Source organism: Bombyx mandarina, chromosome 26, assembly GCF_030267445.1.
Source record: "Bombyx mandarina strain Sakado chromosome 26, ASM3026744v2".
Classification (NCBI taxonomy): domain Eukaryota; kingdom Metazoa; phylum Arthropoda; class Insecta; order Lepidoptera; family Bombycidae; genus Bombyx; species Bombyx mandarina.
The window spans coordinates 379,214-451,302 of record NC_143232.1 but is presented as its reverse complement, the minus strand read 5'-3'; the positions used below and the strand labels follow the sequence as shown (position 1 = coordinate 451,302).

General features: G+C 38.2%; 2 protein-coding genes across 2 annotated transcripts; one reads left to right on the top strand and one right to left on the bottom strand.

Moving 5' to 3' along the window:
• Positions 1 to 25,022: 25,022 nt before the first annotated feature.
• On the bottom strand, positions 25,023 to 27,778 carry EMC6 (ER membrane protein complex subunit 6). Its single transcript, XM_028187883.2, has 2 exons — positions 27,516 to 27,778; positions 25,023 to 27,004 (listed from the first exon to the last, which is right to left on the bottom strand). The coding sequence occupies exons 1-2, from the start codon at positions 27,646 to 27,648 to the stop codon at positions 26,796 to 26,798; spliced, it is 342 nt and encodes a 113-aa protein (XP_028043684.1). The 5' UTR covers positions 27,649 to 27,778; the 3' UTR covers positions 25,023 to 26,795.
• A 4,156-nt stretch (positions 27,779 to 31,934) lies between these two features.
• On the top strand, positions 31,935 to 49,276 carry LOC114252962 (uncharacterized). Its single transcript, XM_028187663.2, has 14 exons — positions 31,935 to 32,450; positions 32,583 to 33,626; positions 33,994 to 34,136; positions 34,277 to 38,637; positions 39,278 to 39,408; positions 39,805 to 39,886; positions 41,261 to 41,409; positions 41,958 to 42,053; positions 42,596 to 42,794; positions 43,479 to 43,627; positions 44,750 to 44,906; positions 45,040 to 45,139; positions 46,047 to 46,157; positions 47,169 to 49,276. Exons 2-14 carry the CDS (start codon positions 32,768 to 32,770, stop codon positions 47,475 to 47,477), a joined length of 6,846 nt encoding a protein of 2,281 aa, XP_028043464.2. The 5' UTR covers positions 31,935 to 32,450; positions 32,583 to 32,767; the 3' UTR covers positions 47,478 to 49,276.
• The last annotated feature ends 22,813 nt before the right edge of the window (positions 49,277 to 72,089 follow it).

Genomic DNA, 72,089 nt, shown 5'->3' with positions numbered 1-72,089 from the left:
AACGAATATCAAAAGAACTAGTAAAGACGAGAACGTTCGAGAAGTACAACGCCATCTATTTGTCAAATGGCGGAAACGCATATCGAAAATACTCGACTTGTGAGAAATGTTCTCAATAATTCTAGGGATGTCGTATCGACTATAAAAGCGTGGCAGGGATGTCACGAGTCAGTTAGTAATCGGAACTACTCGAAGCGAAACAGCGAATGGATCACCTGAAGCGAAGAAGAAGAAGTGACAAAAGAACTAGTAAAGACGAGAACGTTCGAGAAGTACAACGCCATCTATTGTCAAATGGCGGAAACGCATATCGAAAATACTCGACTTGTGAGAAATTTTCTCGATAATTCTAGGGATGTCGTATCGACTATAAAAGCGTGGCAGGAATGTCACGAGTCAGTAAGTAATCGCAACTATACGAAGCGAAACAGCGAACGGACCACCTGAAGCGAAGCGGAAGAAACGAATTGAGAATTTCAAAGAGTTCGTTAAGTGTTTTGGGTATTTTAAGTGTTAATACAGTTTTGATTTGTACTTTGGTGGAACATTTTATTTATCTAGAACCCCAGCGCGTTACAATACTAACGATAAACACCTTAATACTATATTAATTTTATTTTTTGTCAACATTCACCGGACGTGTGGTAAAAAAATAAACAAAAGTAATTTAACATTCTTATCTCCGAGATATTCCTCAGAGTTGTACATAAGTTTTCATTCACAACGTCACATAACATAATGAAATACACAAATAAGGCAGTCGGCACCCTCGCGGGATAGCTATACTATAATATTCGTAACAAAACAACAACAATACAATTAAACATAGATTTGTCTTCGTCTATCTCATACAATCGTCAACAGATGTTGGTGTTTATATTGGAATAACTTCGAAGCAACTGCCATAATATCGATAACTGTTTGGACTTGGTTATACGGTCAAAAGTTGGCTTCCTGGACGATTTTGGTCAAACGAGTTCGGATATATCATATTATGGTCTTAACTTTAGAATTGAATAAAATATGTTGTTTTTTTAATTTTACACTCTTAATCAGAGCTACCTTTTCTTATTTTAAATACGGAATATTATCTATTATGACAATGAAACATGACGATTTTTATTATAATATGCAGTGGGATCGAGATTGCCGTAGTCAAAGAAATGCTACGACCAATTATGAGACATGAAGTCTTAAAAATGAAGTCTCGAAAATATTATTTATCAGCTTACCCACAGGACAGTTCAAACAGAAACGCATGATAGCTTCGCGGCAAAAATAGAGAAATGGTGGAACCTCCCAGGCGGGCTTAAAATCGGCCATGCCACTAGTAAATGTCAGTTGACGATAGTAGTTCTCTGATATATTAGTGACAGAATAGAATACTGCAGGCCATTCTGCGGCGAATCTTTAATCATCTAATACGATACCCACAGACAGAGATGGGTACTATTCTAGACCTAAATTTATAACCATATTCTTAACTACATTCCTTATTTAGTTTACCCTGTAACCTGAGCTATCTCATTAACAAATACGTTGTGACTGAATCCCAACTGTGTTTCATGTCTATTAATCGTCTTCGAAACTGATTATCAATACAAAATACAATCATTCTCCTGCTCTTCTCCCACTCACCTGGTGTCAGCTCAACAAGTTTTCTCCTTCCATACTCCGCTATCATATACCATTTCTTCACTCACTCCCCTCTTACACATATCGTCTTTCACGCAATCCATCCATTTATTCTTAGGTCTACCTCTTCCTCTTTAGCCTTCCGCATTCATAGCTAACACTCTCTTACCAACCTCATTTTCATTTCGTCTCATCACATGTCCATACCTACCCAACCGTGTACTTCTCAACTTCTCAATACAAAATACAATAAAAGGTTTTATTATTATGAACGAAATAAAGTTTATTACTAAATAAATAAAAATACTTTGTCCACGTCCCTAAAATAAACCAAACATACCCGAACAACAAAACAAAAAAACGAACAGACACTAAAAGTTAAAACGAATACCGCCCAACAAAGCATAAGTACCGTATCGTAAGAACTCAAAAAAAAAAAAAACGACCCACCCTCCAAATCTTAATAAATTCCCAGAAACCTCATATAATAAAAAGAAACTCATCTGCGATGATTTCGTCCAACGGAATAGTGTAATAAACCGCCCTTTCTCGTTTCCAGTACATTTCCCGAACAGTTAAGGGCTGAAATAATAAAGGCGTCGGTCTGATGACCATCTCGTTTCCACGTTGCGCGAAACCAAGGTCAAGTTCGGTCGGACCTTAATACTGTCGTCATATTAATCCGGGCCCCGTTTGCATTAAGGACGTCAGAAGACTTCTGATTAATACTATGTATTACTTTTGGCTCTGGAAGATGCCTTCACGCCCTCACATAAGAGGGGTACTTGCATGCCTGATATAAATTGCTGCGATAAAATAATGGAACCTTTTTAAATCTTATATTATGTAGGTATTTAATTTATGAATTCAAGCATCTGAGTAATATTAGGGGTTAAAGTATGAAATTGCCGATTTATGAATTTAGAATTTTGAAGAAGATTAGGTACGAAAGCATTTAAACCAAAATCGCACGGTGCGTTCATTAGCAGTCCCCTCTCCAAACGCAGCATTGACACCCGTATCTTTAGTCGTTTACACGAGCTTAACTCGACTCGACTCAACCTCCAACGCGCGTTTTGGTATGATTAGTCGTAAAAATAAACTCCACTCAAACGTCCTTGGAAAATTTTCCTAACCGGAGTGAAGTAAGCGAACTGTCAAGTCAAGGTACGTCGCGACGTACCTTGAACGTTCCTCAAGGCTGGTTTTCTATCAATATCCAAATAGTATGTGGACCGCAAATGGAAATATATGATATGGTTGTGCAATGGCCTGGATCTGTGCATGATTCCCGCATACTTTGATAATTTAAGTTAGATAATATTTATTAATAAAGTAAATAGTTCGAGGGTAGACATTTGAAACTCTTTATTTTATTTACCTACATAAGAGACATATTTTACTTACTACCTGATAAATAAAGTCAATGCGATTATAAGTTTTATTTATATAATAATAAACTGGTGGCTGTGGAAAAGCACTTCAACAACACGATGCAACCAAAATCACACAAAAGCGGCGAATAAAAATACAAAGCCGGATCCGAAATCTAAAATAATAATAGGTTAGAAAATAAATAATACACTTTCAGATTTACCGCACACACATATTTACGAATAACTCAGCAACCAAAATATCAAACAAGTTCATCTAGTGTCAAATAGACAGCGGCAGCTTGACTTTGACATTAAACAATGACCATAGACTACAGAACTCTATGGGTTTGATGCTAGCTTGATCAAATTTTCATCATTATTACCTCACTCGAGGACAGTTGAGGAATATTGTAATGGTCGACTAACAATACCAAACTCGAGTAAGTTTGGAGGGAATTCTCGAGCATCATCGGATGACTTAAGAGCGGAGGACTATTTTACGAAACGTCTAAAGATACGGGCATGAGATTGCGAGCTGTTACTACAGCGTTAGTTCGCGTCGGAACTCGTATTCAAAAATCACTCGAATTTTCAAAGTATCCATCTTTTTTGTCTGAGCTGAATAAAAAAAACAACTGAAAGTCGATAATTGAATAAAAATTACAAAAACTTTATAGTTTGGTCAGAAAAATGTGTTTTGTGGTTTTTTGTATGGAGCGGGTCACATTAAATTAAATTCCTGCTAAGTACCGTGAGGTCCCGCTTTGAAACTTTATTTTTCTTACACCTTGTCCAGTCTACTATCATTTGATGCTATGAGCATGTGCATAAAGTTGCAACTCTGCCAAATAAATGGGTCGAAAGAAATGAATCGACCAAAAACATAAATTACCCTAAGGGACTCTCAATTGGACACGGCAGAGCATACGCTCGTCGCCTGCCCCGCATGGGAGGGGTGGCGCCGTGTCCTCGTCGCAAAAGTAGGAAACGACTTGTCGTTGCCGAGTGTTGTGGCATCGATGCTCGGCGACGACGAGTCGTGGAAGGCGATGCTCGACTTCTGCGAGTGCACCATCTCGCAGAAGGAGGCGGCGGGGCGCGTGAGAGACGCACAATCCCGCCGCCGTCGAGCGGGGGCCAGGGAGGCGGATCTCGCCCAAGCCCTGGCCCTCTAAGTGTTTCGGGTCCCCCCTCATATGTCGTTCTGGGGACCGACGAGGGGGGCCTAAGAAGACGACGTGCAAGCTGCTCTGCACGCGTTTTACGCAAGAGCATCCGGGTGATGGAAGGCCGGCTATCCTCGACCCACGCTGGTTCTGGTCCAGCGGGGTATTCCGTAGGATAGCTCACTCTAACCGGCGCCATCTAGGCGGGCTTCGGATAGCCTGCCGACCGAGAGGGCTGGTGGTCGTGGCGCCGACGACCGCCGGTCCGGCGTCCCGAGGGGGAGGGTGATGGGAGAGATGTGCTCCGCACTAAACGCTTCACTTTCCCCCCTTTGCCTCTTCATGAGTTCTGTCTCATGCGAGGTTTGGACGTTGGTTGTTGTTGAGCGACAGGAGGTTTTAGTCAGTTCGACTCTGACATGCCCCGCTCTCTATCCCCAGTGGAGGGCGGAAGTCCGGCGATTTCCTCCTGAGCCAAAAAAAAAAAAAAAAAAAAAGCGATTTTCACATTAACTTTTGGGTAGTTTCATTTAATTTAATTATCGCGTCTCTACTGACAGCAGAAATTGTTGTAAAAGGACATAATGAATCTGGAAAAAAGTACTATTGCCGAGGCATATTAAATAGACTTTTGAAAAAATCATCTAGTGAAGTCGCCTTTGAATGTTTGAGTATCTATAAATAAATTTTACCCAAAAGTATAAGGCGATCACTAGATACGATTTGTAGCGTGCAGCACTCGGTCGCACTCGGGCGTCATCGGATGCTATCGGAGTTCCCGAACGCGCAGGTGTCCCGTGACGTCATATTGCGTGAATCGCGTGCGCCGATTTAAGTTGATTGTAAAACGTATTTTAATTATAATTTTAGTTTTAATTGGTGTCTTGTAGTGCCTAGCGACTTGTTTACTCTTTTTACTTTATAATAGAACATTGTACACATATTATATTATTATATTGTTGAATTGGTGTGTGTTGACTTTTATGTGTTCGGAGCATAATATCCCGAGAATACAAATAACAAACCACAGATTAAACTGGGCGTATCACACTATAGAATACGGACACTACGTCCAAATTACATAAATGAAAATAACCTAGAAAAATATAAACACACATTTTTAGCAAAAACAACTAGAATAATCTAGATTAGACGCGAGAATCAAGGCTGAAACAATATATTATATCTCTTGTTGACGTGTTCAGTTCATGGTTTGACGTTTAATTATCTAGACGACAACACACTTTCCACGCACCATAAAAGTGTTTAGTTTCATGACGTTTATGATTACCGATTTTCCGGTGAAGGAAATTTAATAGAAATCTTTAACAAGCGCTTGAAATAAAACAATATCCTAGTATGAGAGATAAATAATGCTTTATTTTCGTAGCTCTAATGTCGTGTGTGTTTATGTTTTTCGTTCTATTTCAAGCGCTCTCGATAGTTAATTAATAAATTATAAGTCTGGATAAGAAATAATAGAAAGAGCAATCAGAATTTTTCTAATGAAATACGTACTCAACAAATTTTCACGATTGATTTCCACGGTGAAGGAATAACATCGTGTAATAAAAATCAAACTCGCAAAATTATAATTTGCGTAATTACTGGTGGTAGGACCACTTGTGAGTCCGCGCGGGTGGGTACCACCACCCTGCCTATTTCTGCCGTGAAGCAGTAATGCGTTTCGGTTTGAAGGGTGGGGCAGCCGTTGTAACTATACTTGAGACCTTAGAACTTATATCTCAAGTTGGGTGGCGCATTTACGTTGTGGATGTCTATGGGCTCCAGTAACCACTTGACACCAGGTGGGCTGTGAGCTCGTCCACCCATCTAAGCAATAAAAAAAAATGTCGTGTGTGTTGATGTTTTTCGTTCTATTTCACACCGTCTCGCTAGGTAATTTATAAATTTACTAGCGACCCGCCCTCGCTTCGCTTCGGAAACTGTAATTTATTGTTGATTTCTCCACTATTTAATGGATGCTATTATACATATAAACCTTCCTCTTCAATTACTCTGTCTATTAAAAAAAAACCGCATCAAAATCCGTTACGTAGTTTTAAAGATTTAAGCATACATAAGGATATAGGGACAGAGAAAGCGACTTGGTTTTATACTATGTATGATACTCTGGATAAGAAGTAATAGAAAAAGAGCAATCAGAATTCCGATTATGATTTCAGGAAATAAATAATACGCAAATTAAGAGAGCATGTCCGCAAAACTCTCTAATATAATTCGACGGGCGATACGCTATTTCGTTTAGGCGACCTCTTTGCAACTTTACAGAAGAGCCATTTAAAGTTTCAAAATTTAGAAAAAAACTATCATAACAAAAAAAACCTTCTTCAGCTTCACTACATAGTATAAAACAAAGTCGCTTTCTCTGTCCCTATATCTGTCTGTCGCTATGTATGCTTAAATCTTTAAAACTACGCAACGGATTTTGATGCGGTTTTTTTTAATAGATAGATTGATTAAAGAGGAAGGTTTATATGTATAATAACATCCATTAAATAGTGGAGAAATCAATAATAAATTACAGTTTCCGAAGCGAAGCGAGGGCGGGTCGCTAGCTTTCAATAAAGTAAACTTAATTGAAGTTCAATTAAAAACATCGAAGTGTTGATGCTAGTTCCAAATAAAACGTATCTTTAATTACTTTCTTTTTTTTTGCTTAGGTGGGTGGATGAGCTCACAGCCCACCTGGTTGTTAAGTGGTTACTGGAGCCCATAGACATCTACAATGTAAATGCGCCACCCACCTTGAGATATAAGTTCTAAGATCTCAGTATAGTTACAACGGCTGCCTCACCCTTCGAACCGAAACGAATTACTGCTTCACGGCAGAAATAGGCAGGGTGGTGGTACCTACCCGTGCGGACTCACAAGAAGTCCTACCACCACTGCTAAAGGACTTATATAAATGTCGAGTATTAAGCGAAATGACGCTTAAACCGAATTAGCCTTTCCCCCTCGAATTAACAGTACCGGTGGTAGGAATAGTAGTGATAAATAAACTGTCGTATCTGAATTCGCGATATTGTATTGTAAAACATATGAGTAATGAATAAATGAAAATGTTCAGAAAGATTTTTTTTATTTTCGTATATTTTATGGCCTGGTAACGAGACCTTTGAGACAAGTCGTATATTTTCTTTTTAAATTCTCTTATAATATGAACCGAAATCAGATAAAGTTGATTAATTTGAAACTTTAAGCAATTGGGTTGAAATTATGTGAATCGAGATGAAATATGATGAAATAAAGTCTCAGTAAAATGGTGGGTATTTACTGAGCTTGTTTCATTCGACTTTTTTGAAGAACTGGTGTAGCTACTTCTAGCGTCGTTGTTTAACTGTCCCACATTTGTGCACTTTCACAGATGCTACACGAGTAATAAACCACCGTTATAACAAATTTAAAACATAAGAAACCTTTAATTAAGAAAATAAACAGTTCACACAACTTCGCTCTTCGCGTTCCCGCCAAATGTCCCAGAAAGGTCTATTTTGAAGGTTTTTTTAATAAAGATTAAAATCTAAGCTGATAGTACAGTTTATGTCCGCAAACTAAAATTAAAAAAATGCGTGGTTTTAATCTCCTTCCAAAGTAGAGGAGCGTATAGTCCAACTAGTGGTAGACAGGCGCCTTCTCTCGTCAGCAATATCAGAGATCAACAGTATCAGCAAAATGTTAAGTTGAGAGCTCTTTTCAAAGATTTTTTTAAGAAAGACCTTTTCTGTCACGTACCATTGGGCTTTGGAATGAGCTCTTCTTCCTTCACGGTAGGCAGCGGCTTGGCTCTGCACCTGGCATTGCTGAAGTCCATGGGCGACGGTAACCACTCACCATCAGGTGGGGCGTGTGATCGTTTGCCTACAAAGGAAAAAAAAAACACAATCATCACCCAGCATCCTCTAGTAAGCGCCTGGTCAAAATGCTAGAAGCCAGCGCCCTCTGACAAACCCGTACCCTGCACTGTAGATAAAGTCCCCTCTACGTATCAAGATGGCGGGAGCATTTATCTAGAAAGATCTATGAGCTCCAGGAACTTGGGCTAGTAAAAATGCACATTAAAGACAAGTCGTTCAATAAAAATAGAACCATTCGCAAGAGCGCCAGACAAACAACCACCCATCTCTATTAGCCATTACAACTTTTTTATTTATCGTGTATTTGTATGTTAATTTTATTGTTGTAATTAAGTGTTGATTGTGATTCAGATTCAACTGTCAAGTTAACGGCCAGATTTATTATTGAGCAGGGATTTTAGTCTGCAGTTCGTACAGTAATACTTGATTCGCCGCATCATATCATGTTTTGTCTGTGACCAATTAAAGTGTTTTTTTATTAAGGGATTTTATGACCTGGTAACCAAGACTTTTAAGTCATGTCTTATTTTAATTTATATTCTTAATTTTATGGAAAATGATAAAATGGAGTGAAATGAAATGAAATGAAGATGATTAATTTGAGACATTAATCAACTGGGATGAAATATAATCTCAGTAAAATGGTGGACATTTACTGAGATTTTTTCAGTTATCTTTTTGAAGGATTCCGAGAAGCTACATCCAGCGGTTTTACAGATATTAAACAGTTAATAAACCACCGTTATTACACGTTTTAACCTGAAGAAACACTAATAGACAAAATAAAACAAATCACACAACTTCACTCCTCGCGTTCCCGCCAGAAAGTCATTAAAGTGATTTAGAACTGTAATATGGAGAGAGTAATCTGTGCGTTTTACTCACGCGATAGATGTATCGCACTTCTAATGCACACAAATGACATTAAGATAAAAGCTTGAATTTCTTGAAGCATCTAGACAGCCGGAAACGAAGTAAAAAGGCCCGCGGTGTCCGGCGCCAACTTCCAGACGGGGTCTATATATTAATGCACTGTCTTAAGGAAACCTTGATAGTTTCTTCATTAGAATTAATCTTATAAAACTAAAACATTTAAATAAACACGCTTTTACATTCTAACTGGACTAAATTGAAATTGTTTTAACTTCAAAAAAAAAGCAACATGGAAAATTTGTTTGTTGAACGTTCAATCAAAATGAAACGGCTGTTTTCGTGTAATTAATTTCAGGAGAAACTAGTCATACGTAAAGTCACACAGAACTATCAGGCATGGTCGTTTCTGTGATCAGGATTTTCATCTTCACGACGAGAAAATTCCAGATTAAACGACCTCTAAACATCTATACTTACTAATATTATAAGCTGAAGAGTTTGTTTGTTTGAACGCGCTAATCTCAGGAACTACTGGTCCGATTTGGCTAATTTTGGTCTTGAATTATTCGTGGAAGTCCAGAGAAAGGTGGAAAAATATGAAAATACTTGGAATTATATAAAAACAAACAATTTTGTTTTTCCTTAGATGTGTCCCCTTGATGTGTCTTTTATTTATCGCTTGAGGCACTACTAAGTCTGCCGGGTCAGCTAGTACTGAAATAATTTCAGTCAAATCAAGTCAATGGGCTATCTATAGCCCATTTATTGAGGAAGGCTATAGGCTATATAACATTACGCTAAGACCAATAAATAATGTTTCAAAATCGGGTTTTTTCGGCGCCACTTAGGGTGACCTAAATAGCAGTCAACCTGTTAAATCCGTTTGCATCTGTCCAGAAGAGAAAATCAAGAAAAACTAATGAAAAACGCGGCAACTTTGTTTAACGTCTCGTAAGCTCATTAAATCCTTCCAATAGCCCACTGAACCGTAACCAGAACTATACATTAAGTTTAGTACTTGCGTTGAGTACGTTAAAAGTACTGATGCTCGCCGACCCGTATTGGATGGCGTGTGGTCGCCCTAAGCAAGCATTTCCTGATATCAACCGGAAAAAATAACGATTCGACTTAAAGCTGTACATAGACTATGCGACTATTGTGTTGCGCGGTTTTACTAAAAAAAAAAATATTGCCCATGTAGGCAAATGAGCATACGGCCCACCTGATGGTGAGTGGTTACCGTAGCCCATGGACTTCAGCAATGCCAGGGGCAGAGACAAGCCGCCAAGCCGCTGCGTACCGTCAAGTACTACTCTCCACAAGCCTCGTTTGAAGAAGGATATGTCATAGCGCTTGGGAAACACCATGGAGGGGAGCTAAATCGGAAATCTGCGATCTTTCTGTTTGAAATATTTATTTTTTTACCCTTGTAGGCAGACGAGCAAACAGCCCTCCTGATGGTGTATGGTTACTGTCACTCATCGACGTCAGCAATGCCATGAGCATAGCCAAGCCGCTCTCTACCATAACGAGCATGCTTCTAATTCGTCATAGAATATGTTCTAGAGATATTACTGGTGGCAAATACTTACTCGAGTAGGCATTTCCTTGCTGCCATTTCTACCGCTAAACAGTGATTCTTCTTTCCTGTTTGAAAGGTGGTCAATGTACAGTAAAATTGGACTCTAGTACTACTTAACGCATAACTACTTCGCGGCAGAAATAGGCAGGATAGTTGTAACGATCCGTGTGGACTTTCAATGTATGGCATATTGACTCAACAGCTGACCAGGAAAATTCTTACTCAATTTCCAAGGTCGTATATTTTTTTTAAATTATTTTTTATCTATACGGTTTATGTACGGACATTAATTTATCACGAGAAACCATTTTTGTTTCTCGCATCCAACTGAAAAGCTTTAGAAGGGAATCTATTTGAATACGGAGCCCCGGTCGGATTTAAAAACAAAACTGACTTCGGACAAAATTCCAATTACGTTGTTAGATAGAAAGAGTTCAGGCTTCTAAATCTGCTAGTTAATGGATTGAGATAAAACTCAGACTGATATATTTACGAGCTGAATAATTTACAACATACGCTTCAGTCGTCTTCATCAAGATCGGAGACGAACTAAAGCTGAATGTTACTATGAAACTTAATGTTATAATGATAATAATAATAAATGGGAACAAATCACGGACGATCATCCGATCCCAATTTAGGATTGAACGGGTTATGGGTACCAGAGACTGATAAACATGCTTAAATATGTTTAAAAATATAGATGTATTAGCGATCCGCCCTTTCATTTTAATATTAATAGCTGAGCCCCGCGATGTTGCCCGCGGTTATTGTCGTAACGCTGGTGAGGCCGCGGGGCGAAGCTAGTCTAAAAAAAGTAGTCTAAATTACTTCATATATCATCAGCTACCTATCAGTGAAAGTTTCGCCAAAATCGGTCTAGCCGTGCCAAAGATTCGCCGGAACAATAAGGCAGACAGACAATAATTGTAAAAAATGTTATTTTAGTGTATGTACCGTATAGGATTGTTGCTAACACTGTCCCTAGCAAGAGCAGTGATTCGCAGAATCTACCACGGGATCGGAAATGCGACCCACTGATAAGATCTGGCGAGAAAATCCGTGGGCTGTGTCTATGGATTAATTTACTCGTCGAACCGTTCGTTGTAAGCGACGGGTTCGACGAGGACGGTGACCGGAACTTTTCTAGAAGTGCAGCACGCATAGCACGGAGCAGACAAAAGTACAACCTAAAACTGTATTTATCACTCAGAACACCTACATAACACTTTAAAATTCTCAATTCGCTTCTTCCGCTTCGCTTCAGGTGATCCGTTCGCTGTTTCGCTTCGAGTAGTTAAGATCACTAACTTTCTATGTGCCATCTCTGCTACGCCTTTATAGTCGAGACGAAATCCCTAGGATCGTCGAGAATATTCCTCACAAGTCGAGTATTGTTTTTCCGCTATCTGACAATAGATGGCGTTGTGCTCCTCCAGCTTTCTAGATGTTACTAGATCCTTCGATATTCGTTCGGCTATTCAGCGATTGATGATGTTACTCTTATCGGCGTAACAATATTAACGAGACATGACCTTCACGTCGGCAGCAACATGGTTGTGCTCCTGGAATTTCTGTTGTCTACAGGCGACAGAAATCACTCACCGGGTGGGCTGTATGTTCGTTTGCTTATAAAGGCAATAAAAACAAAAACCAAAATCTTACAATTGCGGTATTACCGTCTCTAGAAACCAGTAAATTGGGTACATAGTGGTAAATCGTGCATCAGTGATCCCGAATTTCCTGGTCGCCCAAATTTGGAATAGCCCCATAGGCCACCGGCGAATAGGCAGAAAAAAAAACAAATTGAATTCACACTGTGTGATATCGAAATAGTTACAGCATCAAATAAAAGCATTTCAGCGATAAATATCGGTAGCTACATAGAGAGAGAGATAGGGAGAGAGAGACAAAGAAAGAGAGAGTATTCTTTATTGTACCACCAAAAAAAAAAAACAATGCGATACATTAAATACAAAAAAGTACAATTGGCGATCTCATCGCTAAGAGCGATCTCTTTCAGACAACCATCAGGCGGACAAGTATAATTTGGAAACGAATTACGCGCGGTGTACCAATCCAGTGAAATATATATACATATATACATACACAAACACACATACATATATTTATAAATATACATACAAATACACAATTTAATTTAATGATAATTATTAAAAAACTTGCTTCTTTACACATAAGATAAATAATATATATTATTATAGTCACATCTCCGAGTGTACAGGCGACCTAAGAACATTAAACAGAGGTTTCAGTACATTTGTCAACGAGAGCTTTCTAACATTACTGGGACGCATTAAGGACAATACGGCTAGCTTAGGCCGTAAACATTACAACGGTCGTGAGCGACTTACAAAAACAAACGTATTTTGAACTCATTACGTTTTATTCATATGTGCTCGGAGTACTATATGTTATGAATCTCTCACAATAGTTCTTAATAAGGGATGTGCTCACGAAGTCATCGTGGCCTAAAGGATAAGTCGTCCGATGCATTCGTGTTAAGCGATGCATCGGTGTTCAAATCCCAGGCGGGTACCAAATTTTGTAATTAAATACGTACTCAACAAATGTTCACAATTGACTTCCACGGTGAAGGAAATAACATCGTGTAACAAAATCGAACCCGCAAAATTAAAATTTGCGTAATTACTGGTGGTAGGACTTCTTGTGAGTCCGCGCGGGTAGGTACCACCACCCTGCCTGTTTCTATTTTAAAAATAGAATAACGTCAATATAAGAACTACTGGAACAACTACTAGGTACGATCTTGATAAAATTCAACGGCCTTCAAACTTAAAAAAATTAAAAAGAATCATCAAAATCGCCTTACCTAGAATAAAGTTCAATACGAGATAAAAAAATATAATTGAGAACGTCCCTCGTTTCTGAGATCGGCTAACAAACGTGAAAAAGCTTAAATTTCATTCTGAAATACTCTCTCGAAATTTCAAGTCCTTAGCTCATCAGAAGTAGTTCTATGAAGAAGCCAGTTCTAAGTCCATTACAAAATCTCACTTAAACAAATCTAAAAAGTGCGCAATTTTTAATTCGTGGAGGCATAACGGGCGCGAATAAACGCCAATCCTTCTCCCTTCACTCAGAGCACGATTCGTAGCTTAATTACACCCGTATTTGAATCTAATCTTAACTTTAAAGCCAGATTTTCGCGGAGGGGTCCAGGCTTTTGTGAATAGAACATTGAAACGGGTCGGACCTCTGTGCTTAGGTGGTTAGGGTAATTTACTTATTTTTGACAAATAAATCGGTTACAGGGAGTCTATGTATACATACATACATTTACTGGTTGTAGGTTGTACACTTACTGGTGGTAAGACCTCTTGTGAGTCCGCGCGGGTAGGTACCACCGCCCTGCCTATTTCTGCCGTGAAGCAGTAAAGCGTTTCGGTTTGAAGGGTGGGGCAGCCGTTGTAACTATACTGAGACCTTAGAACTTATATCTCAATGTGGGTGGCGCATTTACGTTGTAGATGTCTATGGGCTCCAGTAACCACTTAACACCAGTTGGGCTGTGAGCTCGTCCACCCATCTAAGCAATAATAATACATATATTTCTGTTACAAACCAATTGTGCGTTCCGTGTTCTTAGATAGGGTAACCATTTTATAATCTAGAAATGATCGATGTGCTTATTAAATAATAATAATAATAATACTGTGCGTATTGTGAGGAGGTTTCTCACTCTGGAGTCCTAACCACTGGTGGCTTGTGTCGTAGACACCGCTATCAGCAGCAATCTATGTTTAAAAAGTTTTTATTATTATTTTGTATTATATTTTTAATATCTTTTAAAAAAAAATGTGTATAATTATTAAGATTTTAATTAAATAAAGCTGATGATAATAATTATAAACGGGAGAAATATATATAAATTTCCCTGTACCATGGGAACCAGAAACTAATAAGCATTGTACACGATTAAATATTATATGCTTATACTAATATTATGAAGCTAAAGAGTTTGTTTGTTTAAACGCGCTAATCTCAGGAACTATTGGTCCGATTTGAAAAATTCTTTCAATGTTAGATAGCCCATTTATTGAGGAAGGCTATATAACAATATGGTAAGACCAATACAAGCGGAGCACCAATAAAGAATGTTTCAAAATAGAGGGTTTAAATAGCTCCTTAACATTCTATCATTCAAATGTATTTTCACTTTCTACGTAAATGAAGTGGGGTAAAATTTTGCGTTAAGCCAAAGTAACTATTCCACGCGGACGGAGTCGCGGGCATAAGTAGGTATATGCATTTGCAGATATTAAACGCCCAGACAAAGAGCAAACAAAACTGTTTATCACACAAATGTTTGCCCGATGTAGGAAATGAACCTTCGGTCGTGCAGTCTGGGTCTTTAACCACAACGTCAGCGAATCAATCTATTGCCAACAAGTATATAACCATTAAAACTGTATCTCTTTTGTTCTAGAATCGTAAATGAGTTCGTAGCCTACCTGATTTAGAATGATTACGTAAATATTAGATAGTTACTAAGTATGAATATACCTAATAGGTATGTAGGTTTTTTTTATTGCTTAATAACTGACCCGGCAGACTTCGTAGTGCACACAATCGATAAATAAAAATAAACTTAAAACAAACAAAATGAATCCGTCCGACGGGGGACACATCAACGGAAAAACAAAATTGTTATTTTCATTTAATTCTGAGCATTTTCATATTTATCTATCTTTTAAACCTTTTCTGGACTTCCACAAATAATTCAAGATCAAAATTAGCCAAATCGGTCCAGGTGTTCTCGAGTACTAGCGAGACTAACGAACAGCAATTCATTTTTATATATATAGATAGATAGATTTGGGTGGACTCACAGCTCACGGCTCAGGTCCCACCTGGTGTTAAGTGGTTACCGGAGCCCATAGACGTCTACAACGTAAATGCCGCCGCCTTGAGATATGAGCTCTTAGGTCTCAGTTTTATCTGAACAATGGCCGCCCCGCCCTTCAAACCGAAACGCATTACTGCTTCCTGATAGAAACAGGCAGGGTGCTTGTACCTACCCGTGCGAACTGACAAGACGTCCTAGCACCAGCAAAATGTATGTATGCAAATACCACCACCAATCTTCAGTCACGTGATACTGACAAATACATATTAATTCCAAACATAAGGTGGGGAGGTAGCTTAGAACCAGGAGAAGGACATAAGAACTTTTTATCACGTTCCCGTGGGACGTGACATAAAACGTGGTATAACTAAACGCAACTGACAGCTAAATGTAGTCTGGTTAAATAGAACAGACAAGGCAGTATGGGCTTAGATCCCCTTGCCTTTCCCAATAAGGAAAAATTGTACCAAAAAAAAAAGTCTATGGTTAATTACAGTAGAATTTTGAAGTTGACCGGTTGATGTGTTTGTTTCGAATTTCTCTGAGCTTATTGTGCCGAGATAGGTAATCATTAAGAAAGCCATGGCGCGACCAACACGATGAAATCTTTCCCGACGAAGCCGTAATGCAACTAGGATTCGAAACATTGCGAGTGAAAGGACTGAAGAAGAACAAGAAAATACAATAATAATAATAACAGCTAAAATACATGGCCAATAAAGATTCATTAAAATAGTTGCTATTTTAATTTACATTAATTATCCATAAAAAAAATTGACCTTGATGAAATCAAAAGTCTGCTCATTTATTGCCTCTAAGGCGGAACAAAGTTCGCCGGGTCACCTAATATTTAGGTAATATAACAATCTAGATTGCAATTCAAACAGGTGCATACAAAAAAAATATAACAACAGAACAGAAGCCTAAATACCTTGTGTGTATATAATAATATACATATATATATACATAAACAAATACGTTCATACACACAAAACCGCGCGCACACACACTCACACAAATATTATGTAAGTTACTATTTAATTAAATTAAATCTAATATATAATTAACTGGATAATTTACCTTCGTTCGATCGCAGCCACAAAGTCTGTACAGAAACGCCAAGTAGCAGTATTAGAAAATTCACCATAGGATAACGAACAAGATAGATTAAGTAGTACTGGTAATAACGTCGCATGCAATAGACTTTTTCGCATAAAAAGTCAATTTTGGCGAAAATAAAAGTAATATTGGATAGAGCCTTCTGTCACATTATACAAGGAGAATACAAAATGAAAAAGTCGCGTTGAACTAAAATGTCGCGTAGGTTTGATTAAGCAAACGTTTTGCGGTTTATTTTTTTCATTTTAGATGTTTGAGATAGAGACGTTTAAAGAAAAGGAATTTAGCGCTAGGCGTTCATTTAGATTTTTTTTTATTGCTTAGATGGGTAGGCGAGCTCACAGCCCACCTGGTGTTAAGTGGTTACTGGAGCCCGTAGACATCTACAACGTAAATGCGCCACCCACCTTGAGATATAAGTTCTAAGGTCTCAAGTACAGTTACAACGGCCGCGCCACCCTTCAAACCGAAACGCATTACTGCTTCACGGCAGAAATAGGCGGGGTGGTGGTACCAACCCGCGCGGACTCATAAGAGGTCCTGCCACCAGAAAAAATACGTACGATACGTCACTCGTGCCCTAAAAGACGTATATATTTGACTAAACATAATATGTAGTTGTCTGAGATGATACTTATATCAAATTGATTATGTATAATTTCTTTTTTTGATACATATCACCTGTTTAATATTCATCTTCTATTCCTTATCTCTCTTTAGTGGGCTCGGCTCTCCTAATTCGTCTGCACTAGGAATTTTTACCCTGAGTTGTCGCACTGTCAAGTTGGGCCTTTTCGGGTCATATTTGTACATAGATTATTCTCTTCCACTCCTTTTTTCAGGTAGGCCCACTGCCCAGTGAACGGCGTAGATATTATACCTCTGAATCAAGTATCCGTACCATCTAAACGACTCTGTGAGTTTTTCAGCAATTGGAACAACTTTAAAACTTCCACGTACATATTATTATAAGCTCATTTTGCACTTTGTCCAGTCCATTGTCTCCTCTTGACCATCGTAACAATTTCATCTCGTTTGCATTTAGTTTTTGCTCGTGGCTTCATTTCGTAGTACCTACAATACTTGCCGCCATATATCGCAAGTCTAATGGCCGTCTTGGACATTTTGCTTTTTGTTTTGACCGGTATACGAGGATCGCAGAGAGCTCCTGTCAGGCTTCTCCATTTTTGCCAAACTGCGCAGTATCTATGACAACTGCCTAATTAAATTTCGAAAGTTTAATATGGCAACGAATCGTTAGGGCCGAGCGCGAAACTCGATCGCGCAGAGTCACTAATTAAATGCCAACAATGAAACAACAAAAAAAAAACAAAGGACAAACATGAATTTCAGATTACAATGTCTGGATCTTTTCTTGATACCGCTATATAAAAAAGAACCTTTTCAAATTGGACTCCAATTTGGGGACTGCCGAAAATTATTTATTCAACTATCTACAAATCGTAACTGAAGCCATCCCACGTCATACACTATACCCGGATCAATCACAAAAGATGAAAACCGGCCGGCCGGCTTTATTGACGTGGGCAGAATGTTGAACCCAGAAAACTTCAAGATACCCATTGTGAAGTGGAAACGAAAGTAAACCGGATAATTCCGGATTCACAGACAGGGCTGTACGGTTTCAAATTAATTTTGCCGATTTTTTTTTTACATTACCAACTACTATCAGTGATTAACAAAATGCGGATCCCGTACCTAAGGTTATTCACAAAGCAGAAAGGAGGAAAACGTATTAACTACTCACTTACCTTTGCACGATGCCATTGAATGTTTTATAGAGCATAAAACCGTATTCCGCAGCATTACCTTTTTAAAATAATCTATTAATGAAATTAAACATAAAGAGCGGACGTTAAATTAATTTATGATAATAATAATAACACTTTTAATTGTTGTATTTCGGTCTAGAATAACATCACCACACCCATGGTGGTCAAAAAGACGTCTCTAAAATATACCAGAGGACAGCTACTGATACATCGTCCGGCATTTACTGATGGTGGGATCCATTGTAAGGCCAAACGGGTGGTTACCACTATCTAGTCTGTTTGTGCCGTGCCGTGAAGCAGTCATGCCTTCCGGTTTGAGTGGTGGGGAGACCGCTAAAGGAGTATCCGCGTAATGTCTATGGGAGATACAAAATAAAATCGCAAAAATAAAAATCAATTTCGTTACTAGCAACCCAGAGAGACCTATATCAAAATTGTGACGGATTCTCAAAGTTTTCGTAGTGTACTGGTTCCGTCGGTATCTTAATGCCATCTGTGGTTCTCAAAGTGTCATGGGTTCAGTAATCCCTTTAGTTTAGGAATAGTCCCGAACCGACCAATAGGAATCTAGGAATTGCGGTAGTATCAGGAAGTTTAGTTTCTCATTCAACATACTGGTCATTACAGTACATCATTTCTACATTGTCCCACGGCAAAAATAAGACGATATAGATACATTTGAAAAAAAAACATATATCTCGAGATCTTAGCAATTGTGCATCAAAACATTTGGCAATGTTAAATAATCAATTTAAACTATTTAAATACACCAAAACATTGATAATACAACTAAACAAATTAGAATTTTATTATAATATTTTAAATATCGATTTCTCTATCAATGAGTTTAAAGAGTTTCAGTACTGTAGAACAGAAACCGGTAATCACTACATAGTATAAAACAAAGTTGCTTTCTCTGTCCCTATGTATGCTTAAATCTTTAAAATTGCGCAACGGATTTTGATTTTTTTAATAGATAGAGTGATTGAAGAGGAAAGTTTAGATATATAATAACATCCATTAAATAGTGGAGAAATCAATAATAAATTACAGTTTCCGAAGCGAAGCGAGGGCGGATCGCTAGTGTACAACAAAATTATAGTTTGGATAAATGAAAACGTTAGAACAAATTTTCACGTGGTCACTATAATATTTTCTACAAAGCAATTCGTTCGATACGTTCACAAAAGCCAGCCTAACTTTTTATTAGTCTTTTCGAAATCAATTCGTAAGTAGGTGTAATGGTCCGAGGGTTTTATTATACACGCTCGTTGACACAGTTTTTTGAAAGAAAAAAATAACATTGCCTAACTCGGTTTACACTTATTTTGTACGTAACAAGAATATATAGGTAAACTGCGGGGTTGTTTTGTTAGTGTAAAATCTAGACCAAGTACTTTTCGGGGTAAAACTAAAATGTAAGTAGAGTAAAGTGTCCGTAACCTTCTTTTTATATTCAAAGACAAATATTTCATACTTTTAATTTTTAGTGACAAATTAAATATACCTACTATGTTTACTAGTGGCGCGCAATCGCGTCGAGATAAAAGAAAAAAATCACTCTAATTGTAACTGCATTTCCTCGTATTTAGATGGAAATCGAAAATCAATTAATGTCTCGCCAGCAGACTAGTATATTTGCGTTGGCAACACAAACGTTTGTTCAGCACTCAAGCTGGATGTTTACAGCTATCACCAGAGAGCAAAGAAGAAAAATTCATTCGTTTCTCAAATCACGATTGCAACTGCAAAACGTTTAAAACAGGACCCTCCTCGAGTAAATGGTTTTGATTTTTGAAATAGCAATTAAATTCAGGAATCAAAAACAAATGAAGCTTCGTGTTTAATTTATTACTTGGTACTTTGTTTGTTGGGATAATGCGGTACTAGAAAGCAGTTTAGAAGCGATCAGGAAGTATGATTTATGCTCACGCAACACTGACGCTTCGATGAGGTCAACGCTTCCAATAAATTAATGCTTAATTTACGAACTCCGACTGTACGCATGTGCAAATAAACCTGAACTCGCTTTGACCGGTATTGGAATTTAGAAGCTCTGAAACAGTATTTGTACATTACCTTACATTTTTATCAGACTACCCACAGCCCAACTAATCAATTCGGTACTTTTTTGGCCAGTAGCCTTGAAGGGGCTATTCTGGATTTACCTGGTGTGACCCGGCCAGCTTGCAGGGCTCAGTCCGAGAGGCTTTGCTAACATCTGCCCTAGCAAGGGCAGCGCTTCGCTGAAACTACCACCGCGTCGGAATCGCGACCCACTGAGAAGATCCGACGACAAACGCAGTAGGTTGTATTTGTCGGTTAAGTTGCAAGTCGAACCCTTGGTTGCAATCAACAAGTTCGGGGAAAACGGTGACCGGTACTTGGAATGCCTTTTTTTTTATTGCTTAGATGGGTGGACGAGCTCACCGCCCACCTGGTGTTAAGTGGTTACTAAAGTCCATAGACATCTACAACGTAAATGCGCCACCCATCTTGAGATATAAGTTCTAAGATCTCAAGTATAGTTACAACGGTTGCCCTACCCTTCAAATCGAAACGCATTACTGCTTCACGGCAGAAACAGGCAGGGTGGTGGTACCTACCCGCGCGGACTCACAAGAGGTCCTACCACCAGTTTTTACGCTAAAAGCACCGAGTGTGGTTAAGGAGGAATCGAAGTGATGTGCTTAGGATGACGGCGGCTGTGTTGCCAGGTCATCGTGTCGGTTATGTTACATGAGGAAGCAACGATAAGAGGGCTATCGTGTCGCTTATCGTACCAGCGAGAAAACCCCATACCACCAGCACATACGTGATGAACTTTAAAAAACCTGAGCTTTTCTACTAGACGGACATATTACTTATTTGTCGCTAAACAGATGTGCATTTCGGTTTCAAATTCGAGTCCAAAGCTCATAAACACTAAAGATTCAAGTCGTCGTGGCCTAAGGGTAAGACGTCCGGTGCATTCGTGCTGAGCGATGCACCAATGTTCGAATCTCAGGCGGGTACCAATTTTTCTAATGAAATACGTGCTCAACAAATGTTCACGATTGACTTCCACGGTGAAGGAATAACATCGTGTAATAAAAATGAAACCCGCAAAATTATAATTTGCGTAATTACTGGTGGTAGGACCTCTTGTGAGTCCGCGCGGGTGGGTACCACCGCCCTGCCTATTTCTGCCGTGAAGCAGTAATGCGTTTCGGTTTGAAGGGTGGGGCAGCCGTTGTAACTACACTTGAGACCTTAGAACTTATATCTCAAGGTGAGTTGCGCGTTTACGTCATAGATGTCTGTGGGCTCCAGTAACCACTTAACACCAAGTGAGCACGCATAGGTACGACTTGCCATACTTATTTGCCTATATCTGCCGCTAAACAGACGTGCATTTCGGTTTCAAATTCGAGTCCAAAACTCATAAACACTAAAGATTATTAAAATCACTATTTATCTTTCAGTCGCTTTATAAATAAAATCATAGTCCTATATCATCAGCGTGAATATCTTTAGTTTAAACGGAAAACAATAGGTTTTCGTTTGATATGCTAAGCGTAAATATTTATCGCTTCCTTTCACGTTATGAACGCACAATTTAAAGCAAAGTCAGCTGACGGATATCCGCACGCGTCATCTGTCACTTTCAAATGACGCGCGCGTCAGTTTTTTTTTTTATGAATTGCCTTTTTCGTTATTGTTTTTTATCAACAATCAAATATTTATTAATCAAAACCTTATGTTTTGAAGTTCATATCGACGCTTAAAAGGCAAACGTGACTAAGCGACAATAACTGCTTTGTACATAAATGATAGACAATAATCATATTTGATGCGCAAAAAAAATATATATTTCTAGATCTTTTAAAATCATTTCAATCCTACAGCTACTAGCTAGATTCTACTACAGCTAGATTCGTTAAAATAAATTTTGTTTTCAGGTATTTCAACTTTAAATTAGTCTACTGTAAAGTTCACGCATTGTCACTCAGTCACGTTTGCCTTTCAAGCGTCGATATTCAAATGTCATTTAACAACTAGTCGTTATAATGTGCAACTATAGATAACGTGCGAAGCGCTGGAACAATTAAGAAGCCATCAGTCGTTGATGGACTGGCTAATGGCTTGCCGCGTTCAGCTAACTAGTTTGCTCCGACGAAGTGTGCTCGCAACAATCTGCGGTCAGCGCCGTGTGTACACAAGCCCTTCCAGAACTATTAGTTTTCGTTGGGTTTCACATTTTAAAAGATTGCAACGTATATTTTGTTAATTCTTTTTTTTAGAGTTATTAGATTAATGAAAAACCGGGGACAGATTATGTGAGCACTAGGTTTTAACTTTGAAAACCAGTTGTGATCTAAAGTTATTAGTTCACTTAAATATTACGATTCTAATTCATTATTATTTTTAGTGAGACTCTCACTTTTATTGTGGCATATACCTATTAGCGACAGAGTAAATAGAACTTACAAAGCACAATATAATATAAACCAGGACTTGAATTAAAAAGAAAAGTGAATTAGATCAGTTTTTTTTTAATATTATACAATGTCCAGTTACAAAATGAACGATTATAATAAAACATTTTATCTTCATGGTCAATAATATTTTTATCTTTTGTTTACGGTAATCCAAGAGATACGTTGTTGAAAAATGAATCATTTTATATTTTCGCGGCTATCTACATTGTTGGTTTTTTCGTTCCGATATCGAGTCGAGGGAACGCGCTCTCGCCCACATCACGTTACAGCCGGAGTCCCGCAAGGCTCCGCCCTCTCCCCGTTACTGTTCAGTTTGTATATCAATGATATACCCCAGTCTCCGGAGACCCATCTGGCGCTCTTCGCCGATAACACGGCTATCTACTACTCGTGTAGGAAGAAGTCGTTGTTACATCAGCGACTCCACACCGCAGCTACCACAATGGGACAGTGGTTCTGGAAGTGGCACATCGACATCAACCCCCCGAAAAGCACAGCGGTGCTCTTCAAAAGGGGTCGCCCTCCGAACACTACATTGAGCACCCCACTCCCGACTAGGCGCGTCAACACCTCCGCCTCCGCCATTCGAACAATCACGATGTATGGACCAACCCATACCGTGGGCCCCGAAGGTCAAATACTTAGGCGTCACCCTCGACAGAGGGATGACATTCCGCCCCCACATAAAGACGGTACGCGACCGTGACACCCTTATACTAGGACGCCCTACCCTAGGATGATATGTAGGCGAAGTAAAATGTCCCTTAGAAATAAGGTGACACTCTACAAAACTTGCATACGCCCCGTCATGTCCTATGCAAGTGTAGTGTTCGCTCACGCGGCCGGCACTCACTTAAAATCATTCCAAATCATTCAATCCCATTTTTGCAGGATAGCCTTCGGAGCACCGTGATTCGTCAGGAACGTCGACCTCCATGACGACCTGAACTTAGAGTCCATCAGTAAGTATCTGCAGTCGGCGTCGATGCGCCACTTCGATAAAGCGGCACGACACGAGAACCCGCTCATCGTGACCGCCGGTAACTACATTACCGATCCTGCGGACAGAATGGAAAGCAGTCGGCGTCGCCCCAAACACGTCATTTCGGATCCTCCCGATCCACTAACGGTGCTTTTAGGTACCTCAAGCACTGGTCATCGTTCTCGTCGAAACCGTCGCTTGCGACGAAAGGCTCGACAAGTAAATTAGCCCTCAGACACAGCCCACTGAGTTTCTCGCCGGAACTTCTCAGTGAGTCGCGTTTCCGATCCGGTGGTAGATTTTGCGAATCACGGCCCTTGCTAGGGTTCGTGTTAGCAACGTCATCAGATTTGAGCCCCGTGATGACGTGCTTAGAGCGACGTCGACTATTTATCATTCGGTCCACAGGATCGGGTATGACCTAATCGTGTAAAACGTCTAACAACTTCAGTAGCTATACCACAGAATAAAAGACATCCGAGTAAAAAAAACCTGAATCGCACTAATATTTGTAATAATGTATTGCGAAAACCGAAAAAAATGCTGTTTTACAGCATGTAATAGACAAATAACCGAGGTTAGAATGAAAAAAATGCAATCGTCCAACACCAAGCAAGCTATAAAGTAGCCGAGACACCAGAACGAATAAACGCAGGATTATAATACAAAAAATCGTTTTAGGTATGGATTGGCTTTTGGCTTCCATTCGAAAACAACCCGTATTATGAAATATCGTAGTCTTCTTGTAAATATATAGATGGCGCTGTTATATATTTTTGATATTAATAGTTTAAGTGGATTTAGGAAGGAAGCTAACTTTCTGTACCGCCATTTAATTATTTAGATATTGAAGCACACTGAGTTTCTCGCCGGATCTTCTCAGTGGGTCGCGTTTCCGATGAGCCCCGTGAGCTCACCTACTAGTTAAGGTTACGCTGATATGGCCTCCCTAGACCATCAGCATAGGTAGGAAAAAAAAATTATATTGAGTGTAATATCCGTTATTTAGTACCATAGATAACACATTTAATATTTAATACCTTTACCCTTTCTGAATTGCGTACCTATGTACCTAGAGGTCAAAGGTAGAGTGTAGGTTATAAGTGTAAGTAGATAAATTTGTAGTATAGGTATGAGAATTAAAGTGAATTTTAATTCAACTCAACTCATTTGGATTAAGTATCACAATACTTTATTCTTCAACCTGCTATAAACCAAATGCATTTATTATAAATAAAATGTATTAACCAAGAATATTAAATAATTTATTTAACAACATTTGTAGTTCTCTCTTTACAAATAAGTCTGGGTCAGGGCTAACATTGAAAACATGAATATTTTATTACACTTTTTAGTCTGACTCTGTACATAAAGAACTTAACTCACACACTTTTCTTTAAGAGCTTTTATCAAAATCACCAAAATCATTTACTGGTGGTAGGACCTCTTGAGTCCGCGCGGGTAGGTACCACTACCCTGCCTATTTCTGCCGTGAAGCAGTAATGCATTTCTTGAAGGGTGGGGTGGGAAAGGAAGGGGTTGTAACTATACTGAGATCTTAGAACTTATATCTCAAGGTGGGTGTCGCATTTACGTTGTAGATGTCTATGGGCTCCAATAACCACTTAACCCCAGGTGGGCTGTGAGCTCGTCCACCCATCTAAGCAATAAAAAAAACCATAATCTACGTCCTCAATGAATGTAACGAAACCTGTATTAAAAAAAAAACTTTATCACCCTTTGCTGTACAGTAAGATTGATTTTGGTATTAAACAGTCTTTCCAAACATTTTGTGGCTGGCTGCTATTTGACATACAATTCTGCAATAGCTCTTTATCAATAACAATTAATACAATTATAGTTTCTGTAAACATGTTTAGTTTCATACTTGGGAATGGTAACGAGTTTAGAGATATTTCCCCTACACTAATGCTATACACCAGCTACGTTAACACCTCATTGATTGCTTGCAGCTGAGACTGCCACTGAGTGAGGACACTTAGTTCAAATGTGCATTATATTGTAATAATTAATATGAATATAGAGGTTAGTACAGGGCTACTAACAAAACAGTACATCCCACTGGATAAAAACTGTTTATAGGTAAAAGAGGTTTAAGTCTATAACTATCCTACACACCTGCTGCAATATATGGTCATATTAACAGGATTTTATACTCTTTATCAATAACAATTAATACAATTATAGTTTCTGTAAACATGTTTAGTTTCAAACTTGGGAATGGTAACGAGTTTAGAGATATTTCCCCTACACTAATGCTATACACCAGCTACATTAACACCTCATTGATTGCTTGCAGCTGAGACTGCCACTGAGTGAGGACACTTAGTTCAAATGTGCATTATATTATAATAATTAATATGACTATAGAGGTTAGTACAGGGCTAAACAAAACAGTACATCCCACTGGATAAAAACTGTTTATATTATATATTTCAGTCTATGACTATCCTACACACCAGCTGCAATATATGGTCATATTAACAGGATTGTGACAAAAAAGAATAGTTTCTTGCCAAATATTGAATTTAGGGGATTTTGATGGCATAATGTAGACCTTAGATTACCAATATTTCAGTATTGTTTTCTATTTAGTAATTAATAATCGTGGCTCTCAATCCTTCTTTAGTAAATTATCTTTGAAAGTACTATTTTGGTTACCTCACCATCCTATTTCGCTATTTAGTTCACTTTTAAGAAACACTTGCCTGCATTTGATCTAGTTTAATATTTAGTTAGGTAGTTAGCAAAATTGAAGCCCAAACAAACAGTTAACAGTTAAAAAGATTTAGAATTATCAAGTGCATCAATGTTATGTGATTCTGATTAATTTAATCTAAATACTGTTCACAATCTTTATTCAAATAAATATTTAAGTAATTGCAAAATAGTCTAGTATAAATATAATTGGATACTATAATATAGTAGTAGTATAATGTACAATATACCTTATATTCCTATTACCTCTTATTGAATAACAACTTTCAACTTGTATAACCTAATAAACATGAACCATCCCATAAATGAATGTCCAAAATAGTACATATGTAAATAATGCTCCAAAGAATCCATTTGTCAGAACACTCTGTCTGGTTATAAAATACTTGCTCCAATGTGGTCCAACTTTGACTAAGAACATTATCCAGAGCATTACAACTGCAAACACGTAGAATGCAAAGCCATTGAGCCCAGTGAGACCAAGAACACCTGAAAATTAAATTAAAATTTGTTAATTTTCTTTCAGCATAACTTATTAGCGTAATTGATTTTAATTGTTTATCATTAATCTTGGAAGTATTACTTCATAAAACCAAATTCAAAATACTATTATAATAAATAAAATTCTTAAACTTATATCAAGTCACAATATGATAATGAGTTTAATATAGGTATTTAATTAAACCCATCTAAATTATGATTTAACTGCTAGTAATGAGGTAATTATTGTGTATTTTGGGCATGGTGGGATGTAACCATGCATTTGTTTGATGGCTATATTAAAATTAAGTACAAGGCTAATAGTACTCCATCATCAAGTTCAGTTCACTCCATAGGGCTTAATCGTCACGTTTTCTTAACGTAGAACCTAGAATGGCAGCAAATACATATAGGAATCTGGCCTCACGTTACGAATAGGTGTTTTAGAAAGTAGATAGAATTATTTACACCATGGGCACAATAACGATTTCTATTTACGCTTGTTAGTAAAAATTTACACCTGCAGTGGATCCTGACAATGCTGCCATAGAAGTACGACAGTATTCGACAACCACCGCATTGTTTCTGAGAGCTGCTTCACTGTAAGCCACAGGCTCTGGCTTGTTTTCTTTGAATTTCGTCACAGCAGACATCCTTTCGTATGATATACACGTATATTAAATTCAATTTTACATTAGATCCTTCTTTGATTTTATTCTAACTTTAAGTCACAGATTAAATACCTATTAAATTAGTAGTAGTAGTTTTATTTTTCCAAATGGAAAGGCAAAGGCTTAAGGTATCATACCATACAGCCTAATCTTTTATATATTTATTTTATTTTATAAAATATAATACTATGAAATTAAATGAGATGTGATGATATAATATGGGATATTTTTATGGAAAATGATAATATGAAGTGAAATGAAATGGATGATTAATTTGAGACATCAATCAACAGGGATGAAATTAAATGAAATGAGATAAGATGATATAGGATGAAATATAATCTCAGTAAAATGGTGGTCATTTACTGAGATTTTTTCAATGGACTTTTTTTTTATTGCCTTTGTAGGCAGACGAGCATACGGCCCACCTGATGGTGAGTGGTTACCGTCGCCCATGGTCTTCAGCAATGCCAGAGGCAGAGCTAAGCCGCTGCCTACCGCTTAATACTCTCCACAAGCCTCGTTTGAAGAAGGACATGTCATAGCGCTCGGGAAACACCGTGGAGGGGAGCTCATTCCATAGCCGGATGGTACATGGCAAAAAAGATCTCTGGAAACGCACTGTGGATGACCGCAGTGGCTCCAGGTAGTATGGATGAACTCTACTCCGGTGGCGGGCGGTGCGATGGTAAAAACGAGATGCTGGTATCATCTCGAACAATTCCTCAGAGCACTCCCCATGGAACATATGGTACAAAATACAGAGGGAACCGAAGTCCCTCCGCAGACCCAGAGGCTCCAAGTCCAGAGGACTTTTTGGAGCATCCCGAGAATTTACGTCCAGCGGCTTTGTTTGATTTTCGCACATTTGTGCACTGTCACAGATATTAAACAGTTAATAAACCACCGTTATTACATGTTGAAACCTGAAGAAACATTAAAAAGACAAAATAGAACAAATCACACAACTTCACTCCTCGCGTTCCCGCCAAAAAGCTCTTTTTTTAAGGGATTTTATGACTTGGTAACTAAGATCTTTAGGTCAAGTCTTATTTTAATTTTAATGAAAAAAAATTTAAATGAAAAATTATATTGTGACATGAAATGAAGTTGATCAGATGGCAATGGACCGGTCGCACTGGAAATCTATTGGAGAGGCCTATGTTCAGCAGTGGACGGCGATAGGCTGAAATGATGATGATGAATATGAAACATGGCATGAAATGAAATAAGATGAGATGATATATAGGATGAAACATAATCTCAGTAGAATGGTGGTCATTTATTGTAATTTTTTCAGTGGACTTTTTGAAGGATCCCGAGAAGTTACGTCCAGCGGCTTTGTTGCATTTTCCCACATTTATGCACTTTCACAGATATTAAACAGTTAATAAACCACCGTTATTACATATTTAAACCTGAAGAAACACTAAATAAACAAAATAAAACAAATCACACAACTTCACTCCTCACGTTCCCGCCAAAAAGTCCAATGATGATAAATTTTTTTAGGGATTTTATGACCTGGTAACTAATACCTTTAAGTAATGCCAATGATGATATCTTTCGAGTAAAACATAGATTATACGCTAAAACTAAATTGTAACAGAACATCTCCTGTGCAATAATGTACTATCTATTTTCATGGAGTTAAATAAGTACGTACAACTTTTACTGTCCAATACGCACTGCGTGATTTATATATACATATATACTTTCTTGTTCTATTTTTTTCATTCTATTACATACGTATATCTATTATAAAAATCTGTGATTCTAGAGATCGGTTCGCCCGGTTACGCTGAAATGGTCTCTCAAGACCATCAGCTTAGGTAAGAAAATTCAATTCATTCAAAAGATAAGGTAACGCTACGTGCGTAACGTAATGTAAAATTAAAGACAATCTTATTAATATTATATATTTTTATTGCTTAGATGTGTGGACGAGCACACAGCCCACCTGGTTACTGGAGCCCATAGACATCTACAGCGTAAATGCGCCACACACCTTGAGATATAAGTTCTAAGGTCTCAGTATAGTTACAACGGCTGCCCCACCCTTCAAACCGAAACGCATTACTGCTTCACGGCAGAAATAGGCGGGGCGGTGGTACCTACCCGTGCGGACTCACAAGAGGTCCTTCCACCAGTAATTACGCAAATTATTATTTTGCGGGTTTGATTTTTATTACACGATGTTATTCCTTCACCGTGGAAGTCAATCGTGAACATTTGTTAAGTACGTATTTCATTAGAAAAATTGGTACCCGCCTGCGGGATTCGAACACCGGTACATCGCTAGATACGAATGCACCGGACGTCTTATCCTTTAGGCCACGACGACTTCGAAATATTAGCTGAGCATTTCTCAAAATTTTTTACCGTGATTTTAAAAATCATATTAAAATTCAATATGTATATTTAGGACATAATATTATGTTGAATACAGCAAGCTAAATCTAGACAGATGATGAATTTCCGATTGGTTTTTTGTTTTAAGAGAGATTTTATACAAATACCTGTTAAATATTAGTTAAGGACGAAATAAAAGTTCTTATTTGTTACTTGGAAATGAGTGAAAACCATAAAAAAACACGCAGACTGTATTATAAATTTATGTTTTTCTATTATATCGTCATCCTCATCGTCATCGTCATCTTGAAAAAGTGAAAATATCGAAAAATATAATAAATTAATTTGTTTTAGCAGTACTGAGTATTTTGTTACCATTTGAACACTTTCTAAGCAAAATGTTCAGTTTTCCTATAAGATAGAAAAAGAAGGATAATATATTTTCTATTTTTAATAAAAATATTTATCATGAAGTTGTTTTAAATGATTGATTATTAATTCGTTTCAATTTAAAGAAAAACATATTTATCATAATTATCAGCATAATTTTGGGAGAGTAACAAAACAAGAAGCTTGGGTAATAAAATCGGCATACACACACTATGACACATTGACACTATCATAAAATGAAAACAAAATAAGTAAAAATCGAAATTAAAAATTTATTGGGAATATTATACCAAAAACAAAACTTTCATTGAGGAAACAAATAAAAACTTATACCTTCTAATTAATTGTTGTTAATTGTCTAAGTTGAGTCTTCATTAAATACTAGTATGGCAATTATGTGAGATGTGTACATAGCTTTAAAAACTCCTTTTTTGTTACTCCTCGTTCTGCTTATACGTTACCATGCGAAAGTAACAAAAACAGAAGTAAAAAAAAGACGGGTACAGAGTTTGAATAAAATACACATTCTTTAAAACTCAATAGTTAAAACAGTATTTTACATAAAATTGTAGTCCATAAAATTAATTATTTATCAATTTTAACAAGAATAAAGTATCTTGAACTTACCTTCACACAGGGTAACGAAATCCGGATCGAATTCACCGCTGTGCAGGTCACAACGTTATGTCGCGGCTGTTGTCGACACCGAAATGACATCACAACAAAATGGCGATGTGAAATGTCGTCGAAATGGCGTAGTGCTGCCAAAAGAAAAATCACTAACTAAATTACTAGTCAAAAATATCTTTCGACACAAAAATCGGTAACAAAATCGGAATTCCATTTTGGAATTTTTTATGGGATAATATTATTTTCCGAAAACTGATTAACTTACGACGTATTTCACTATAAACTATATAAAACACGTATTCAAATACTCTAAGTAGTGTTTTAGGATTATAACATATATTCAGTTTCTTAGAATGTAATGAAATAAATGAGCTCAATATCACTGCGGTCTCAATGGGACAACTTATTTTCCATAGTACGAAAATTTTAGTTTTTAGAGTAATAATTATTTATTGTTTTGATATTTTCTCTGATAATTAAGTAATATCAATGAAGTTACGACAGTCATGTATGTTATTTATATTATCGTAGTAAAAAAATAGTCAAAGACCAATGTATGGGACATCAACATTGCCGCTATGGTCAAAAAATTTGAGAAATGCTCAACTAATATTTAAATTTGATCTATGCTGAAAATATCTGCCTACAAAATATTTCAATCTGTGAAAAATATTTCAGTTTGTTCGTAATTTAAATTGGTAGTCAATATAATTATTTACAATTTTTGACCAACAAAATATCTATTTTAACATTTTCGTTTTGATTAAATTTCTTAAAATGTACATTTCACTTGGATATGTTATTCACTCTTTAATTATAAAAAATCGGCAAACGATCTCTTGAAAAATCTGAAGTTAGCTGTTTCTATGTGTGAGTGCCTCGCAACGTCAAAGTTTACTTCACTTTTTGTTACGCACACAGCTTAACACTATTCGTGTGTTTTCGCGGTACTGAGAGCGTCGTTCGTCTGTGGTTGAACATAATTCTCAAAATATTTAGAATAAACTACACCTATAATCAGTGTTTAATGTTATTTTTTCGTTTTAGTGTTAATTGACTTTTAACTTCTCATGTCGTAATTATATCCAAAAGCAAGCGGTCTAGTGATACGAGAAATTGAGATGGCGCGTGCATGACCGTATAATATTAGGTCCTCTCCGCGTAATAAATTAGGACTTTGCTCGAACGATAATAAATCGTCAGCAAATTTAATTAATGTTATTGCATCTAGATAATTTATTATTTATAAAAATACTGTTGGCAAATTCGATACTATTAGGAGTGTTGTGAAAAAAAGGAATTTAAGTTTTCGACATTAAGAGTTTGATAGGTACAGCAAAGAGTCGGCCTTTTGCATCAATTGTGTACATCAAATCATTAAATTGAACGTCAAAATTGCACTGTGTTATCTAGTAAGTGTGTAATACATATTTTAATTCATGATTTTACGCTGTTTGTTCGATAAAAATGAATATTTTATTCAAATATTGAATTAACCTATTTGCATTGGAAAACGAAACTTCATTTTGATTCTTTTGTTTCAGAACCTTAACATAGACGCTTTGTGGCGTTCGAAATCAGTAAAAAGCGAACAGAAGTCGCTGTATCTTTTTTCGATTCACGCATTTATCATGTTTTTTATACACATACACAAGTTTCTGAATACGATATCTATCTGAGTTACGTCAGCGACGCGTTCGAGAACGTTGAAGATTTCTTCATTTAAAAAATGGAAGATTCAGAAGACAATATCATGACTACTGAAGATGTCAAAAATGTGGATAATCCAACAACTGTTCGTGTTAAACCAAAGAAAAGATCCATTGTTGAGCGGGAACTTGAAACTAACTTGACTGCTAGAATCACTTCACCGCTCACAAATCGGGATAGGACAAGCACAAGTCGGTATGGTCGAGCTCGCAGACTCAAGATTGAGACTGAAGTGTCAGACCTAAAGAAGGTCATTCCTGATGTTCTAAAGAGTAATCAAAATGAGAAGTCACCAGTTAAAGCACAGTCACCTGTATATAAGATGCATGCTTCAAATTCACCGATGAAGATGGAATCACCGAAAAGGCAAATAGAGACTTTTGTGGCCCAAGGTCAAAACAGTCAGCAAGAAAACATATCAGTTAACTGTTTTGATTCTGATGATATTTCACCAGAAAATAGATTACCTAAGATATTTGTTAGGAAAGATATAATGAAATCTAAAGACACTAAGCTGGGTAAAAATGTTTTCTCGCCAAAAAAATCCCAAAAAATTAACAGTCATCTGAACAACCTCTTGGAACGTACTTCAGCTAATTTCAACATGAACAAATCCAAAGACTATACTGAGAACTTGTCTGTGGTTAAAACTTTAGATTTTGACAGTAAAAAAAAGAAGAAAGAGAATAAAGAAAGCAAGATTAATATCAATACAGTAAAAGAAAATAAAACTGCACCTAAAAATGAGGTGTTTGATTTAGAAGCTCAGTGTCTGTACCAGGTGGGAGACCTTGCCTGGGCTCGAATGGGTACATATCCATTCTGGCCAAGCATCATCACTAGGGACCCTTTGAGTGGGCTCTTTGTAAAAAAGAAGTGTAAGTATGAACAATAGGTGGAATAAATCCAGAGATATTTCATAATAAAGACATCAGAAATGTATAGAAATAAAACCCTAAATACAATTATATTGTACTTCATTCACATGATTCGTTATGATTTGTATAAATGGTAAAAAATAACCAGAGATATTGGTACTGGCAACTGAAGTCAATTAAATTGAAAACAACCATCTTAATATATTATTTGCTTTCAATATGTATTAGAAGTTATTTTACAGTAATATAATATTAGATATGGTCGTAGCTTTCTAAGGAGTTTTTTCAAATTCATGCCATTAGTATACCCAAGTAAAAAGAGAACACCAGAATTCTTCATAATTTATTACATGAACTAATTTTGCAGTGTTTGGTCGTGTAGAAAGAAACATTATACATGTTACCTTCTTTGGGGACAATGGTCGAAGAAGTTGGATTGTTGAAAACATGTTGAGGAGGTTCATGGGCCTTGCTGAGTTTCAGATGACTAAAGAACAATTTACTTCAGAGGTAACTAAAAATACCATTGGTATATGGTATAATTTCATGTGCTACCAAAAATATCATCTGTAATCAAAACTTAATTAGCTCACTAAAATTTGCCTAATAATGCCTTCAATTACTTATACAATATAATACTTGTTTTATAGGACAAGAAGAAAGATCCTAAATTATATTCATCGTTTTCTATATCTGAAAAGAAACAGCCTTTGTGGATGACGTCAGTTGAAGAAGCTGAAATGCTTTTAAGAGAACCAAAGCGTTTACGTATTGATTTACTGAATGAAATGCTTGTCAGGTCTAGAACTTCGAAACATTTGCCTAAAGGTCACAAAAGTGGGAAAATTTCACGTGCAGATAGTGATGTTTCACTGAGCGAAAGTCTGTATGACACACTCTTCTCTGAAGATGATGGTAAACCGGATGAAGATGGGAACAATTCTAGAAAGAAATCCCTAGACGTCTCTGAAGTGGTGACGGCTTGCTTGGATAACATGGCAGCCAAAACTGGCATAACAAAGATTCAGAAGCAATCTCACATGGACAGGTGGCTGCAAAAGGCAAAGTCGAAAACACCAGAAAAGACGCAAGTAAAAGCTTTAGTTTCCGTTAATTTAGTCGAAAATAAGATGAAAAATGATTGTAGTAGTAAAAAGAACAAACAACATATTGCTGATGAAACTGTCAGTAAATCATACAGTTTGAGAAAATCGAATGAATCTCAGAATTTTTCGGAGAGTCACAGCGAACATGATTATAGTAAATTTGTTTCAGATGATGAAAGCCCTGAAGAAGGCATAGGGAAGTCGGAAAAGTTTGAATATATATCTTTAGATGAGTCAGGAAGTGGTATTGGTTTTATTGCAAAAGTCGAATCGCTCGCCGACGAAAATCTCGATGGAAATTATTGTGAGAATTCTAATGAAAGTTCTGAAAATGCCAAAAGTGTTGTTGACACAGTTCCTAAATCAAATGGTATTGAAAATGATAAACCTATAAGTGAATCTAAGCCAGTGTCTTATGATTCTAGTGTTCAATTAGATTCTTGTAATGAAAAAAGTGATTCAGAGAAATTAAATGACAGTAGTAAGAAGAGTAAATTATATATTAGTAATGGTGGTTCTTCTGAAGAAAATAATGCACATAATCATAATAGTATGAATACAGATTCTAAAGAATATTGTGTAAAAAATATCTCTGTTGTTAATGACAATCAAAGTGTTACTAACAATAATATAGATAAATCTACAATTTATAGTGTTAAGGAAGAAGAAGAAGGAAGAAGTGATTGCCTTAAAAACTGTGTAGATAGTACAAATGCAGATAACGAAGATATTTATTCTGACGAAGTCAGCTCTGTTGAATCTTTAGTTTGGAGCCCTTTAACTGTAGCTGGTAACTCCGACACTGAGAAGGATATGCTTGAAGATGATATATTTACAAAAGATTTTGAAGATAATCAAGAACTTAATTACAAAAGGGATGTTAAAGAAACTGATCTGGAAAAATCTGATATAAAATCTATAGCAGAACAAAGTAAGCATTTCGTAGTATCTATGAATATGGATAAAACTATGAATACTGAAGATAAAATTAGTGATAATAGTAACAATCTACATGCCCAAGCCACAATTAAAAATAATATTTCCGAAGTTGGTCAAAGAACTGAAGCAGTTAATCATGAGACTGAAAAAAACCATGTGAATGAAAAAACTATGCAAAATGAAAATGCTACACCGAATTTAATAACTAGTTCAGGTGGAATTGTGACTGAAATATCTATAACCAAAGATTCGGATCTCGATAGTATAAAAAATTCTGAGAGTGAAGATGAACATCACGTCAAAGTTAGAGGGGTGGTGAAGAAATCATCGTCGAACCCAAACGCATCAATAAATAAATATCCTTTAAATAAGGTTAGTTGTACAAAAGTCACCACGTCTGAGAGCTCCATTAATTCGAATTGTCTAAATTCTGAAAATGAAAATGTTCAAAGCATAAATTCTGTAACTTCAACTACAAAAAAAATGCCTGAAGAAAATAAGCGAAAGGGAGATGAGAGTCAACAACTAACAAATGGTCACATGGATAATCCTGAAGTAGATGAGACAAAATCTGGGAGAAATAAAGAAAACTGTGCCTATAAAGATGTGGAGATACCTGGTTTTGATGTAGAAGGAGAATCTATTGATAGTAAGGATAGCGAAATAGTTGTAAATAAAATTAAGAGTAAATTATCTCTCAAACAGAAAAAAACCACATTAAAAGATCCAGAGTTCCTAAAATATTTAGAAATGAAACAAGATGCTGTTATGGACGAACATCCCGAACTAAATGAAATGCAAATAGTCGAATATTTACATAATACATGGCTGTATGAGAAAAACAATGAAACTAAAAAAGCCAATGACTTAGATCATCCTAATTTCGTGAAAGGTCTAGAAGAGGGCATTCGTAAAAAAGTGAATCGTGCAAACAGGGTTTCTAAGGATAGCAATAAGAATAGAAGTAGAAACGTTGAATATGTTGCTGCCGGTGAAGACATTGCATCAATTTACTCAGATGAAAGATCCAGATCGCCCATAATATCAATGGACAAACAAGAAGAGATGCTTCGTACTAGACAAAAGACTAATGCGGATTCCACAAAAAGTGATAGTAAAAAAGAAGTCGCGTCTAAAATCAGCGAGGAAAAAACTAGTGATCAATTAACAGAAAAAGTTCAATCAAGTACTGAAACTAAACAGAACTCGAAAGAAATTCAATCATCTCTAAGCAGATTACGGTTGAAAATTAACGGGTCGTCGCCAATGAAATCCCCTCGGCGGGTTGATTCTCAGACCGGTGACGAAAATGTCGACAAGAATTCTCCACTTCATAAAATGAAAGAAGAACTCGAGTTAGAAACTACATCGATCGACTCAGAATCGAGTGATGCGCCATTGATCTACCGTAAGCTAAGACAACGGAATGCCAAAGAAAGTAAAAGTCCGGATTTGAAAAAGGCTGCGGATAATTACGAAACAATCTCTATAGAGTCAGGAGATAGCGACGTGGCTCTCATTAAACGCAAACAGAAAATAAAAAACGATAAGAACGACAAGAATTCTGACGATCCTGAGTTTTTGAAGTATCTGGAATTGAGACAAGATGCTCTGATAGACGAAAACCCGCAGCTCACTGAAGAGGAAATAAAGAATTATTTGTACAAAACATGGATTTATGAAGAGAATTCTAAACATGAACTTAAAAAGAGTGACGATATAGAACAGTCAGTTTTAATCAAAGGCTTGAACGATGATGTAGTACGGCCGAAAAAAATTAAAAAACAAATCAAAGTCAACAAGCACCACATTACCGATTATTTTGAGGTACGTGAGAAATCGAAGAGAAAGAGTATAAAGCCCTATTATAACGAAGAATATTCTGATGATAGTACAGAAAGTTTTGAGACCAATTTCAATAATAATGTTGACAAAAACGATAACAGTAGATCGGATTCTTCTCCAATCAAAAGTCTTAAATATGATTCCAAGACGAAAACGGAATATGATGGGTCTGAAGACGAGTTTACGAAATATCAGTCCTATTTTGATGACCTGCTCCGACCTAAACCGAATGTATTCAAAGGCATGATCCGAGAGAAAGTATGTGACATTTGCGAGAATGCTGGCAGACTTGTGAAGTGTCGGGGCTGCAATGCGATGTTCCACGTTGATTGCACTAAAAAACAAGCTGAAAATATAGAAATGACCGGACCGACTCGTGGCCGTAAGAAGAAAAAGAAAGTTGGCAGGAAACCGAAAAATTCAGATGACTTTGAAAACATCAGTGATGACAAAATTAACGATATCTCCGAGGAAAACGTTTCAATGGAGGAAATAGAAATGGAACCTTTAGTGGTTGATGCAGAACTTTTCGAAAGAGAAATGAAGGTGAAGATGAAAGAACTACTTGACAGCAATGAGGAAATACAATACGATTGTTACTCCAACGAAGATAGCATTCTCTGGGCTAATTCCATCGCTGGACGCTGTGAAATCGTCGACGTTCAGCTAAAACGTAGAGATTCCGCAAAAGAACCGGACTATTCAGATTTTAAATGCAACAATTGCCAGAAATACGATACGCCAATATGTTTCGTGTGCAAATTAGCGGTCACGAAAAACGGCTCTTCCTTACGACAGAGGTGCCACATAGGCCATTGTCACAAATACTATCATTTGGAGTGCTTAGAACATTGGCCGCAGACTCAGCTGAGTTCCGGAGAGCCATCAATGAAGAACAAGAGGGTTAATGAGCATTTCGAGACCTTGACGTGTCCAAGGCACGTCTGTCACACGTGCGTGTCCGACGACCCACGCGGATGTAAGACGCGCTTTAGTGGAGACAAACTAGCCAGATGCGTGAGATGTCCAGCGACCTATCATTCGTTTACGAAGTGCATTCCGGCCGGTTCCCAGATCCTAAACGCCTCGCATATTATATGCCCAAGACATTACGAGCATAGGTAAGTTGAGCGTATTATGTCATATTTTGAAAATATCTAGAATGTTCTCTCCATATTCAAAATATTCACATGTAGGATTCATTATACCTTTTGTATGTAATTCATTACTAGAGACAATTGTCAGCACTCAGTACCACTACTCAGCTTAGGATAAGAGTGAAGTTTCAATTGCTTTACCATAATCCTTCGCTTAAAACGTACGATTGCTTCGCGTCAAGAATGAGAGTATTGTGATGCCGTCAATTTTAGAGCTTTTCCGTTCTAAAATAGAGCATAAAATTCAGTAGCTCAAGGCAGTATTATGAGATAAATAGCCACACCTCTCATTCAGATCCTGAATAACAAACCACAATAGTGCAACCATTGTCCGTTTCTGTCCTCTACAGATTATACTTTAAAATGTAACCCACGCCTTGAAATTGACATAAATTTATATAATTTTTTTTCAATTTCGAACGGCGGTTCGAATGCTGTGTCACATAGTTAGGAGGCTGGTACACACGGAGCAACAAAATAGAATTAGATAAATATTAGAGCCCGGAGCATGTCCACAATTTTAGTTTAGATTGATATGTCAGATCCTCGGATCTCAAAATATAATGAAAGTATGTAATAAAATATAGTTTCGAAATATTTTCAGGCCAGGAAAAGTATCATGCCACGTGAACACAGGTTGGTGTTTTATATGCGCATTGGGTGGCTCCCTCATTTGTTGTGAATACTGTCCAACTTCATTCCACGCCGAGTGCTTGAACATAGATCCTCCTGAAGGTATCTTCATTTTATTAATATCAATTTGTGTGTGCCTAACTGTGTGCAGTTTGTTGATGTGCTTTAGTGTTTATGCAAGTGTGATGTGGAGATCATGAATGTGTATGAGTATAGATGTTCATGTGTGTGTTTCATTTACAAAACCATAAATCATGTTAAATTTATGAAAGGCTTGAAGAAAGGATGGGTTAAGAAGGTAGGTAATCAGTTTTTAAATGTCCGATAAAAAATGGATTTTATTTAAAAGTCAACGTCGACAAGACAAAAGAGAAAATATAATATAAGAATTGGATTTAAGCCTTGAATTTGGTCTGTGATTATGCTCTATTCTTGATCAACAAGATCACGTATGCGGTCCACAAACAAATGTAAATAACCTATTTATACCTTTCTCAGGCGGCTACATGTGTGAAGACTGCGAAACAGGACGCCTGCCACTGTACGGTGAAATGGTGTGGGTGAAACTAGGACATTACAGGTAATTTTTTGTGATCCGTTTCTTGGTTTTTTTTTTATTGCTTAGATGGGTGGACGAGCTCACAGTCCACTTGGTGTTAAGTGGTTACTGGAGCCCATAGACATTTACAATGCAAATGCGCCACCCACCTTGAGAAATAAGTTCTAAGGTCTCAGTATAGTTACAACGGCTGCCCCACCCTTCAAACCGAAACGCATTACTGCTTCACGGCAGAAATAGGTGGGGTGGTGGTACCTACCCGTGCGGACTCACTTGAGGTCCTACCACCAGTAAAAATGTATGTATTATATGTAAATGTATTACGTGATCTTAAGTGAACACATTGGAGTGCAACAGAGTACATCCCTATTCTCTTTTCATTGTTCAGCCATCCATCTATGGTGCAATTTCTTATTCATAAACCACTTTTCGTCTGGTTCTAAAATAAATTCTCCTCTGTGGTGTTGTCCGGTCGTAGTGTTATACGTGTTCCAGGGATCTGAATGTCCATAACTGTATAGCTTGACTGTGTCCTTGGTGTAGCTTAGGTTCATGAGTGACAACCACATTGAGTTCATAAAGAGACTAGCTGCAATTAACGATTAGGAAGCACTAGAAGTCGCCGTGGCCTAACGGATAAGACGTCCGGTGCATTCGTGTTGAGCGATGCACCGGTGTTCGAATCTCAGGCGGGTACCAATTTTTCTAATGAAATACGTACTTAACAAATGTTCACGATTGACTTCCACGGTGACGGAATAACATCGTATAATAAAAATCAAACCCGCAAAATGATAATTTGCGTAATTACTGGTGGTAGGACCTCTTTTTTTTTTTTTTTTTTTATTGCTTAGATGGGTGGACGATCTCACAGCCCACCTGATGTTAAGTGGTTACTGGAGCCCATAGACATCCACAACGTAAATGCGCCATCCACCTTGAGATACAAGTTCTAAGGTCTCAAGTATAGTAACGACGGCTGCCCCACCCTTCAAACCGAAACGCATTACTGCTTCACGGCAGAAATAGGCAGGGTGGTGGTACCCACCCGCGCGGACTCACAAGAGGTCCTACCACCAGTAAGTCCGCGCAGGTAGGTACCACCACCCTGCCTATTTCTGCCGTGAAGCAGTAATGAGTTTCGGTTTGAAGGGCGGGGCAGCTGATGTAACTATACTTGAGACCTTAGAACTCGTATCTCAAGGTGGGTGGCGCATTTACGTCGTAAATGTCTATGGGCTCCAGTAACCACTTAACACCAGGTGGGCTGTGAGCTCATCCACCCATCTAAGCAACAGAGGTTACATCCTAGCTCGCGAATAAGCTAGAACAAATACCGTAATTACCATAGAGCTTATTACTAAAATATTGATTCTGTTCCTATTTATTTTGTAGATGGTGGCCCGGCATAATTCTACATCCCTCGGAAATACCCGAGAACATTATGGCAGTTAAGCACAGTCACGGTGAATTCGTGGTTCGTTTCTTTGGGCAGTATGATCATTATTGGGTGAATAGAGGCCGAGTGTTCCCCTTTCAGGAAGGTAAATTGAATTGGAACTAATTGCCAAATCTTTCTATGTGATGTATTAATAATTATCTGTTATCTATATATATGAAAATGAATTGCTGTTCGTTAGTCTCGCTAAAACTCGTGAACAGCTGGACCGATTTGGCTAATTTTGGTCTTGAATTATTTGTGTAAGTCCAGAGAAGGTTTAAAAGGTAGATAAATATGAAAATGCTCGGAATTAAATAAAAATAACAATTTTGTTTTTCCTTTGATGTGTCCCCCGTCGGACGGATTCCTTTTGTTTGTTTTAAGTTTATTTTACACAAAAGTTTAGGTTTTTTATTTATATCGATTGAGGCACTACACTACTGAGGTATAATAAATAAATTGATTTGATTCAAACACTAAAATTAAATTGTATAAACTATTTAAATTATTTAAAATTTGTATACATTTTTCAATTAAAAGCACACATGGGTTAACCTTTCTTTCAAACCGTTTCAGAGGAGTATGGTAACTAACATTGTGACACGAGAATTTTATATATGAGATAGATATGCTAAATTTCATTTGACACAGGTGATTCTGGTCGGGTATCGAGTCAGAAATCAAAGATAGACGCAGCGTTCACCACAGCAATGGAGCACGCGCAGCGCGCCTGCGAAATATTAAAAAGTGAGTGAGTGAAATTAAACATTTAATATTTGTCGACCGCCGCCCCCGATCACTGTAGTATTCAAGTATTCAAAACATCGGAAATAATATAATGAACGAGATATTAAAACCGTAAAAGTAGTTAGAGAAAATATTGAACATCTGTTCTTCTATTGGATACCTACAGCTGAAGATGACAAAGACGAAATTAAAATAATATCGATCTAAAATATTTTTAATGTAAAGAAATACCTTCAACTGGTATGTGAAGTCAATGACCTTGTACATACACTGCCTCGCCTTAGGCTTTCAGTAAGGACTTCAATCAATAAGAAGTAAATTTAGAGCAAAGTATGCTGTATTGCACAGCAAAATAAAATCAAAACAAATGAAAAACTTTAAATACAAAATGTACAATGAGAGATTGAATCATCAAGCTTGATATCTTCCATCAGGTGGACATGATTCATCTAAAGAAAGCAATCTGATCTGTGAAATTATATTCAATAAAATTGTTTATGCAATATAATTTAGTCTCCACCATCTGTTTTATTTTATACAAGGTGCACAACAAAATGATGAAGAGTCATCAGACATTGCATCGTCTCTACTGCCTCCGCACTATGTAAAGTTGAAAGTGAACAAGCCATGTGGCTCTCTCTGTGGTTGGAAACTGGATGATCCCGAGCTATCTCTGACCCAGTGTGAATGTGATCCAACGAATGAAGATCCTTGTGGCCCGTACTCACAGTGCTTGAACAGGTATCTTTTTATATTTGAAATTCAGTATGAATAGCAAGACTGCTGACATTGGTGACCAAAGTGGTCGGCCGTTAGCACAAGTTCTTGTATAAGAGTCGTTATCTTATACTTCAGACTGGATACCAAGAATGCAGAATGGAGAGCACCGCTCATGCAGGCGTTATATTGGCTACGAATGATTCAATTTTAGTTCCCTTTACATAAGATTTCGCCGGCAACCCTCGGTATAAAGCAAAGCCTTCTAATTTGTTTTTTTTTATTGCTTAAATCGGTGGACGAGCTCACAGCCCACTTGGTGTTAAGAGGTTACTGCGGCCCATAGACATCTACAACGTAAATGCGCCACCCACCTTGATATATAAGTTCTGAGGTCTCAAGTATAGTTACAAAGGCTGCCCCACCCTTCAAACCGAAGTGCATTACTGCTTCATGGCTAAAATAGGCAGGGTGGTGGTACCTACACGCACGGACTCACAAGAGGTCCTACCACCAGTAATAAATTATTGGTAATACTGTTCACGTTTAGTGTGGGTATACTAAAAATTAGTTATAACCTGGATCAATGAAAGCGTGTTAGAGCTGATCAATCTTTCGATTCCAAATATCCTATTCTTCTCCTTTCTATTTACATACATCTTGGCCTCGACTAGTTTTTTATTTTTTATTTTATTTGATTCTCCACAGAATGTTGTTGACGGAATGTGGCCCGACATGCAGAACGGGCGAGCGATGCAACAACAGAGCGTTTGAGAAACGACAGTACCCGAAGCTCGTGCCCTATCGTACGCCGCAAAGAGGCTGGGGACTCAAGACTTTGGAAGACATCAAAGCCGGTATGTTATTTTGAATGTTTTTGAAGTTATAACTTCTTTAGGCGCGTTATGAAAAAATGACGAGAGTGAAATTTTACGATGCGCGCGCACCGTGACACAAAATTAACAGAATGAAGTTGCCCACTAAATCGCTCATTACAATACGACTGACGTAGCTTGGCGAGTCTGAATATAGCCGCAGGTGAACTTTTCGAACCGACCGAGAATTACCGAATTTATACGATGTCAAGAAAAGGTATGTCCAATATGCGTGTTTGAGGATGTTGTTTAATCGATTTTTTTTCAAATTGATTAAAATTTAAATAAAAAAAAAGAAATAAATTTAAGTATAATAAAGTATAACTTCATACTTACTACAGGCCCACCTGATGGTAAGTGGTTACCGTCGCCCATGGACTTCAGCAATGCCAGAGGCAGAGCCAAGCCGCTGCCTTAAAAATATATATATTTTTTTGGACTAACTTAAGTCCTGCGAAGCTGCCATCTGCTGTTATGTAATTACCAAAGGCTATTGACATGTCAGCGTGAAAACCATCCGTCTTGAAGCACGAGGTTAGTCTCAATCGCATTAGAACAATCGGCAAGCGATGTGACTATGCCGATGTTTGGAGTCCACAGGCAGATGTAATTTGTTCTCAGCATACATGTACCTAACACATATTCCTGAATTACTTCCAGGATGAAGGAATAATACGAATTAATCTAAAAAAAAATTAAGTCAAATTTAGAAATTTGCATTATAGCCAATTAGTAGGTTGTATTGTTAGTTCACACGGGTATGATCCATAGTCATTGACACCTCATGATTTATTCTTAATTTGATGAATTACATTTTCTCTTTTATTGTTTAAATGTCACTTAACATTATGAATAAAAAAAAGCACTACTAATTCCTACTGCTAACAAAGTGATTTCCAAACAAAACAATTTATATATCTATTTTTATAATACACGAACGTAATATATAATGTAATAGTTACAATAAAGAATGGTATATTTTTGATGCGATTTTATAAATTGCTATTCACGGACATTGCATATCCGGATGTCTGGTAGCCATACAAAGCTGAAATCATTCAAAACTCAGACTAACCAATGGTGTGTTTTTTATTTGATTCCCAGGTCAATTCGTTATAGAATATGTCGGAGAATTAATAGACGAGGAAGAGTTTCGCCGCAGGATGCGGAGAAAGCACGAGATCAGAGACGAAAACTTCTATTTTCTCACTTTGGACAAGGAGAGGATGATTGATGCGGGACCAAAAGGGAATCTTGCCAGGTGAGCTTTACAATCTGCTAGAAAAAATCTGACCTATAACACTTAGTCTTAGATTAATTAGTGTAATATTTAAGTTGGACATTGAAATTGTCACCGTAATAAAAATTTTATAATGTATACTTTTTGTTTTTAGATTTATGAACCATTGCTGTGAACCGAATTGCGAGACTCAGAAGTGGACAGTACTGGGGGACATTAGAGTCGGCCTGTTTGCTATTAATGATATACCAGCGGTAAGTTTGAGTATGGATTTAATAATTGAGTTTGTCGGTGGAAGACCTCGCCTGGGCTGTAACAACTGTTTTGTCTAGATTACTGTTAGATCTTTTTACTGGTGTTAGAACCTCTTGTGAGTCCGTACGGGTAGGTATCACCACCTTGCCTATTTCTGCCGTAAAGCAGTAATGCGTTTCGGTTTGAAGGGTGGGGCAGCCGTTGTAACTCAACTTGAGACCTTAGAACTGATATCTCAAGGTGGGTGGCGCATTTACGTCGTAAATGTCTATTGGCTCCAGTAACCACTTAACCCCAGGTGGGCTGTGATCTCGTCCACCCATCTAAGCAATAAAAAAAAGAATATTCATTACTCGGATAGAACGTACGACAAAGTTAAGCGACACTATTAATGAAGTTTTTTTTTTTATAAACTTTTTTGTTATTTTGTTGCCGCCAGGTTTTCATTTAGCGCAAAAAGAATCCAACAAAGAAGGAATAGTTGTTTGTCTGGTATTTTAATGTGAAACATTTGCAAAGTTCCTTGGTGTATTTATAATAAGCAAATAATAAGAATTATAAAAAAAATATTGCCTTTCATAGAAACTTAGACTTTTTTGGTAAATAAAAAAATAAAGAAAATGCATAAGGTTTATATAGACAAAGGAGTCTCAAGAGACATACTGGACCAGCCTTAAGCTCATCACTCTGGGCTATAAGGGCTAAGAGGATCATAATGAAAAGGAGGTGGCTCAACTCATGCTGAAGTGGATGCCGTGTTGATCTTCATTCATCCACATTCCCAGTCCATTGTAGGCTGATCTCCCCTCCAACTTGGACTTTTCGAAAGAGACGACGGGAGCTTAGTGATGTGAACCACCAGTAAGAACCAGTAATCGTATTATAAAAAATATATTTGTTTCACAGCACAGCGAGGTTACGTTCAACTATAATTTAGAGAGCGCCGGTATCGAGAAGAAGCGATGCATGTGTGGCGCCAAACGCTGCTCCGGGTACATCGGAGCTAAACCGAAACAGGTAATATATTTAACTATTTGAATACTCTATAAACTATTATTATATCGAGGGGTGAAATACTATTTGGTTTAAGCGACATTTCACTTAACTAGTGGTCCCGCAGTAGTCGAAATGCGACATTAATTAATTGAAATTATAAGTTTGAACATTATTATGGTTCTGTTTTCAAAGACTATTATACTTCTATAATCACCGATTTTGGCAAGACTACACTATAGACAAATAATATTAAAGATAAATAATATTAACCAATTCTCAATTTGACTAAAGACTTTAAAGTTGACAGTAAACAAAGAGTATATATATATGTGTGTGTGGGTGTGTCAAATACATCGTAGTGTGTAATGTTTAAATAAAATATTAGCATTCTGCACTTCTCTATATTCTTTATTCATACTCCTCGGTCCGCGCAATTTTCATAAAAAGGGATACGAAGTTTTAGCTTCACGTATTAATATATAAATACACGACATATATCTTTGTAATTAAAGGAGTGTTTTAATTGGTATTAGCATCAACAGTTCGATGTTTTTAATTGAACTTCAATTAAGTTTACTCCATTCAAATAGCTGAATAAGTTTTATTGTTATGATATTTTTTCAAAATTTTAAACTTTATATGGCTCACCTATAACGTTAAAAGTGTAGCTTGAACCAAATTTTCACCCCTTGATACGTGTATTTGTCTATATAATATCTATATAAGTATATATATTTACACTTATGTATGGTGTTTATGTATTTGTGATTGAATATAAATTTCAATGGCCCTACCATTAATTACTCTGCACTACCTTTGGTTGACTGATCGAGAATCGAGAATGCCTTAGTCATTGAAGGGAGGGGCCAGCCGTTGTAACTATACTGAGACCTTAGAACTCATATCTCAAAATGGGTGGCGGCATTTACGTTGTAGCTGACTATGGGCTACAGGAAACACTTAAAACAGTTGGACATGGTAACATAAAATATGGGACATCCAAAAAGGTGTATACATAAGTTAATTTTACAGGATGAATCGCTACTAAAAAAACCGAAAAGACCATACAAGAAACGGAAAATTGAAGAGTCTCCGTCAACTAAAGTCAAGCCTAAGAGACCTCTCGGCAGACCGCCGAAGCCAAAAGAACTGACTGAAATCGAGAAGGACCTCCTCATTATCAAGAATGCCACCAACGACATATCCAGTGATGATTCAAACAAACATAGTTCTGAGGGAGACAGACCTAAAGCCTTGAAACGGAGACGGGTTAGTTTTAACAATGAAGACAGTGTATCGGTCGATGGGGAAACGCAAAGTAAAAAATCAAAAAACGATTGAAAACATAGCACGTTATTACATATTTTACACGACACAAAACTTTTTTTAAGGATCAATCTTGTGTTTATTTTGTTAAATATACACCAAGGACTCGGAGTACGAACGATATTTGTAGAGTCGGCAATGACGGTAATAGTTTAATTAATAAAATAAACACAAAATTAAACCTCAAAGGCCTTTTTGGTAGTACTTTAGATTTGCTATTTCTATGTTGGTCCGTAGAACGTAGGTGATATAAATTTTGTTAATGCTATTTTTTTATTATCATGTGATAAAGTTTACGTTAATCAGATCAGACGCTTCAGATTACATTAGAGGTCTCAAACTTGTAACCTTTGTTTAAAGCAAGGCTAAAATATTATTTCCTGTTTAAATCGTCTCATACCGTAAATTATGAGCCAAAATCGGTCATTTGAGTATAACAATTTTTTTTGGTTTCTATATAAATTTCCAGAAAGACTTATTGTTTTGGTGACTTCATTTGTTCAATGGCCAACTAGAAGTATGTATGTGTAATTTAAGTGATTCTACTTTCAAAGTACAATATGCAATATTTTTGAGTTGTGCAAAACGCCTCAAACAAAAAAAAAAAACATGAATTACTTATCCATTGACTTCTACGGGAGTGGATTTAGTTTAGTTCAACTTTCTTATAGTGTTGGACGTTTTTAAGAAAGATGTATATCAGAGACTTTATTAGTTTTTAATACGTAGTTAATTATTACTGAACACTAAATAGGGAAGCTTTTTGACGCACTCACTGACAGTAAATCAGAATCATGTTGGAAGTACCACTTTTATTAATACCTATACCGACCAAGCTTTAGATATAAAGACCGGTTTTATAGGACTGTGGTCTGAGTAACTCATGTTGTAAATTGTTTAACATTTCATCGGGTAAAGAAGTCTTGAAATTCTGCCAAAAAATTGAATGAGGAAAGAGAATAATAATTGTCACATTTTTTTCTCAGGTCTGACCTTTTCTTTAGGTTTTTAACATTCTCAATTTGCACATGGCAGGCAATTTATTTACAATATCTCTTCAATGACCACCCATTACCAATAAGGAAGTTTCTCGATAGATTCATTCAGATATTGTTGTATTTAATATTCAATTATTCACTGACTGGTTTAATACCACACCCTGTACATAGGGAGGATCATCGAACTCAATAAAACCCATAACAAAAAAACAAAAATAAAACTTAACTAAATATATCCGAAGTCAACTCACTTTGGCACATCCGGATAATAATAATTAGTTGAAGATACAAATAGAAGTCTAAAGAAAAAAAAATTAAAATTGGTTTTAAGCCTAGAGATGATATCGATAATAGTGTTAAGTTTCATATCGATAATGGCTCATCGAAAATCGACTTTGATACTTACAAGCTGCAGGCACGGTGTTGTAAAATTTATCTTAAGTTATCGGGATCTCGTTTTTTTTTTTTGTGAAATTCATGTTTAGGACTATCAGATTATAATATCATATAAATAAATAAAAGAATAATGTAAGTTTTGAGATGTAGCAAAATGATCCGTATTCTTTTGAGATACAGTTGGTTTTTGTTTAAAAGCGTATTAGATCTGTTACGAAATTGTTCCTTTTGTGTTTTATGACGTAATTATAAATGAAGGGTATATTGTTGTATTTTTGTGTCGACAAAATGTATGTATAATATCGATAAATTGAACTAAGATTATCGATTTGGGCACATTGATGTAAATAATTAGGCTTTAAGTTAGTTTAAAAGAATGTAGCCATTGAAATAAATATTACTTTGTTACCTATACTGAAAGGGATGTTTTATTTTGTAGATGCTCTTCAAAACGTATGTAATCTGTGTATTTTTTAAAGGGTTATTTATATTGCTTTGCTCTTTTTTTTTTTTTTTTTTCTCCAACCGTAGCTGATGTTCTAGATCTAGAGAGACCATAATAATATCAGCGTAACCTTAACTAGCAGGTGAGCTCGTAAAGTCAATAAATCGTGTCAAATCCATAGATTTGGGCTAGAGCGCGTTGTAATAGGTTGAGGAAAAAGTTTCTTCGCATTTTGTAAGAAAATTTACAACCTTATTTAATATAGTTTATTTATATTTAACTAAATTATGTAGGTATAGAAGTCGTCGTGGCCTAAGGGATAAGACGTCCGGTGCATTCGTGCTGAGCAATACACCGGTGTTCGAATCTCAGGCGGGTACCAATTTTTCTAATGAAATACGTACTCAACAAATGTTCACGATTGACTTCCACGGTGAAGGAATAACATCGTGTAATAAAAATCAAACCCGCAAAATTATAATTTGCGTAATTACTGGTGGTAGGACTTCTTGTGAGTCCGCACGGATAGGTACCACCACCCTACCTATTTCTGCCGTGAAGCAGTAATGCGTTTCGGCTTGAAGGGCGGGGCAGCCGTTATAACTATACTGAGACCTTAGAACTTATATCTCAAGGTGTGTGGCGCATTTACGCTGTAGATGTCTATGGGCTCCAGTAACCACTTAACACCAGGTGGGCTGTGAGCTCGTCCACCCATCTAAGCAATAAAAAAAAAAAGATAGCCCTCTAAGTTTCTCGCCGGATCTTCTCAGTGGGTCGCGTTTCCGATCCGGTGGTAGATTCTGCGAAGCACTGCTCTTGCTAGGGTCAGTGTTAGCAACTCTCCGGTTTGAGCCCCGTGAGCTCACTACACGTTAGGGTGAAGCTGAAATAGCCTCTCAAGGCTATCAGCATAGGTACGAGAAAAAAAACCTCCACTAGTCTATGATGAATTTCAAATAATGGCTCTATATACAATTTTTGGTTTTAATAATGTTCAACGTATATAATAATTAATAATATATTTCTAAAAGAGCAAGGTATGGTTTTATTATCATTCTTCTAAATCAATCTTTAGTTCCAGAACTTTCAATAAATTAAATAAAACACGAATTTTTATCGCGCGTTAAGCATGTGTAGGTAGTTAGCATAATATTGAAATGTGAACAGTGATTACCTACGTAATTAAAACTTATTACGATTTTCGACTTAGATTTTTTTACAAAAAGGTACCTAGGTTCCACAAATAAACATTTCATTCAAAAATTAAAACCCACACAGACTTTCCGAAACACGCCAGCGCTCACTTGTTTCTTGTTTAACATTCGTCCTGTGTTCGACGAGTAAATAGAATATGGATCGCAATCTGGTTTATTTTAAATTTCCGACGGCCGTTAATCTTACGCAAAAGGCGCCTAATGGATTTTTTATTATTTATTTTATTTGCCTACATTTACGTCACAAACCGATAAAAACTCATTGCTACCCGAATAGGTACCGACGCTATATTTATACAGCGACGCGGGGGGTTAATTCAGCACCCTTGGGACTCCGCCTCCAAGGTTCTCTAAGACTTAAGGTCAAACAATAATCGCTAACACCAAAGCTTACATTCCCGCCCTCGCTTCGCTTCGGAAACTGTAATTTATTAGTGATTTCTCCACTATTTAATGGATGTTATTATGCATATAAACCTTCCTCTTCAATCACTCTATCTATTAAAAAAATCGCATCAAAATCCGCTGCGTAGTTTTAAAGATTTACGCATACATATAGGGATATAGGGACAGAGAAAGCGACTTTGTTTTATACTATGTAGTGATTTTTGTGAAGGCACAAATAAACTAATCGTTTCTCAATACGTTTTTTATTCATTAATCTAAAGCTCGTCAATAGATACCTATATCTACTAAATCTATATCTATACTAATATTATAAAGAGGAAAGATTTGTTTGTTTGTTTGTTTCGAATAGGCTCCGAAACTACTGGACCGATTTGAAAAATTCTTTTTCCATTAGAAGCCGACATTGTCCCTGATGAACATAGGCTACTTTTTTTAATTTTTTTTTTTTTGGTTTCATGTGTGTTAATGTTTCCGAAGCGAAGCGAGGGCGGGTCGCTAGTAAAAAATAAGATCAGTGAACGCACGTAATAGAAAAAGGTACCTGTACCTAGGAAATGTTTTTGTCTCTGTCCATTTATATACGTCGGAGCAGCCGATAAAATTATCAGACTTGTGACTACTCATTGTGGGTATAATACAAGAATCCTATAAAGTAATGTTCTTGATATTTAGTTTTCTAATTGATCACGACATACAACTCAATTCCTTTTATTTTTTTGAGCAGGGGGCCGAATCTCGTGCATGTGGTTTCTGCGACCAAGAGGCGCGCGGGGTTTGTGAGTTTTGACGGTTCGCAGATTTTGGGAGATGATCGCGGTCCCGAGGATGTTTTAAGGGCCTTACTCACCAAACGACTCCCCGTGCACTCTCTCACCCGACGTCCGATCTCCGCCTGGGGTTAGACTAAAACCCGATTAGAGTAGGTGGGCTCCCGCGGTCAACACACCAGACTCTGGTCAGGGTACCACCCCGAGGACGTTCGACGACCAACGACGCCGGTCTCCTTGTACGTCAATGTGTAAGGCCGGATGGTGCCGCTGGTGTTTCGGGTTACCCCGCTGGGTAAGAATAAGTCTGCTAGGTCAGAGCGTGATACATCACCACCCTGGTTGATATTCCACAGTACGTCCGGCGATGACAGCACCGCAGATCGCAGCCGTCGCCACGTCGTTCCATCCTCCTGGTACCAGCGAGCTAGAGTGACGGTAGCGTACGGTGCAACCTCGACCACCTCAGTGTGCTTAGTGCGTGTTTTTTAGCGTATAAATAAAATAACCCAATTTTGTATGCAGTTGGAACAGCGCCCCTAACGGCAAACGTTTTTTTTATATTTTTTTATTGCTTAGATGGCTGGATGAGCTCACAGCCCACCTGGTGTTAAGTGGTTACTGGAGCCCATAGACATCTACAACGCAAATGCGCCACCCACCCTGAGATATAAGTTGTAAGGTCTCAGTATAGTTACAACGGCTGCCCCACCCTTCAAACCGAAACGCATTACTGCTTCACGGCAGAAATAGGCAGGGCGGTGGTACCTACCCGCGCGGACTCACAACAGGTCCTACCACCAGTAAAACGTAGGCAAACGAACCCATTCCATACAAATATGAGCTAACTTTTAGGCTATCGAAAACGTAAAAAAACTCGCACTAAGCACACTGGTCGCCCCGTGACCACATACCGGGAGGAGACTGCCTCCTCACAGGATTCGGAGCTGGACGATCTCCCTCCTCCGGCCAGCGGCCCCCAAAGGCGTCATGCCACCAAGAGGGAAGAATAACTTTCCCTTTCCTGTTCCGCAAGTGGACTCGCAGACAGTTCAAAAGAGGTTCCCCACTCAAGGTAGGAGGTGACATTCATATTGTGATGTCTAAGATCTCCGGTAACCATTTAACAATAGGAAGAAAGAGAATAGCAAGATCATTACTTCTCGCGACCATTATAGTAAAGACATTAAAGTTAGATTTTTTTATTGCCCTTGTAGGCAGACGAGCTTACGGCACACCTGATGGTGAGTGGTTACCGTCGCCCATGCACTTCAACAATGCCAGGGGCCGAACCAAGCCACTGCCTTCCGCTTAAAACGCTCTAATTTTAAAAAGTTTATTTTATTATATAAAATTTTTAAACTAGGATCATGAATCGTCTTCTAACGTTTGTGAAGACAGCGTTTCTGAAACTTTTTTAAAATACCTACTTATTGCTGATGTGCTGATAGACGAAGATAACGCTACAACATAACGTACTATTAACAAAGGCGTTTGACCAACGAGTTCATTGAACGTATGCCAATTTAATGCCACCGTCAAACTCGAGACAAGAATCAGTATGTGAAGCAGTATATCAGGAGTATTCAATTTTTTTTTACGGAAATTAATAAATAAATAAAATTTGAAAATATTTATCACTAATAACATGATATATAATTTTACACTTCACTAATATAATGTCTCGACGGGCGTTATATATCTTTAGTTCTTTCTCATTCGCTCGCGTGCAAAATGTTGTAAGTTTGTCTCTGCTTAGCATTGATTGATCTTTTCATTGAGCTTAAAATCTTAGTATTAGGTACTAAAGAAAATACATACAACAAAGAGTTCTCATTCACGATCGTGCTCTACGGCGATGTCTGCAACGCCCACAGGGGGCTTACAAACTTTGAACTCCTCTGAACTAAATATGTTTGTTCGTAATTCGATCATACCAGAATGCTCCCCCGATGTTCGCCTGAATGTTCTGTGTAATTATAAAGGGGATTCTCTCGCTAATGTAAATAGCATTAGACAGGTAATTGTCATTTATTAATCAGATTACCATTTTAGTTAACGATCCATCAATTACTGCGTTAATTGATTTTGTATGGACATCATTTCTATTTAGATGAGATGTGGATTTATTATATTGAATAGTTAGTTATTTTAGCGGCCATTTTCTTAATTCGTTTTAATGTCGTGTAAAAGTTCGTAAAAGGCATAAAAAAGATGTGTGGTGTCGTGGGACACCGGATAGGAACGAAGTTCCTTATTATAAAAATATTAATTTTAAGTTCTATTCGAGGTATAAAGAAAATAATTATTCGGATATACATTTTTTATTATGATTTTTTAATTGATAAAAAAAATAAAAAAAAACTACTTTACAAAGCTATCAACTTAATTTTATTCACAATGATTTATAAAAAATATATAATAATAATATACAAAGAAACAGCTATTTATATGAATAACAATAATAACCGTCATCACGTGGACTATACATTAGACACTGTATAGCCATCATACTATACATAAATAATAAAAATCTTACGTTACGGACGTTTTTTCCCGGTTAGGGCAGGCGATGCTCGACTTCTGCGAGTCCACCATCTCGGAACGGGAGAGGGAGAGCTCTTCTTCCCTCTCGGCGCCGTGCCGCCGCCGTCGGGCCGGGGGTCGGAGGAGGGCGTTTGTCCAGCTCCAGCCCCTATGAGGAGGCAGTCTCCTCCCGGTGATGGTCACGGGGCGACCTAAGGGGGTTGAGGCTGCGCCACACGCTACCGTCACTCTAGCGCGCTGGCACCAGGAGGACGGGACGGCGCGTCGGCGGCTGCGGACTGCGATGCGGTCCGCATTTTCGTCGTCGCTGTCGTCGCCGAACATACTGTTGAAGAGCAACCCGGTCGGCGGTGTATCGCGTTCTGACCCGGCAGGCTGGTTCTGGCCCAGCGGGGTATCCCGGAACACCAGCGGCACTGCCCGGGCGGCCTGGTAGGGCCGCCGTACCGCGGAGACCGACGTCGTTGGTCGTCGACTATCGCCTCGACGACCCGTCGGTCGGGCGTCCTCGGGGTGGCGCCGCGTGTCTGGTTGTAGTGTTGACCGCGGGAACCCCCCTACTCTGTCCAGGTTCTGACCCCGGACGGAGATCGGACGTTGGGTGTAAGAGTGCAGGGGAGTCGTTTAGTGGGTGGGCCTTAAAATCCTTGGGCGCGCGATCTGCTCTCAACACCTGCAGATCGTTAAGTCTCACATACCCCGCGCGCCCCTTAGGCGCGGGGACCTCGTAGGAGGTTCGGCCCTCTACCCGAAAAAAAAAAAAAATGTACCCCTCCGCATCGTCCCATAAGGAACTTCGTTCCAAAAATTTCAAAATTTTTCTTCATAATAAATAGAAAGACGGGTGTACGTTGCAACTACTAATAAGTGGCCTCGGTTTAATTAGATTGTTAAGCCTTAATTATTTGGACATCAGCATAGTCGCATCGTGCTGATACTAGTATAGTGAGCATCTATCCTACATAATATAACCCAAGATAATTATCGCAAGTTAATTGTTTACAAAATGGAAACATAATTGCAGCTCAACTCATTAAAATTTCCTACGGCGATCTGAAAAGTGTTTAAAGAGATTTTTCATTTCTGTTTTCCTATATGAACCGGTACGATCCTATTGGTTCCTGCCATGGCTTTAGATTTATGGCGACATTCATACTATCTACTGGCTTTACCAACTACTATATAATATACCAGATGACCGTTTCTCCATAGCAACAAAAGTTAAATTAAAGAAACATGCTTCTAAAATATAGCGAGTAGTCGAATTTTTGGGCGTCACTTGAGCGCTTCTGTCAGTTCGTATCTGCATACGAAGCGATGGCGCGAGGAAAACGCATTAACAGCAACCGTATTCGATGCTCCTACGAATTTAATTCGCGTTAATATGAGTTCTTAGGGGTATCAATAGGCGAGATGCCTATTTCGGCCGCGAACCAGTGGAGTTTTGCGGTTTGAAAGGCTGCCGTTATCAAATAAAACAAAAAACAAAAAGTGAGCCGTCACGGGACGCCTGGCAGATGTGAAACATCGACTTTATTTTGTAAAAGTAATATGCAGAAAAGAACAGATTGTGATAGGAACTAAATATTGTTTTCAAGTAAAACACAGGATGTGTACTGTATGCTTTTTTTTTTTTTTTTTTTTTTTTTTTTTTTTTTTTTTTTTTTTTTTTTTTTTTTTTTTTTTTTATTGCCCTTGTAGGCAGACGAGCATACGGCCCACCTGATGGTGAGTGGTTACCGTCGCCCATGGACTTCAGCAATGCCAGGGGCAGAGCCAAGCCGCTGCCTACCGTTTAATACTCTCCACAAGCCTCGTTTGAAGAAGGACATGTCATAGCGCTCGGGAAACACCGTGGAGGGGAGCTCATTCCATAGCCGGATGGTACGTGGCAAAAAAGACCTCTGGAAACGCACTGTGGATGACCGCAGTGGCTCCAGGTAGTATGGATGAACTCTACTCCGGTGGCGGGCGGTGCGATGGTAAAAACGAGATGCCGGTATCATCTCGAACAATTCCTCAGAGCACTCCCCATGGAACATACGGTAACAAAATACAGAGGGAACCGAAGTCCCTCCGCAGACCCAGAGGCTCCAAACGATCCGTGAGAATGGGATTATCGACAATCCGAACGGCCCTTCTCTGTATGGAGTCAAATGGAAGAAGCTGGTATTTGGGAGCCCCGGCCCAGAGATGGGAGCAGTACTCCACGCGAGGCCGGACTTGTGCTTTATAAAGCAAAAGCCTTTGTCCAGGCGTGAAGTACCGCTTCGCTCTGTTGAGGACTCCCAGCATTTTGGACGCCAACTTGGCTTTGCCTTCCAAATGACTCCGAAACTGGACATCGCTCGAAATGTCGACCCCAAGTATCCCAATACTCTCGGAAGGTTGCAGGGATACTCCTTGGAATTGCGGCGCCATGACAAAGGGGTCCTTCTTCGCAGTGAACGCGCAAACTTGTGTCTTTAACGGGTTGAATTGAACCAAGTTCAATTCACCCCATTTGGAGACTCGCCCCAGAGAGTTCTCCACTTCAGACACAAGTTTTGATCGTCTCTCTTGCACCACGCTACGAGAGAGACTCTGATGGCCGATATATCGCGCATCCCCCGTGCTGTCATCCGCATAGCAATGCATGCCATCAATAGACAGCATGTCATTGATATACAGGATGAAAAGCGTGGGGGAGAGCACCGAACCTTGTGGAACGCCAGCGTTAATGGTCATGGTATCAGAACAATCACCGTCTACAACGACCGTGATGTTCCGCCCATCCAAAAAGCTAGCGATCCACTTGCAGAGACCCTCGGGGATTCCGTAAGATGGTAACTTCGACAGAAGTGCCCTATGCCAGACCTATGTGTACTGTAGTAAACAACACTGTATACACTACGGAGTATACACTATAGGTATCCGAGCTCAGTGTAGCGAGAGAGATGGCTTAACGCCGGATCGAGTGGGAGAAAATCACACAGTCGATTGCGCATGGCGACGCGTCGCCATGGCATGCGTCGCCACGCCAGAAATCGGTTTTACGTGCGGCTATAGATGTTTCACATAAAAAAAAATCATATCAAATGATAATTCAGAAAAATTGTAACTGTAATTATTAATAGTTAAAACATTTTTAACAGTTTTATCTAACGCTTTTATTATTATTATATCATATCCAAATTTTCGAATACTATACGAGTTCTGCGGTGACGGAGATCTAAAGTTAGACTTAATTAGGTATGTCTATGACTCGCAAAAACTGAAGAAATTTACACCAACAAAATCAATTAAATTTAGAATAACTTAATTTACTATTTTTACAATCGTCGATAAACAATTCTGTGATTTCGATAACGATTAGTCCTTATTGCTCGACTAAATGTTAATTTTAATTAAGAACGGGTAACATCGGATATCGTTGCATTTGTTTTGGCGGGCGATCGTAAAGTCATTTAACTAATTAACAGCCTGGCCACGGGACATTCGCCGATACGAATATTCGCGCGGTGCGAACGGCGAAGCGTCTAGCGACTAAAACAAGCGCATAGAAATGTACCTAACAAGCCACGCGCACCGGCGACCGGCGAAGCGACCGGCGAAATGTACCGAGCGAATCGCGCGGTGCGGCGGGCGAGCAAAACAAATGCATGAATAAGGACGGCGCAAGCCACGGAGTCGAGCGGTAGTCGCGGCGAATAGTGCAGTGATTAAATGAGTTTAGTTGTTTTCGCCGCGAAAAATGAACGCCGAAATTTTTATATTTTATATTTTTTATTAATTTTTTTTTTATATATTTAAACTCGTCGTGGCCGAACGGATAAGACGTCCGGTGTTGAGCGATGCACCGGTAGTCGAATATCAGGCGGGTACCAATTTTTGTAATGAAATACGTACTCAACAAATTTTAATGTTCACGATTGATTTCCACGGTGAAGGAATAACATCGTGTAATAAAAATGAAACCCTCAAAATTATAATTTGCGTAATTACTGGGGGTATGACCTCTTGTGAGTCCGCGCGGGTGGGTACCACCACCCTGCCTGTTTCTGCCGTGAAGTAGTAATGCGTTTCGGTTTGAAGGGTGAGGCAGCCATTATAACTATACTTGAGACCTTAGAACTTATATCTCAAGGTGGGTGGCGCATTTACGTTGTGGATGTCTATGAGCTCCAGTAACCACTTAACACAAGGTGGGCTGTGAGCTCGTCCACCCATCTAAGCAATAAAAAAAAATAGTTGAAATACTAGCTAGACCAGCTATTTGGAAGTCTAGCCACTCAAAGTATTTCTCGTACTTCTTGTGGAATTCTCCATCTATAGGTATACTCCGATTCTTATTCAAATCATGTACTTCACAATCTTTTCCAAATAATAGGTCCTGAACCAAAAAACTATTAATTTGTAAGCAATATCGAGATAATTTCGATATAGACATTTCGCTGTCGGACTTCCTTACTAGTCGCGGCGGCGAACGTGAGTACCCGTGGCCTGCAAACGGTGCTGCGCGAATGGTCGCCTCGCCCACCGCTTCGCTGTTCGCACCGCCGATCCCCGTGGCCAGGCCGTAACTGTGCATTTTATTCCCTTGTTGACAGCGGTCGCACGTGGTTATCATTCAAAATTCAAAAACCCATCGGTTCTAAATCACTAATTATTCTTGTAATCCCTGATCCTATAAGTGATTTGAGCGTCTGTATGATTCAAGTAATAAAGAGTCAACATTAAAATCCACGTATTTCGACGACACCTGTGTGCTTAGTGCGAGTTTTTTAACGTTCTCGATAGCGTAAAAGTTAACTCATATTTGTATGGAATGGGATCGTTTGCCTACGTTTGCCGCTAGGGGCGCTGCTCAAACTGCATACAAAATTGGGTTAACTTTTACGTTATCGAGAACGTTTAAAAAAACTCGCACTAAGCACACTGAAGTTCAAAACCCACATTTCAATTCTGTGCACAAGTTCGCGAATCAACTACCACATGACAGTTCGCGTATTGAGGCATCCCTGATATACTATAACATACACTAATTCTTCTTTTTCTCCACCTTATCCCACTAGGTGGGGTCGGCACAGCTAATTTTTCTCTTCCATTCTCTTCTATCAGCCGTCATCTCAACACTCAGTCCTCTCTCTCTCATATCGTCATTCACACACTCCATCCATGTCTTCTTCGGTCAACCTCTTCCCCCTCTACCTTGCACTACCATTTCCATACATCTCCTAGTCACATGCATCTCCTCTCTACGCATCACATGTCCATACCACGCTAACCGTCCGCTCTCTAATTTGTTGATTACCGGGCCTACTTTCACACTTCCACTGATATAGGCATTCTTTATCTTGTCCATTCTTGTTACTCCACACATCCATCTCAACATTCGCATCTCTGCCGTATGCACTCCTCCTTCATGGTTTACTTACGTTACAACATACACTTATTAATTTAATTAATCGGTTATTTTTCCATCGAAAACCTACACGTTAACGCGAACAAACACGTTCTTGGATAATAAAAATAAAAAAAAGAACTCTCGTAAACTCACCACATGCCGAAATTTTAAGAGCCCCCGACTTCGCATTCGTGCCCGGTATTTAGCATACGAATAAAACGTATTCGGAAGCTGAAAAACTTCACTGCGGTTTTCGGGATTAGGGCCGAAACGAGCTGAATACGTTCATTTATAGAGAGGCGCTTCTTAATATTTTTTTATGGAGGAATTTAGGTTAAAAATCAAAGTTTCTTGTGTACTTAGAACAAACGTTTTTATAAGCGCAGAATTGATATTATTTTTTAATATTGCGACTTATGTTTTTTTTTATTGCTTATGTGGGTGGACAAGCTCACAGCCCACCTGATGTTAAGTAGTTACTGGAGCGCATAGACATCTACAACGTAAATGCGCCACCCACCTCGAGATATTAGTTCTAAGGTCTCAGTATAGTTACAACGGCTACCCCACCCTTCGAACCGAAACGCATTACTGCTTCACGGCAGAAATAGGCAGGGTGGTGGTACCCACCCGCGCGGACTCACAAGAGGTCCTACCACCAATAGTTATGTTTAAGTGTCACGCGATTCAAATTAGAGATCGAATTTTCTTTAATATAGTACAACAGTATGGAGAGTAGAAATAAGACCATCTCAATATAATAAAAGTGTCTGAGCTGAAAGACTGTAAGGGAGAAAATTACGGTGGCGCTATAGTAGCAAGTGGAAATACTTTAAAAACAGCGCCATAAACTACCACACCTTCAATTCAGAACACTTTACTCTTTTTACTGATATATCCTTATTATAATTTCCATTTCCTACACTGGCGCTATCTCGGTTCGTCTTCGAACAATAAAATTTGTTGTTTACAGGTGGACCCTTTTTACACGCTTTATATTAGCTTTACTTGTATGTATGTTTGTTTGTTTTTTTTATGATTGAAAGATTACTGGTGGCCCGGAGGCCTTTCCAGCTTCACCAGGACAGGTGGGCGAGCAAAGGCTCAGCCAGGAGGGGTGGGATTTGCTAACAACTGCCCGAGCGCCTCCGAAGGAGACCTAACAACTCAAGAGCAATTGCTTCGCGAATGAATCTACTACCGGATCGGAATCGCGACCCACTGAGAAGATCCGGCGAGAAACTCAGCGGGCTGATGCATGGGTTAGGTTGCACGTCGACCTCTTTGTCGAGTTCGACGAGTACGGTTACCGGGGTTCCGCAGCCTGTTCCTAGTGTTAGAGCTGAAGGTATCTAATGCAAGAGTTATTGGATCTGATGGATCCGTAGGGACGTGTCTAGGGCGACGACGGTGACTTGCTCCTGCGTGATCAGGATTCGGGGAGTAATCAGCGGCGGCAACGATAAGGCGGTTATCATGACGCATAGCCTTATCGAAGTAACGTTCCGACACTGACTTCATGTGTTTACGGATCGATTCGAGGCCCAGGTCGTCGTGTAGGTCGACGTTCCTCACGAACCACGGAGCCCCGACGGCTAACCTGCAAAAGCGGGATTGTAGGGATTGGAGGGTGTCTATGTGTGTGCGGGCCGCGTGAGCGAACACCACACTCGCGTAAGTCATGACGGGCCTTATGCAAGTTTTGTAAAGTGTCACCTTGTTCCGAAGGGACATTTTACTCCGCTTACAGATCATGGGATAGAGTCTACCGAGAATAAATGCGGCACGGTCACGGACTGTTTTTATATGCGGGCGGAATGTCATGGATGCATCCAGGGTGACTCCCAGGTACTTGACCTTCCTGGTCCAGGGTATAGGTTGGCCGAAGAGGGTGATCGGGGGTGTGATATTTCTCCTCCTAATGCGGGAGGAAATAAGCGGAGAGTTATGTATGTTTGTATGTTTGTAGCTGACTCATTTAGACGCGATTATAACCCACTTTAAACTGTCAGATTTCGTTCAAACTTTGTAGATTTATCGAGAATCGATGACAAGTCAGTATTAAAAAACAAATTGAAAAATTAATATTGAAAAAATTGAAATTCAACTAAAAAATGAAAAATAAATAATAGTTCAAAAAAACTAACAAAATACGCTTTTATAGAAAATCCAACTAAAAAATAGAAAATAAATGGGAATTAAAAATTCAAATTTATTAAAATTTATTTTCTATTTTTTAGTTGAATTTTCCATAAAAGCGTATTATGTTAGTTTTTTTTAAACTATTATTTATTGGTTGAGCTGGGTTTGATTTTAATAGTATTTTTATATGATTCCTTTTACGAAATATGGTATACGCAACGAGACCACGAGTAGGTAAATGAAAGTATACTTAATTTCAAACCAATATAATAGGGAAGGTTTGCTTTATAAAGTTATAGCAAATTAGCCTAATTAGCTAGTACTAGAGGTCCCGCAGTAGTCGAAATTCGACTATAATTAATTGGAATCGTAATTTGTAAGCTTGTACACTATTATGATTGTATTTTATACTTCTATAATCACGAATTTCGCCAAGACCACACTTTAAAAAATACTATCTAAGAAAAACAATATTTAATCTATTCTCAATTTGACCACAGACGTCAAGAACAAAAGTTTGACAATAAATAGTATGCATGCGTGTGTGCGTCAAATACATGGTATGTAGTGTGTGCAATGTTTTCTTTACTGATTTAATGTATCTTTTATGCATTATTTAAAAAAAATATTAGCATTGTGCACTTCTTCTCTATATTCTCTAGAAGTGTGGAAAATTTCATACTCCTCCGTCCGCGCAATTTTCGTAAAAAGGGATACAAAGTTTTTGCTTCACGTATTAATATATAGATAGTTAGAATTGCAATCCAATACGAGGTGTATACACAGAAACCTATTAGCATTTATCCGATCCCGAAATCGCGGCCTTCCGCTTCAAAATATAGGTCATGCATTAACCTAAGCACGCAATTTTCTACTTGCATACAAGTATATGCGTAGTCAACCTCAACGTTTCGTCACAATTTACGTAAATGTGCTTTAAAGCGTTAAGCGCTTTCGCACATAAAAGCATTACGAGCTTGTATAAAATTCCGAAACGTGTTTACCCTTAATATAACCAAGTGCTTTAGCAGGGCTGGATTGGGATTCGAACCTCATTTTTAAATCACCCCACCAGTATGCTTAGTGCGAGTTTTTTAACGTTCTCGATAGCGTAAAAGTTAGCTCATATTTTTTTTATTGCTTACATGAGTGGATGAGCTCACAGCCCACCTGGTGTTAAGTGGTTACTGGAGCCCATAGCCATCTACAACGTAAATGCGCCACCCACCTTGGGATATAAGTTCTAAGGTCTCAGTATAGTTACAACGGCTGCCCCACCCTTCAAACCGAAACGCATTACTGCTTCACGGCAGGGTGGTGGTACATACCCGTGCGGACTCACAAGAGGTCCTACCACCAGTAAATTTCATTGTTGTAAATAAGATTACATATATGTATGCACTTTGAACGTGATAAAATAAATTTGGATTAATAGCTAATATTCTGTGTATTATTGATTCTTCTTCGGTACTTTCTTGATAGAGCTGTATGTAGAGTACGTACCTGTTGTAATGTGGGGGTAACACACGCCATACGTCAACAGGTGACCGCCATACGTCACCCGACGACGCCGAGCCACATATTAAAACTCTACGCGCCTGGAAACTGCCGTATCGATGTGCACTCTAACTTTTGTGAATGCATTTTATTGGATGTGGTATTTTATTGAGTTTTCAATTTGTAATCATCACACTCTTAAAAATAAAACGCCAGGTGTAAACATATTGATTACAAAGAAAATAAACCGGTATTGAAATTAATTGTTAAATAAAAAATTAAATTGTAATCATTTATTTCAGAAACCAGTTCTATATGAGTACATAGAATCATTGAAATTTTATTAAAATTATTTTAAACACACACGCGCATAAATGATCTGTGGTCACTAGCGTAAACGGTTTGCATCCGGAGTGCTCAATATGCAGTCCGGTCCAGTGCTGCATCATTGTGAACTCTAAAGCCTCCAGACAAAAATCTGCTGGCAATCGTTTGTCTAGTGCAATACCATCGCCGGCCGCCACCGGAGTAGACTTCATCCATACTACCTGGAGCCACTGCGTTCATCCACAGTGTGCTTCCATAGATCTTTTTTGCCACGTACCATCCGGCTTTGGCATGAGCTCCCCTCTACGGTGTTTCCCGGGCGCTATGACATGTCCTTCTTCAAACGAGGCTTATTGCGAGTACTTAACGGTAGGCAGCGGCTTTGTTCTGCTCCTGGCATTGCTGAAGTCCATGAGCGTCCGTGAGATAATCACTCATCTTAAAGTGGGCCGTATATTCGTCTGTCTACAAGGTCAATAAAAACACATAACGCACAACTTTTGTGGTACATGTATTAATTGAATGCGCTAAATTTGTAAATTTTCGGAATCACTGGTTGTAGAGTGATAAAGTGGTGGGGCGATGACCCCGGACGCTTGACACCACAATTCTGCCTGAAGCAGTGTTGCGACATTACCACCACTATAACTATTTAGTCTATGAGCAAACCACACACGCATTCAAGTCATATAGACTGACACATTGACAGATATGGAACTTGGATGTAATTTTTATGCAGTTGATACGATTCAGAATTATAAAACCAATCCTGTGTACTAATTAATTGACCCAGTGATAATTGTGGTGTTTCATCTATACTAATATTATAAAGGGGAAAGATTTGTTTGTTTGTTTGTATTGAATAGGCTCCGAAACTACTGAACTGATTTGAAAAATTATTTCACTGTTTGGAAGCTACACTATTCCCGAGTGACATAGGCTATAATCTTTTTTGAAAAAATTAGGGATCCTTACTAAAACTCCAATAATGTAACCCAAGGCGTAAAAGAATTACCTAAAATATTATTTACATCGCGTGCCCTGCGAAAACTATTGATGACAGAATAAAATTATGTACTACGACTTTGTAGAACACATTAGTATTTACAAAAGGGTCGCGACAGCATATGTCTAACTATTATAGTTATGCTGCATTAATTTTATTTTATTTAAAAAAATAAAACAACGAAAAATTTCGTTGAAATTTTTGTTAAAGACCCGAGCGGAGCCGGAGCGGACCGCTTGTATAGAATAAAAATGACTTGTAGTGTTTCTATTATCCCGAAGCCCTCAATGAATCTCTAACTGGTTTAGTTTAGTTAGTTTAGAACTGGTGGTAGAACCTCTTGTGTGTCCGCGCGGGTAGGTACGACCGCCTTACCTATTTCTGCCGTGAAGCAGTAATGCGTTTCGGTCTGAAGGGTGGGGCAGCCGTTGTAACTATACTTGAGACCTTAGAACTTATATCTCAATGTGGGTGGTGCATTTACGTTGTAGATGTCTATGGGCTCCAGTAACCACTTAACACCAGGTGAGCTATGAGCTCGTCCACCCATCAAAGCAATAATAAAAAAAAAGCAGTTCGCACATTTATAGTGGTAAAAAGTAAAATGAAACTTTGTTCATTGGCACCCGTTGTTTGTCGACAGAAGATCTTAAGTAAGACATTTCGACTGTTAATTATAACACGTGTCTACATTCCCAACATACGTAAAATTCTCATCCTATTTTTCCTGTCTAAATTTCATACACCTTGGTTGAAAATTAAATATCTATAAAATAAAATACAAATCTGTAGAACATAAGAATTGCGTAGTTAATTGAGGTATGGACCTTAAGTCACACGATGGGTGTTGACGTTCACATTAAGATGCTTATAAGCTCCTTTAACCGCTGACGTAACTCTGAAAATCTGATTATCGACAGTATTAATGGCAGCTTCGTTATTCTCATCTAAATTCCAGTGCCTTTTATTGTTTTCTAATTAAACTGGATCCAAGACAAGTGTCATTTCTCCTCTGTGACGATGAGTAGCGGATGAATACCAGATGCCATATCCAAAAGACTTTTGCACTCCATGTAATCCGTCTCCAAAGATACAAAGTGAAGCACAAAATATTTCCGCGCTCCGAACTTTAGTTATTAACAGCCAAACTTGCTATTTGCACATAAATTTATAGTTCAGAATTCCTTCCATATATAGCTATAAAGTGGCTCTTCATTAATCATACATACAGGGTGTCAGAATTAGTTCTATATATAACTGTAGAGAAACTCTTTATTAATCAAATATACAGGGTGTATTCCGGGAATCTGATATAAGATCTGATATCTTTGTTAGGCGAATAACAACAAACTTTGAAGGACAACAAAGCGAAGATCTTCCATTAAAATTGCTCAGTAGACCGACGGTTCGAATGTTATTGTTCCGAATTTATATATAACTGGCGACCCGCCCTCGCTTCGCTTCGGAAACATTAAATTTTATTATTGATAGCTGAGTCCCGCGATGCTAGACATATGCTGTCGGACACTTTTTGTAAATAATAATGTATTCTACAACGCTGTAGTACATTATTTTATTCTACCATCAATAGTTTTCGCAGGGCACGCGATGTAAAGAATATTTTAGGAAATTTTTTTAGACCTTGGGTTACATTATTAGAGTTTTAGTAAGGATCCCTAATTTTTTCAAACATGATTATAGCCTATGTCACTCGGGAATAGTGTAGCTTCCAAACAGTGAAGAATTTTTCAAATCGGTTCAGTAGTTTCGGAGCCTATTCAAAACAAACAAACAAATCTTTCCTCTTTATAATATTAGTATAGACTAGCCGTACCCGTCCGCATTTTTTTTTTTAATTTTTTTTTATTGCTTAGATTTGTGGACGAGCTCACAGCCCACCTGGTGTTAAGTGGTTACTGGAGCCCATAGACATCTACGACGTAAATGCCGCCACCCACCTTGAGATATAAGTTCTAAGGTCTCAGTATAGTTACAACAGCTGCCCCACCCTTCAAACCGAAACGCATTAACTGCTTCACGGCAGAAATAGGCAGGGTGGTGGTACCTACCCGTGCGGACTCACAAGAGGTCCTACCACCAGAAAAAAAAATCGAATAAAATCACCTAAGAACTACTTACGAATAGATAAACACATCCATTTTATGTGCACTCGACTTTTTAACCGACTAAGCGGGCTCCGGATGAAAAATTAAAAATGCCATCACTTTTTAATAACTCCATTGTCAACCGAAGCGGTTCTTAAAGCGCTTAACGGCACTTGGAAATTTAATTTACTTTAATTAGAAACTTTTACAGTGTCGTTAAAGTATGACCACGGTCAGAGATAGCATGACGAAATCACACCATAAATATTACGTAAAACCTCTTTGTGGTTGTAGCGATGAGTACAATACGGTCCCAGATCAACTGGTGATATATTCCGAGCATCTACAGCTTAGTAGCATTGAAAACCTTACCCAGTTGATTATAACTTAATATTGATTGTTACTTATTATTACATATATATATAGTTTGTTATTTACCCTCTTAGTAGCGTGCGCCATTTTGAGAAGGCGGCACGACATGAGAACCCTCTCATCGTAGCCGCTGGAAACTACATACCCGACCCAGTAGACCGAATGGTAAACCGTCGACGTCGCCCAAAGCACGTCATTACGGATCCCCCTGATCCATTAACGGTGCTTTTAAGCACCACAAGCACCGGTCACCGTCCTCATCGAACCCGTCGCTCGCGACGAAGGGCTCGACGAGCGAACTAACCCATAGACACAGCCCACTGAGTTTCTCGCCGGATCTTCTCAGTGGGTCGCGTTTCCGATCCGGTGGTAGATTGTGCGAAGCACTGCTCTTGCTAGGGTCAGTGTTAGCAACTCTCCGGTTGAGCCCCGTGAGCTCACCTACAAGCGTTAGGGTGAAGCTGAAATAGTCTCTCAAGGCTATGCTCAAGCATAGGTAGGAAAAAAAAAACATATTAGCGAGAAATTTGCACTCAGAAATAAATAAGTCAATCACACTATTTGATAAACACATAATGTTTTCGTAGTATATAATAATATTATATAAGATAACGGAGAAAACAAAGCTAGGCGCTAAGAGATAGTAGTTAGATTATATTCCGAAGATATTATTTTAAGTTAAACTTTAAATTACTGGTAGTAGGACGTCTTGCGAATCTGCACGGTTAGGTACCACCACCCTACCTATTTCTGCCGTGAAGCAGTAACGCGTTTCGGTTTGAAGTGTAACGCAGCCGTTGTACAGTAAAAATGTAGACCTTAGAACTCATGTCTCAAGGTAGTTGGCGGCATTTACTTTGTAGATGTCTATGGGCTCCGGTAACCACTTAACAACAGGTGGGCCGTGAGCTCGACAACTCACCTAAGCAATAACAAAATTTTTTTATTGTTTTCCATCTAAGAACGAAGTTACGTCCCGTATAATATTCGCTTTCACCGCCAGCGGTCGTTTTTCGCTTTAAACATCCACTCACCTAAAAAGCCAACTTGCTAAACTCATTACCGCTGTACGCTGTAAAGAATTGAACGCAAAACCACTCGAGACCAGGTGCGTTGTAGCCAAACCACGAACGAGACTAATAAATAACGTCTGCTCTGTAATATTTATATTTTTAAACTTGCAAAATACATACTTATTAGGTCGTTTTTTTTCCCTATCTATTCTAGTAGTAGCCTCGAGAGGTTATTCTAGATTCGCTGGATTAGTAGGTGAGCTCACGGGGTCAAACCTGACGACGTTGCTAACACTAACCCTAGGAAGAGCAGAGCTTCGCAGAACCTACCACCAGATCGGAAGCGCGACCCACTGAGAAGATGCGGCGAGAAACTCAGACAGACTTTATCCTTCACATACTCTCAAAGAAACAGTCGAAAGATGTCTAAATCACAACGTCGATGTGGATGTCATATATTTCAAGTGTATAGTTATATGATGTCATTATGTAGATAGGTTTATATCGACGCTTGAAAGACAAACGTGGCTACAGTAGACTAATTTAAAGTGGAAATACCTGAAAAAAATTCAATTTTAACGAATCTAGCTGTAGGATTGAAATGATTTTAATAGACCTAGAATTATTATTTTTTTGCGCGTCGAATATGGTTATTGCCTATCATTTATGTACAAAGCAGTTATTGTCGCTTAGTCACGTTTGCCTTTCAAGCGTCGATATAAATGTGCTTTATATATACATACCTCTACTCACTTTGTTCTAAAGGCCACTCTTAGGTCACGAAGCGGAAGGATTAACGAATGCTCTTTCATTCAATGTTGATTTACCGACGGGGCTTCATGATAGCGTCGATTAAGACTTATAGCGTAAATGTTTGAGCTAAACTAAAGCAAATCGGATATTTATTGTCTAAAGATTAGCAAATATTCACGATTGACTTTCACGGTGAAGGAATAACATCGTGTAATAAAAGTGAAACCCGCAAAATTATAATTTGCGTAATTGCTGGTGGTAGGACCTGTTGTGAGTCCGCACGGGTAGGTACCACCACCCTGCCTATTTCAGCCGTGAAGCAGTAATGCGTATAATTGAGACCTTAGAACTTATATCTCAAGGTGGGTGGCGCATTTACGTTGTTGATGTCTATGGACTTTAGTAACCACTTAACACCAGGTGGGCGGTGAGCTCGTCTACCCATCTAAGCAAAACAAAAAAAAATCGTCTCTCATTGGATCAGATGTCCGGTGTTCGCGTATCGAGCTATACCAATATCTTTATCATCATTATCAGCCCACAGTTGTCCACTACTGGACTTAGGCCTCTCCTAATTTACGTCACTGACAGGGCGGTGAATAAATAGATTTGAACAACGGCACAGCCGCATTTGGTAGCCAATGCATCGAATCCCGCAGGTAACGCGAATTCTGACATCTATCCCGAGAAGAGAGACCCAAATTTTATATATATTTATTTTTTATTGCATAGATGGGTGGACGAGCTCACAGCCCACCTGGTGTTAAGTGGTTACTGGAGCCCATAGACATCTACAACGTAAATGCGCCACACATCTTGAGATATAGTTCTAAGGTCTCAGTGTAGTCACAACGGCTGCCCCACCTTTCAAACCGAAACGCATTACTGCTTCACGGCAGAAATAGGCGGGGCGGTGGTACCTACCCGTGCGGACTCACAAGAGGTCCTACCACCAGTAATTACGCAAATTATAATTTTGCGGGTTTGATTTTTATTGCACGATGTTATTCCTTCACCGTGGAAGTCAATCGTGAACATTTGTTGAGTACGTATTTCATTAGAAAAATTGGTACCCGCCAGCGAGATTCGAACACCGGTGCATCGCTCGATACGAATGCACCGGACGTCTTATCCTTTAGGCCACGACGACTTTCATATATCTTGGCATAAATAGACAAGGTCGTAGTGCCTATCCATATTGACTTACAGCTCGTAGTACCACTAGCAATTGGTAATTAATAATAATAATAATAATAATACGAATCACGCACGGTAATCCGGCCAAAATTTAGGATGCACTGTGTTATAGGTACCAGAGACTGACAAACATACTTTAATACGTTTAAATATATATATATTATTTATAGATAATGAATACCGAAACAAAGAACAAACAAACCTGTTCATCTCACGAATGTTTGCCCGATGTGGAAATCGAACTCACGAAACTCGGCGCTACAGTTTGAGGCGCTAACTACTGTACCAGCGAGTCAGCTATCGGTCAGTAATGACACGCAAACTTAGTGGATTTTTATCATATGATATAATGTCTTCATCGTGGAAGCACGTGTACATGTTTCAATTACGTTTTGCCTTAGCAAGGTAACTTTTGAATATGAACATTGTTTATGTATAAACAGTCTTGTGTTTAGGCCACGACGACTACTTCAATGACTTTGAATTTAGAATGAGCTCCTAGATCGAGAAGCGAGATAGAAAAAAAAAATTAATTGACAAATAAACAAATATAACCGATTCTTTGTTCTTAATATCCGTTGTGTTCTTTTGTTTTTCATCTGTTTATGATTTTTAAATTTATTTCTGTAAGATTAGTTTTGCACTCTGTACGATTTTAACATATTTGTAGTTAAAATAATCATTGATGGTTTTTTTAAAAAGGTTCTCTCTGTTCTACAGATCAGTTCTGTAGACAGATAAAATAGTTGTTTTCAGTAGACTTTAAACAAAAATATAAAAACAATATTCATAGGTTCATTACCGCTACGATAAAACCGAAGCTCGAAGAATAAATACGCGCTGATTTCCGAGAGTTTTCAACCTTTGCCTTTCCCCACTTTAGAGCATAAAAATCTACTTTAAACGAGTATATGCATTTCGAAATCTATATAATAATATGTATTAATACATGAAGCAAAAACTTTGTACCCTTTTTTATCAAAATTGCGCGGACGGAGAAGTATGAAATTTCCCACACTTATAGAGAATATCGGGAAGGAGTGCAGAATGTTAATATTTTTTAAAATTATGCATAAATAATTTATTAAATCAATAAAAAAAAAACATTACACACACTACCAAGTATTTGGCATAACACGGATGCATGTTGTCAAACTTTTCTTATTGCATATGAGTCGTCTATTATCAAAGGTGGCAATCTGTGCATTTGGACAAAAAAAATTTATTGATATGTCAATTCAGATTGATTTGAATATAATCGTCTCCTTCAAAGAATACGGTTCAAAACCTGCATTAAATAAAGGTTAATAGTTAACCTGTTATTTATCTAAGATGTCGTTCCGAAGAGTTTTGTGACTGCCAATGGAATACAAAGTCAATAATTCGTTTTTCTGATTTACCAATCATTGTCCAAAAGTCAGATTGCCGGCTTTGATAATAGTCGACTCATATAGTCTGTGGTCAACTTGAGAATAGATTAATATTGTTTGTCTTTATTATGTCTAAAGTGTAATCTTAGTAAAATATGTGATTATAGAAGTATAATAAATAGTATTTGACAACAGAACCCTAATAATGATCGAACTTATAATTTCAATTAATTTTATAGTCGAATTTCGACTTCCAGGCGACCACTAGTCGACATAATTACTTCAGTGCGCCACGTAGGCCACCGGTGACCTACGCCGCAGACATCTTGTTAAGATAGACTCCAAAGCCATTATTTGAATTGCATTCTTCTCAAGATGGCGACTCCGCGAAAACGCTGGTAAGTTTCGTTAAATTTGACAATATTCGAAATTCAACTAGCGCGTTATTAATAATGAAAACGCTGGTAAGTTTCGTTAAATTTGACAATATTCGAAATTCAACTAGCGCGTTATTATTAATTCAAAACTCCCTAAGAATTAATAGTGAATAAAATCCGGAAATCGCAATCCAATGAATTATTAAATTTGATTTCAGCAATACGATTGTCAGTATACGATACGATATATGGTAATACGATATCGTAAACGATTTTGTTTGATATCGCTTACAAAGGCATAAAC

Coding starts and splice junctions, on each gene's coding strand:
- LOC114252962 (XM_028187663.2), top strand. CDS start 32,768: ATGGAAGATTCAGAAGACAATATCATGACTACTGAAGATGTCAAAAAT. Junction 39,409..39,804: donor GAACATAGATCCTCCTGAAG/GTATCTTCATTT, acceptor TACCTTTCTCAG/GCGGCTACATGTGTGAAGAC. Junction 42,795..43,478: donor TACTCACAGTGCTTGAACAG/GTATCTTTTTAT, acceptor GATTCTCCACAG/AATGTTGTTGACGGAATGTG.
- EMC6 (XM_028187883.2), bottom strand. CDS start 27,648: ATGTCTGCTGTGACGAAATTCAAAGAAAACAAGCCAGAGCCTGTGGCT. Junction 27,005..27,515: donor ATTGTCAGGATCCACTGCAG/GTGTAAATTTTT, acceptor TTTAATTTTCAG/GTGTTCTTGGTCTCACTGGG.